Source organism: Apteryx rowi, unplaced genomic scaffold (genome assembly GCF_003343035.1).
Source record: "Apteryx rowi isolate R43461 unplaced genomic scaffold, aptRow1 scaffold_751, whole genome shotgun sequence".
NCBI classification, from domain to species: domain Eukaryota; kingdom Metazoa; phylum Chordata; class Aves; order Apterygiformes; family Apterygidae; genus Apteryx; species Apteryx rowi.
In genome coordinates, this window is record NW_020451040.1 from 295,912 (window position 1) to 355,737 (window position 59,826).

A 59,826-nucleotide genomic window follows, 5' to 3' on the forward strand; every position below is an offset into this window, starting at 1 on the left:
TCTGAAACAAAACATTCATTACAAATGTTCATACTAAATTACTGCCAAAGACTATAAACTAAAAATTCTGCACTACAGAAAGAAAATAATTCATTAGCTTCAATTTTCCAATTGGTCTCCATGGTTATGATCTCTCTGAGATCACACATGGCCACCTTGCCAGGCAAGTAACGTCTTCCTCAGAATACCCACAGCGCACAGCAGTGACAACAGCCCCCAGCCAGAAGGAATGCACACCATACTGCTCTGGGTGAAGGCCAAGCAACCTAAGGGCCCACCGGAGAACAGTCATGAACTCCCTCTTTGTTACAGACAGATTGTTTGAGTGCATAAAGAGTGGCCCTTCCAGTTGTGAACAAACTACCRCATAGCTCTGGAGAGCCAGAACAGGGCACACCCATGGCTCTCCAGACAGCCSAAGGCTGATGATGTCTCTCCTGACTCACAGATGAGTTGTGCAGACAAAGCATTRCTATCCTTTCTGTCAGCTGGAGGTCACTCAAAAACAGCAGTTCTGGTCACAAAACATTTTGGTGCTTTGCCACCATCTCTTCTATTCGAAGCGCCCCGAAGAAAGCTACAGTAAATAAGGCAAGAAACAGTAAGCATTCATAATGGGATATGCATACAGACTCCAGAGCTCCTAAAAGGGATCGCAACACCTCAGTTGTTATAGGAGAGTATTTATCCCTCAGGATGCCTGCTCAACGTTTCAAGCCTAACACCATGCAACGAGTTAATGGATCTTCCAGAGGATCAGGGTGACCAGTCAGCCTGGATACATAAGACAGAGCAGCCACATACGTCAGTGTCTTTGAAGATGAGTAAAGAGATTCCACAGCCAAAACCCCTCTAATGTGATCATCTGGAATTGGCCAGGCTGCAGGCATTCCCATGCTTTTCCTAAAGTCAAGGAACTTCTTCAGTCCTTCCAGGTAGGCTTACCAAAGTCTACCATTCCCTGAGCACTCTAACAACAACAAAGTTTTCAGAGGCCAAGGTCCCAAGGAGTGCTTCTGAGCCTGCCTAAGCTCCCCTCCTACAAGGAAGGATCTTCATTAGCACAAGCTGGCAATAGGTACAAGCATGCCACTGAAACAACAATAAATAGAGACAGACCTTCAATTTGATACACCCCTAAACAATGCTCAGCTGTGAGTTTACCTGCCTGAAGGCATTCAATCCACATTCAGTTACACCTATCAGAGTGGCTTAAGAGCAGAGATATTTTGCAAATTCACAAGACCACACATAGAAAAACAGCAAAAGGAAAATTTAAAACCAAGTTCTCATGCTATAGCTCACAGAATATATAACTGAAAAGGGGGGGGCCACAGCATGCTCCTACCAGGAGGCAGAACCTTTCCCAAGCCAGGAAGTGGAACTCACTCAAGACCTCCCAAAGCCCCGGCCTCTTCCCAGTTTCTCCCTCAAGAGGAAACCCGAGCAAAACCAAGGAAACAGGCCCAGCAGGAGCCACAGCAGCCAGCAAAGAGCAAGAGCTGCCTACCGACCACAGTCACCTCCCCGCCGGTCACAGACCCCACGGCCGCAGGCACCGCGGCCCGCGCTCAGGGCTCGCGGCCCAGCACGGCCCGCACTTACCGGCCGCCGCCTCGTCGCGCTCTCCGCGCCGCAGGGAGCCGCCGGGGCGCGCCGCCTCCGCCTCGGTCCCGCTGGCGCCGTCCGCCGCTCTCCACGCGGCTGCTCGGCGGCGGGGCGAGGGGACGGCTGCCTGCCCAGCGAGGCCCCGCTCCAGCCACTCCATGCCCGGCTCCAGGGCCAGCAGCGCCAGCATCTCCCAGAAGGGCGCGGCGGTAGCGGGCCAGGTCGGAGCGCGGGCGCTGCAGGACATCGCGGGCAACAACACAGCCAGATCCGCTCTGCGCGGCTTCAAAACCAGGCGCAGGCCGCGGGACAGGCCCTTTTATAGCCGCCGCGCGTGGCCGCTCGCACCTCTCTCTCCTCCGATTGGCTGATCGGGTTCGGAGCGCTGCCATTGGCTGCGCGCCTGCTCCGCTACGCGGGCGAGCCCCCGCCCGGGCCGCGGCGGGAGGGGAGCGGCCGCGGGCGTGAAGCGGCCGTTAGCGAGGGGCGGCGCCGCCGCGCAGAGCAGCATCGGGCCGTGCCCGCTGTGTTAGGGGCAGGTGGAGCTTCTCGGCAGGCGTTTTGTAGTTACCCATGCTAGGGTGCCGGCAGCCCATGCGTAGCGCTCGCTGATTGGATAAGGGAACAGCCAAGGCGAACGCGGAGCGTGATGATTGGCTACTAGTAAGGGACTCGGCCGCTATAAAAGGCCAGCGCGGGGAAGGCTTGSCTGTTTTGTCCCTTCGCGCTTCTGATGTTGAAGGCCCTGCTAGCATGTTGTCGGCAATGCCGCGCTGTCGGAGCGGCGCCGCTCGGGCAGAACGGCCTGCCGCTCCTTCGCCCTTCTGGGCGCTGCTGCGGCGGGAGCGCGGCATGAAGTGGCTGGACCTGGCCGGGCAGGCCGGAGCGTGGGGTCCTAGGGGAGTGGAGGCCCGAGGTGGTGAAGGAGATGGTGAGTACGGCCCTGGGGGAGCAGGCAGAGGGCCGGCGTGCGCGTATGCGGGCCCTTCCGCRTGGCCCGGCCCTGTGCCGCATGCTGTCTGGAACCTGTGTACAGTGCTGAAGCTATTGCTGCTGTTACTGTTCTGTTGTTCCCTACTCCTTGTGCATTTTGGTGGGAGTTGGCGGTTGTGGAAACTTAGCTCTAGTGCGCTGAGATTGTCTCCAGGTTGAGATGGGGCTTTAAAGGAGAAATCACATTTTGTTTTGATGTTTTTGAAGAGTTTAATTTTCATATGGTGCTGTGGTTTTCAAAAAACTGTGCAGATGAGACTTATAATGCAAAAGCGTTTTTTCAGAGAGGTTAAAGCAAGGACTGAAGTGTTGGGAGGAAGCTTTTCTCTGCTTATTGTCTGTGAGACTGTCTTGATAGCTGCTGCTAATGCTGAATTTTTTCAGTAGGTGAGCTGAGCTGGGTTGCTGAGAAGCATCCTTTGGGCCCTTGGCCCCTGAAGACACTGTCACTGCTGGAGGACTCAGGGGATAGCCACCTTTGGCAGGTCCACCATGAGGGCCTGAAGAATTTCCCAGTTTATAGAGAAGACATGGCTCTGCCTGCAGTCTGGCCAATTCCAGTGTGTCAAGTGAGAGAGTTCTTGGTGGCTATGGAGTCCCAGGATCTGCGTTCTACAAAAATAACAATGTATGTGGAAGCATTGTCCTTCATCTCCAAAATAGTAGATCATTCTGATCCTCTTCAAGATCCTGTTATCTGTCACATGATAAGAAGGTTTAAATGTAGGATTGGGTCTTCAAAGGTTAAATACTCTCCTGTAACCGTTGAAGTACTAAGATCTCTCCTGGGGGCTCTGGAATCTGTGTGTAGCTCTCCCTATGAATGTGTACTGTTCCATGCCCTGTTTACTGTAGCTTTTTTGGGGCACTTTGCATAGAAGAGATGGTAGCAAATCACCAAAATGTAGCACAGCCAAAGCTCCTGTATTTGAGTGATCTCCAGCTGACTGAAGGGAGTGCAAACCTTTGTTTGCATGCATTTCATGTGGGCCAGGAGAGATTTTTTCATCAGACTGGGATTGTCTAGAGAGATGTGGGTATGTCCTGTTGAAGCTCTCCGGATCTACATGGCAGTGCGACCACAAGGAGAGGGGCCTCTCTTTGTGCATTCAGATAGTGTGCCTGTGACAAAGAGGGAGTTCCTAGCAGTCTTGCTGTACTCTTGGGCTTGTTGGACTTCCTCCAAAACAGTATGGTGTGCATTCCTTTTGGTTGGGGACTGTTGTAACAGCAATAACTCATGGGTATTCTGATGAAGCCATTACCCAAATAGCAAGGTGGTGATGAAAATCCTGAAGAGGGGATAGTTCCAGCTACCTTAGGCTTCCATAGTTAAGGGATATCTTCTGCAACGCAGAAATGATTCTACAGAATAAAGTTTGTGYTCTGTAAAGTTGCAGAGAAAGGAAACAATTAGTAGAAGGTTACTCCCTTCTGACAGGTGTTTCAACTGTTTTGAGAATGGGGTGCCTTGGTTTTAAATTCTTGTGACTTGTGGGTCAGTTTATATTATACTCAGTATGTTCTGTCAGTATTTGCCATCTCTGAATTTTAGCAATAAACTGCATTTTCTTTTGAGCTTTTCTTTGTGCTATACCCCAGTCAAAGGCTTTTATTAATCGCAGTGGTGACAGGGTAACTTGGTATGAGCATATGCATCCTTTTTACTGTCTCATGGAATGAGAAGTGAAGCTAGCTAGTAATTGGTGATTGGAAGCTATGGATATGGAGGGGATTTAGCTGTTACCCAAATGTAACACTAAAAAGTTGGTAGTTATTCAGCTCCATAGCAGCTGTATCAACCTAAGCAGTTGCTGCAATCTCAGTCCTATCCTTTCTCTATCAATGAAAGCCTGCTCCCTTAATGCTTCCTAGGTACCTTCATTGAGCCCTTTCAAAGGATGTATCAAACCCAGATACTGACCAAAAATAGCCTTTAATTGAAATGAAGTTGAAACATCAAAGACCTGCTGAGTTCAAAGGAGCCTTTCTTATAGTAAGGAACACTAAGAAAAAGCATAATAACTGACAGTTAGTGATGAAAGCACTTAGTACTTGTTAAAGGATCAGAACCTTAATACAGATTGAGTCACTAACAGCTGAGAAGCAGGATCATAAGCAAGCTGTGTCTCACCTTTCATAATAACTGGGGTGTCTAATGGTATCCCTGGTAGTATATCGTGCATTCAGGAACTACCTAGGTGTGAACTAGGTATAAGGTAAGCAGCCAGCATAAGCCCACATTTTTCAACACTCATCTAGTTTTCAAGAGAAACTTTAATGGCAGAAAGCATTACAAAGCCATAAGATGTAATAGCAGACCAAGGAATCTCTTGCTTCCTTGGTGTGCATTTGATAGCTCTTCTACAGTTTTACTCTAAGATGCTGTGGAATTATGTGCGTTGTGGATGCTGAACCTGAGTACCAACTGTCTTGCCTATGTTTGTGGGAATTAAGTGGTATGTGAGGCTGTCTAGAACTCTGGCTGCAAGGTAATGAGATTAGTTAGAATACCCAACTGAAGTGTGCCAGGGAAAGCAGAGATCTTAGGCAGGGTTATGAAGGAGTGGGGAAGGAAAGAATTGATTCACAAGGAGAGGCAGGAAAAGGGCTTGCTTCATGGATGAGGAAGAAGACTGGTTTATTGTGCAAATGCAAGAGGGGAGTCTTCTGGGTCATTATTAAATCTTCTATTCAAGAGAGAAAAGGGATGTGTTTTGGAAGGAGAAAGAGTTGTGCTTCATGCATGATTGTGGGGATGGAACTGACTGCACAGGCCCAAGTATTTGTACTTTGTATGTATGACACTTTTAGGCCTTATGCCATGTGATCACACATGGAGTCCTTGTCTGCTTTTCCATCCTGAAACAGCGTTTGTCATGTGTCAAGGACAGATTGGATGAAACTGATTGGAGGACCCATTCTGCCATCCCTTGTGCTACCATAAAAGCTCTTGTGTGTGTCACAAAAGTGTAGCAGGTGACAGTAATCAGGATGATACTGGGAACACCAACCTTGAGGCTGTCCTCAGGTGTGCAGTTGAAAGTTCATTCCATCCCTACCCAGCAGCTATTAAAATTTAAATATGCATTGATAATCTTTCCAAGGAAGAAGGGCATAATGCTTTCAGCTACAGTGATGGTAAATGCTCTCACTCTACTGCTCCTTAAATTCCTGACAGGGAAAAGGATTCTGGCCTGTCTCAGAAGCCAGAGTATTCATGATAGTGACAGAATCTCAAAGATGGAAACATGATTCATCTCTACAGTCTGCCTAAGAGCTGGAATGAGAAAGGATGTAGAGCTCATTGTAGCCAGCTCAGAGACAGGAAAGCCTCTCTGGGTATCCCCAGTGATGCTCTCAGTGATGCTAACCAAATGGAAGGATGGAGGAGGAGCTCTCAAAAATCTGCTAAATACCACTGTACAGAGCAGATGTCCCACAATACTTCCTCATCAGCTATGTAAGCAACTTCCAAATGGCAAAGCTTACTTTTTTCCTAATGGGGAAAAGAGCTCCAGCACAGATGCCAAAAAAAGGTTTAATCAAATTACAGCCTAAGAACACCTTTGTGATTAGGTCTTCCTGGGGCACTGTCTTCTTACAGAGCAACCACCAATAGTTTTTGTTACTGTGCATCCTTGAGGCAAAGTTACTACAGCAACAACTCCTGTATAACAAAGCCAGACAAGTGAATCCAAATTGCCTTTAATTGATGTGTTACAATTTTCAAGGAGATTTCAATGACCAGTTAATGAGCATTGTACACATCACAGTGGTAAAGTTTTGTATCATTATAGCATAAAAAAATCTATAATCCTGTGAACACAGCAGCACTGAAATGCAGTGATTTCCTAATGAAGGGGAATCAGTTAACTACCTAAATAGACACCTTAGCCAGATATTACCCTAGCAGTGTCACCAAATAGATCCACTCCACTAGTCCACAGAGAAGTGGAGCAGAGTTGTATTTAAATGTCATCCTCAAGAAGTCCGTGTAAACTAATGTAAAGACTGGAGGTAGCAACCAAACTCTTTATGGAAATGAAACCTTAGACACTGGATCTGCCAAGTTGAGACCTGCAGTGCTCAGACTTCAAAAATATTAAAGCTTTTTGTGTTAGTTTACACATGCATTCTTCATTGAGTGTTCGTAAAAATAATACTATTGGAATACCTAGTATAACCCATTTGTTTAGATTTACCCACACCTTTACCTTCTGGCATGTTCCCCCTATTCCTTCAGAGACAAGGATTTACTTTAAGACGAGGTCAGTTAGGAACCAAGTCTTGCATCTCAGCTTGGCTTTCACAATAGCATACTTGCTAGCATAGCTGCAAGGTCCCTTTATACCCAACCCCTTCTCATCCCCAGTTGCTAGGCAGCATGAGGTCTGGTGCCCTCTCACACTGCAGGCATGTTGTACCAAGTTTGCTTGCTGCTAACTTTGGGGATAAAATTCCTTAGAAGGTTAAACAGCAAAGACCACAGAAGAATTTACTAAAAGTACACTGTGATTGGTCATGCGGTAGAATAAATCTGCACATGTAGTATTAGTGACAGGTATAGCCTGTGCACAATATATGAGGAAAGCTTAAAAATAAGGTGAGCTTCCACGAGCATGGAAGGAACAGAGGTGGTGTTTATCATCTGTAAAGAAAATCCTGTTGCTACTCCAGTAACCCACTTGAGTAGCTTGTTCCTGTTCCAGTATTTCCTCCAACTCTGAATATAGGGATGTAGCTCTCTTGTTGCCACTGTGGTCAGATGAGTGTCAGGGCTTTTCCCTTTCCCTTTATAAATATCCTTCATTCAAAGGACATTTAAGGTTTTCCCCTTAGCTGGGGCCCTGGTCTTTTCATATCTGGACATCTGATTACCAAAGGTTGGTTCTTCCATAGGGATTTCTGGCCCTTGCTGCAGAAATTGGGTACATGAAGTGGGTTCTGCACATGCCCAGATCCCTCAGAAAACTTTGCACTTCAGCAGGGTTTGTATCAGTCATCTCTTTGATTTACCAAGCAGCAAGGGAGAAGAGAGGAGAAACAAGAAAAGAAATAACAGAAGTTTGTGTTTTTAAAAAGGAGAGAAGAAAAGGTCAAGGAAGTCTACCAGAAAAAGAAAAAAGCCAGTGGCTGCTGCAGTGAGTAGATACCACCCAGCTCTTTATAAAATACTCAAAGCATTTGGAAAATGACATGTTCTCTAAACATCATTAGAAGCTATGGCACATGGATCCTGGAGTATTTCAGGTGTGGAGCAACCCACTCATGTTTCAGAGCCTTGGATCCCTTCCTATTAGCATTGAAGCATAGTTTCCAGTTTAATTTCATCCAAGAAAAATCCAGTTTGTCCATGCCACAGTGCAAAGCTCTTGGTCATCTACTCTTGGCATGTTTTGGTAGCTTCATAAAAGCACACCCACTGCAAAGCAAAATGCTAAGAGACATCTCTGAGACACAGCCACCATGTTCTGAGAGCCACTCTGCACTGGGTGGTGCTCATAACAAGCAACAGTGCAAGCCATTCAGGATACTATAGCTTGAAACCCTCTGCCACCTTCCTGCCTCAAGCACACTCAGCCCCCTGTGCCATCACTTTCTGTGGGACTTGCTAACTGCATTCACCCATACAGACCCCTGAAGGGAACTAGGGACAAGACCAAGACGGAGGGTGGCAGCCCCATCCATAAGGGGTGGTGGGACCCCATGCCCTGATGCAAGAGCCTCACCCAACTCTGCAGAAGCAAGGGTCCATAAAGGGGCCCAGTATTCAGGTTGCTCCCTTATTTGTGTTATCCCTGGGCACAGTCTAATTAGGAAATTAGATACCTTATCTGTTGATACCTGACTATCTTCAGTCCTGGGTAGTATACACAGTGGATGGATACAGAGCACTGCTTACTTAAGGCTGACTCCTTTACTTCATGATTAAAGCGTGTGCACTAAAGCACTTCTGGATTTGCACAAGGCAGTCCAGTCTATGAATTAATGCTGAGCAAAAGCATGCCCTGAGGTGACTTTCCCATTCAGCTTTTCTCTTAACCCTTCCCATGCAGGTGTTATAACTTTCATAGCCCATTTGGAGTTACTACTGCTGTTTTCACCAGAGGTGCGGGTAGGAGATGACACCCAGAGGGTTAAGAGCAGGCAGACTCAGCTGGGCTTCCATGGCTTAAGGGGCAGCTTTCATGGGCCACAGATATTGTCTCCACTAGCATCCTCAGCACTAGAACTTTGATCTCCTTATTAGACAGATAGTACATATGGAAAATGAACTGGATTTAGAGAGTTTGCCAAAAGTTGCCTGTGCTTTTACTGGGCTCATTTTAGCCAAGTTTGAAAGAGGCAGAATGAACTCTTCCCAAATCTTGACATATAAATGTGCCCAGCTTGGCAAGTCTCCATTTTGTTGGAGGAGAGGAGGTGACAAAAAGGGCACTGGCAGTGAATTGTGTACTGTGGGTAGCTGCCGAAAGGAAGAGGCAAAAATATTGAACTGCTTTCCCAGTGAGGCATTACGGCCTTCCCCTGGTCTGTGGATTGCAGTGCTAGACATAGTGAAGGACTGCAGGTTCTAGTGCTCAAGCTTTGACTTGGTGAGGGCTTTTATCATGCAGACCATACAGAAAAAGTCCAGAGAGAACAAAAGCAGCCAGCTGTTCCTCTTCATGAAGCTCTGAGCTCTCCCCACACTTCATTCAGCAAGTTATAGAAATGCAAGGTCACCATTTTGGCAAAGGACATGGTACCCCCTTCTGGGGGCACCAAGAGTTCAGCCTGCCCTGGGCCCTGGGGGAGAACTGCAGCACTTACACTACTGGAGAAACCTGGCAGATGTGAGACCCAGAAAGCACCCTCCTTGGCCTGGTGGCCCGTGCTTAGGGAAGACCTGCTAACCAAGTTGCATCACAGGCTCTGCACTCCCAGTTGAACCAAAGTACTGTGCCTCCATATTGGGACCAGCAGTTCTACAGCTAATGCCTTGTTGTATAAAATGGTTTGTGTGGTGACAAATCGCATTTAATCATTCCATTACAATTTATTTTTTCCAAATTCTTTTCAATCAGGAGAAGAAAAAATGAACCTCTCAGTGAACTGGCAGTGCGCAGCTGTGGAAAATACATTTTACAGAAGCTTGCTTTCAGGCACTGCTATGTTAGCCGTGCACCTGGTGAAGTAATACAATGAACTGCATTTAGTTTAAATCAATGTACCAAATATCTTCTCACGACCTATTATTATATGGATGGAAGGTTAATTTGGGGCTTTTCTACGTACAGTCTGAGTGAACACAGCCTTTTTGGCAGGTGTTTCCGGTGCAGAAAGAAAACAGGTCTCTGTGGTTAAGCTGTTTAGTTTTCTTCAGCTCACCCACCAATCAATGCAGAGTGCAAATAGCTCAGCCACATTATCTGAGCCTGTGTGAAAAACTCCAGAATCAGGAGGATATGTTAACACCCAGCCCTAACGTGACTGCTTAATGTTACGCAGAAAAAGTAACTTAAAAAAAATACTTAAAAAGAAAACAAAATTACTTTTTGCTTTTCTTCAGCAGTAGCTACAAAACCTGGGCTAAGGCAGCAGTCCTGTTATTCTTCCTACCAGCTTCCCAGAAAGAAGCCTTCCAGCGCTGCCTGGCACATTGTGCATATCAGAATCAATGAATTAGTTCCTGTCAACTGACTTATGTGAATGGAAGTGTTGTTACCTTCATTTTTTTGACTGGGGAAACTGAGGCACACTGAAAATACAGGAAATTTGTGGAAAAACATATGGGAGGCACGAGTTGCTCTGCTCTGGATCTCACTTAAACCTTCTCTGTGAGTCTCTGAGTGCTCAAAAGGAGCAATGTCCCATGTACATCAAAGAAAGGATCCTCAAGGTCCCAGAGGCTTTTGGTTCTTTCTCCCATCCTCTCTTCCTCTAGTTTAATGCAGTAGTTACAAAACCATTTTCAATGTTGCAGGAGAAGCAACATTTATCAGCAGCGCGAGGGTTTCATGCGTTTGCACCTTGCACAGCTGGCACGCCCGGACCGTGTACGGGCTGGAGTGCTGCGTTGATGCAGACACATGCTTCTGTCCTCCACCATCAGCTCCTTCATCCAGAGGTCTCCTGCTGCCCCATGTCAGGCTCCAGCTCTGCACCTGAGGGTGCCCCCAGCCAGCGCCCAGACCCTGCCCCTGCATCTCTTAACCTCGATGAATCCTGTCCTTGACAGCATCAGTGCACTGCCTCCAAAAAAGCAGGGACAAAGCCTGCAAATCCAGAGCAACAAACTGATGCTGTTGTTAAAAATAACCTGAAAGAAGTACAGAGGGATTATTAAATCACCTTGATTTAAAACAGTTCTGCCCTCCTTGGGCCTCAAAGCCTGTCACAGACTGAAATGAATGAAAGAGACCTTATCTGCCTTGAGGTTTCAGGCTCTGGTACAGCACCTTTGCTGCAGCCCTTCTATCAGGTATTGCCTACCCCTGTATGGTGCAGTCTGTGACCATGTACATTTTACCAGGAAGCTGGCATTGTTGGCTGAACTTCCAGAAAAAGCTTGATTCAATGCTGCAGCATTTTCCAGCCGTGTTGGTCCCTTTTCCAGTTCACTGCAAAGCCATGCAAGTGCTTGTGTTGGCACAACACAGATGGGGATGGGGACAGGGATGAGACTCTGAGGAAAAGGCAGCGACTTCTTAAGAAGTGGAATCAATGTCTGATATAAAATAAAGACTTCTAAAGGTGGTTTAAATTAAATGATAATTCAGTCATTAAATACATGAGGAAAGCGCAGTGAAGCCCAAGGTGAGTATARGAAGCAAAGAAAGACTCCCTGGGCCAACATTTTAGATTCAGGGGCATATCTAACTCTAGGCCTCCTCTATACTCTTGAACACTAAGGCAATTTCACCATCTCATCCTGCAGAAGCAAGCAATAATCTTTTTTCTTATTCTTCTTTTTGTGGCTACAAGAACCCAGAAGAAGGGATTTGGATGCCTACCCATTTTAATTGGGACATTGGCACCTGAGTTGAAAATGCCATCCCATACCAAAGTGATCCTTTCTCCATTCTGTTCTCCAGGACAGATCCAATTCTGGTGTGCTGCAGGCACTGCCTTTGAGTCCATCTGAGACAACCAGAACTGCAGGCAAGCCTGCAGGCACACAGTTTGTGACTGCAAAGTTTCTCGGCCCCTTGATTTTCCTAGTAAATGTGCTCGGAAGAAGTGTTTGTTTTGACAGGGTATCTTCCTCACACCTCCCTTCACCCACACTCCTGAAACAGGGTGTTCCTCCATTTAAGAGCATGGGTACATGAAGAGATTAATTGATGGTGTGAATTTGCAGTGTGTCATTCATTCCATGGTAACTACCCTGGTGTGTACACTCCTACCTAGCAAAATGCAAGGTAAAACAGTGTAAGTGACTTCACACATCATCACAGAGCAAGAGCATTCACCCAGGCACTAGAGGTACTTTAACCAAGTAGCTTATTCCAAAGTAATTTAATCATGTATCCACACTCTGAATTCCTCAAGGGGCGTGACGAAGGAGGTCTCATGGAAGCTGCTAACACAGACCGAAAAAATCAGCACCCTGCAAACAAATCTTTTTCAAATACACAGTTAAAGGAGAAGCCAGCACCTCTGTCTCCTTGGTCAAGCTGCACAGGAACTGAAGACTCCTGGAGAGGAATGGAGATGAAGGAGAAGTGTGTAGGCAGGCTTCTGGTTGTGGAGGATGTCACTAGGGTGCCTCTTGGAAGAGAGGTGATCCCTGGTATTTGGGTCCTCTGTCAGAAACTGCCCTGAATGCAGGGCTCAGAGYCCACATCTCTTCACAGGCGAGTGCTTTAATCTCTAGGTTACACAGCCACGCTCTGTGTCTTGTTTTCTATCTGTCCCTTCACAGCTCCAGCGAGGGGAGAGAGGTGCTTCCTCCATGCTGCTCAGCAGCTGGGTTACCCCTATGGGACATGGGAGACATGAGTTTGAGCAGTACAAGGAAAGAAAATGAAGCTGGCCCATTTCCTGAGAGCACACTAACCAGCAGGCTGCCAGTTCCTAGCTGCTGCGATGAGGGGCAATGTGGTAGGCAGTGACACCAAAGCTAATATGCTCAGGCAGACCACTTAGTCTGTGTGCAGTGCCTGAGGTGCGGGCRTGCTGGTGCAGGGGACACATGGCTGCCCAGGGAGGAGCACCAGGGATAGCGCTGGGGAAGGGACCTGGAAAGGAGGAACAAGGAGGGGGACTGCAGCTCGGCTTTCACATGGGGGGGTAACCTCGCTGCAGAGCTAATGTATAACACAGAAGCAGCAGCCTTCCCTGGGTGCTTTCATGTGATTCCTGCTTAGCTGCTTGAAAGAGAGCCCAGAGGCACCTTCCTTCAGAAGAGCGCTGAGACCTGCAGGTGCTAAACGGGCAGAGTTTCCTCTGAAGCCCTTGCAAAACCCTTGAGGCAGGATTTGCATCTGCCAGATGTATGCAGCTGCCTGTGGAGCGCAGTGGCTTCAGCAGACTGCTCTGCTGGTCCCTCTTCTGGGGCCTCTGATGCTCCCCAGACACCATGCTGGCATGCAGGCTCTGCTCTGGAACCAGACACCTAAAATTGGGGGGTGCTGGATGCTATTTCTGAGCACCTGCACATCTGCTCCTGCTTCAAAAGATAGAGGCAGTCACTGAAAGCTGAGACTCGGGGAATTATAATGCACTTTTTCAAAATGGTGGAGAAGAAAATGCCTTATGCTATAAATGCACTTGCATATAACTTGGGCAACCTGCTTGCCCAAGCTGCTTGAGCAGGGGGGTTGGACCAGATGATCTCCAGAGGCCCCTGCCAACCCCAGCTGTTCTGTGATTCTATGATAACAGACACACAAATACTTGGGCCATCTGCCTACTCCTGCTGAGCTTTATGCTGGCATTATTATACCACGTACAGTGTTGAAAGAGCTGTGGTAGCCGATGACTTTCAGCAGAGTTATTTCTGCTGTGCACTGTCAGAACCAGCAAGAGATTCCCCGGCTCATTAATGGTTACATTTCTGATGAAGTGACTCAGCCAGCAGAAGCTGATGGTCAAGATCAGAGTGTCAAAGAGGGCTAAAGAAATCAAGCAGAGAAACCCCACAGAAAAATAAAGACATCTGGACACTTCATTTCCTCATACTGCTTCAAAAGTACCTGTCAAAATTGTCATCAAAAGATTTCATACTTAATATCCACTGAGACCAGTGGGGCAGTCGCRCTGCATTTCTGGCCTAATCCAATCACTTAAAGTTGAGTCTTTCTCTTTATTTCACAGAGTTAACTCCCTAGCAAAGATAAAGCTTTCACATGACCTTTAATCAAATAATCCTTCTCTCATCTGGGATGTCATATTCATTGTTCTGTGGGATAGAGCAGAAGAGATTGTGACTACTTTTAAATGGGAGCTTGGTCAGGCCTGAGAGCTGTTTTCTGCTGGCAGATAAAAGGACCTCATAGCCAAATTCTCATTAGTGCAGGACTGAGTCTTTTCCAGAATAATCTAGTGATTTTGTTTATTTGGTATTTGGTATAAGGGTATTTCTCCCCATCATAGGTAGGAACTAGCTTTTAAGATTCAGGATGGGAGTTAGATTATTGGGCCAAGAGCTCTCATCTTACCTTCAAGCTTGAAGTTACACGCTTGTAATTGATACACTTGCGCTTCCTCCCTCTCCCCAAGCTGACACCATGCCTCCTGGCAGATTCGCACATGTAATGCGATCCGGACAAAATGCCTCACTCACCAACAAGAGCTGGCAGACAAGTTCTCTTGGGCCCTACTTCAAAACTTCCATGTCAATTTAATTTATGTGAAACACCCAATTTTTGTCACCTTGAGCCCAATGGCATCTCAACGATTTCCCACTGGCATTTATCTGTGGACTCTGAAGGGACATGACAAATGCTGGGAATATAGAGGACAAACTTTTCAGTGGAACATTTGTTGTCCTGAAATCCCTGTTCAAGGAACACTTCAGGTGAAGTTTTACTTAAGGGCTAGTGAATGTTAAGGGGAAAAATACTGTTTCCCTGTATCTGCATGAGGATATGCTGTATCCTCTCTTGATAGGCCTGGAAACCACAGAACAGAGTACAGTGATAAGCCTTAGAGGACGAGACCCAGTCCTTTCTGTATGCTCTTCCTTTACTCAGCCATAAAGTGGATAAAAAGGGTGGATGGGAGAGTTTGATTCCTTCCTGACGGTTCTAAGGACTGAATTATTACTTAAACTGTGGGCATGGCACCAACTGCAGCAGCTTGAGCTCCCTTTCCCCAGAACCTGAAGTAAAATTACTGAGTGTTTAGCCAGGTGGAAGGAATAGTGTTTCATTGTAATAATTTAGCCGGCATACACTTCTCTAATGAGACCACATCAAAAAGTGAAACTGCAGTCTCATGCAGTTCTTTGCAGCGTAGATGAGTCAGAGCCTTCTCTCTTTCCACGCTGCAGCTCACTAAGCCTGTGCCCAGTTTAATAATTTCCATTCTCTGCTGGAGAGAGTGCCACATTTATGCTGTGTGATCACATAAATATTCTCCACAATGTAGTAAAAGATTTTAAGTTCTTAACCTTAAAGTGTAATTGATGAACAATATTTTATTTAAATTGTTAGACTTAACTCATGTCTGCTTTGGTAGAAAAACTCATATCTTGAAATCTAAGTACAGACAAGTTTCACTGTCAGTCACAATGAACTCTACATTCCCTCTTTGGATTTAATCTAACCAGCAGATGCGGACCATTCTGTAAGTGAGGATGGTTAAAGAGGGAGGGCTCTAGCCTTCACATTAGCATCAGGCCCTGTATTCACACTGCACAGCCCTCACACCCCATCAGCATCCATTCCTGTCTCAATAAATTGTAAGTCTGGCAACTAGTCTCCGTTGCCTTTATATCCTACCCTATAGGAAACCTCTGAAATGGTTGCAATGAGATTAAATGCTGCAGATCTACAGGGCAGAATAAGCCTTAGTTGATGCAGAAGTTTAACTTCAAACAACTATCCCTGTAAGCTTACCTTTGTCTTTAATTCCTTTGAGCTTTATTTGACTCTACATCAAATATTGACAATCTTATATTTATACTGCTTTGTTGCACAGAGTCATTCACAGCAGTTACTAGTTTTGCCTCTAGTGTGATAGGTGACGAAAAACACCTTTAAAGTGCAATTAACTTCAGAAAGAAGCAATAGCTGTGACAAGTGCCTCCATCCCTCTCAATGGAATAGTAATATAAAAGGTTTAATGCAAGTAGAAGTCTGTTTTGTTATATCTCCACTCACAGTTTCAACAACAGCATCCACATCATGTGCCTGTCTAGCTGAATACACTGAAAAGATTTTCCCTAAGGATTAGACTTATCACAGGAATAAGGCGATCATTCTAGTAGCTTGAATTCATAAGAAAAGTAATATTATGTGATTGGTGTCTGCTTGTCTCTSTCCTCTCCAGTAACTTGTTAATTTATTGGCAGATGCCAGCTAAATTTGGTGGATGAGCAAAAACCTTAGAGATATTCAGTTCTTAAAATTTTCATGAAAATATACAAATAGGTTAAGGGAAAATGCTGCAATTTGAGCTGAATTCATCCAACTTTGAGGCACAAAGCCATAGGAAAGGAGGCTTCACCAGTTCTGCTGCTATGTACAAACACTGCAGGGGTGACAAGTGAGGCAAGACTCACCAGACCAACATCATAAAGGACACAGGAGGATCCCCAAAGCTGTGCTAACTGTTGTCCAAGGATAAACAGAGAAGGGTGGAATTAATCTCTCCTATCTTCAGATGTCACGGTATAGACACCTATGGCTGAGTTAGTTGTCTARACTCCTTTTACAGCAACCGGGAGAAACATTGCTTTTCTGGGGCACAGTTCACCTCACCAATGTCTGGAATAGACTAAATGAATCATATGTCAGAAGTACCTTTTTATCTCTGCTACGTTTCTGTCCACTTGCTTTCTGAGAGAGGAGGAGGTAGGCCTGCCTGCTCATGGAGAAGCAGACCCATACCCACACCTTGCAGAGAAGCTATATTGCATTTCACATCTGCAAATGGCTGGTGCCGATGGAGTTTGTGAGCATTTGCTTGCAAGGCAAGGAGAGAAGAATACAGTGTGTGATCACGTTACCTTCTTTCATCTCCATTCAATTCCGTGAATGCTCTTCTCCTGACAATTCTTCTGAAGTGCCATGCAAGTGGGCACATGGATCTCAAACACTTTGAAATACCAGCTGTTGGACCAGAAGCCATGCTCTAAGCTATGCTCAGAATAGTTACATTGTTCCAAAAGCAAACCCTGCTGAAACCCACTGATATGTACAATTCATATCCCAAGAGAGCCACATGTCGTCATGAGCCACCCGGTTTCTCTAGCATCTGGCCACCTGTGTGCAGTACTTTGCAGCAGAGCTCCAATCCCACAGCACATGCTGCGAAGACTTTCTGCATCACTTCATCTAGATGGGAGATGATTTTTACTCTGATCACTCAACTGGCAAATAAGATTGTTTGTGCAAACTGCTGCATACTTGGCAGGCTACTCCCTGGCAGTCTGCAGCAAACCTGGGCAGGATCAGTGCCAGAGCTTCAGTCTCAACAGAGTGAAAAGCTCCCAAGTCACACGGAAAACTTGTTTAGGGTGAGGCTGTATCTTGGAAACCTTTTGCTTTAGCAGCTTCGAATTCAGGCCATCAAACCTTAGGTTTCCCTATCAATTTTATGATGGTTGTAGTAACCGTGCAGATTCCAGAGCATGGAGGAGAAATCAGCCCTAGGTTTCAGTGTCACAAATACTACTGCACCCTGGTTGCTACCACTTGGTGTCACTGGGTGTCACAGTTCTGCTGCTGCGCTGAATCCTTACCCCAGCTGGAGCATTCACAGATGCTCCATCCTCACAACCTGGCCCCATATCCCCAGCCCCCAGCACCTGCAAAACAGCCCACTTGGCTCTTACCTGAGGTCAAACTTCTTCCTGTGTGCTCAAAGCCAAGCTCCTGGCCCTGGGAACTCACCCCGCTCAGCCAATGGGCAGCCTCTCCATCCTGGGTGGGGAAGTGACCCTCAGCTCACGTTTGCCCTGTGCTGGGCATGCTGCAGTCCCCTCGGCCAGGGCACATGCTCCAACCCTAGGTGCCAGGGCTGGGAGAGGAGTAGGCAGCTGGGGAGGTGAGCATGTGGCAAGGTGGAGGTGTCACACCTGGGACAGTGCAGGTGTAAAGGAAATTTGCTTGTTTTATGAGATCATATTAGACTTCGCCTTTAACTCTCCTTCAGGGGGCTGGGCTGCAAAAGGTCTTGACCACCTTTCCATGCTTTCCTGTCTGGGCAGAGGATGACCTAACAGGAGAGTCCATCAATTAATTCCTAGTTTGGGATGTCATGTTTGCTGCTCTGCTTCCAGGAGAAGGATCAAAATAAATTGACTTTCAAATGCCTAGATACCTTCTTGTGCTACAAACCACACAGGGTGTAACAACTTTTAAAAACAGGAGTGAGAAGTTCAGGAAAAGCTCTATTCAGTCAGCTTGTCTCTTCTGCAATTTCTTCAGTTCTCAGTAACCTTTTTCACTTTTTTACAGCCTCAGCTATTTCCTTTCACTACGCTTTAACTTCTACCGTTCTGTTTAACAGCAGCCCACCTCTCTCTCCTCCTTCCCCCTCCTGTCTTCTTTCAAGACCTTCTTTAGAGCAAACCACATCCTTATATTCATCTTATTGTTAGAGCCTCTATCAATGCTGCTGTTACAGCTCTTTACTACTTTTTGATCAAGTGGTCTAGCACAGCTCTGAACCTAAACAGCTTTTCAGATGTTCATGTCTGCAGGTGTTCAGACTATTTCAGTAAGCCATATTTTATACATCTTTGAACCAAGTTCCCCTTAACTGCACTGTATACACCTGTAAAAATATTACACTAAATAAATGGACTCAACATTTCAGAGAAAGAAAAAAGTGGTTCTGTTTTGTGCCATTTACTGTGGGTTTTATTCTGTGTTCATTAGTGCTGAATTTGTACATTGTTGGATCATTCAGTGGTTAACTCACACTTGAGCTAACTGAGGCACAAGTACATGACTGGATGCTCTTTGCACCACTGGCCACATTTGCACTCAGCTGCACAGAACATGGAACAGTGATCACAAAGTCCAGCTGTTGCCAGCTATTACAGCTTGCATCATCCCCATCCCTCTGCTTGCCAATATTTTTCATTCCACGACACAAACCCCCTTTGCACTGTGGAAATGTTTTTTGGACATTTGCCTTAGGGGAGCTGCCTTGCTCTTTCCAAGCAGCATCTCTGTCACAGTCATTCAAGCGGTTTCGCAGCCTGATCAGCACTTGCTACATCAAGGGAGAGCTGGGGCTGGTTAACCTGGAGCCACAGTCAGGAGGAGGCACAACATGCAGACCTGCTTCTCAATGCCAGTGGCTTGCTCCATGTACAGGCTCAGCCTGAGAAAGGAAAATGGTTGTGCAAGGGTTATCCTGCATATGTGGGAAGACCAACAGAAGAGGACTTAGGAATGAGCAAAATGGAAATCTGCTGTGCTGAGCTGTCCAGATGGGGAGCAACTAGAGAGACCCATCGCTCTCTTGACATCTGGCAGCAGGCAGCTCCTAATTCCCTTCACTGTATTGCCAGTGATTTTGAGCCTGGAAATGTGGTCACCACATCAAGAGGTGACATCTGCCATTCCTKCAGGTCTTGCCCCACACAACCTCTGGATGCAGAGGAATTCACAGGGGGTTTTGTCAATGGGACACATACTCCTACAGGCTGACTCCCTTGGCCAAGCTCGGTTCTTCATGGGGAAGCAGAAATATGACTGCATTGTCAAATACCATGGATGCTTTACACCTCTGTTTGGTCTGATGAGGCATGTGACATCTGTATTTTCCACTTCTCCAGCCTCACTGTTGTCACTGAACAAGTGTGGTCCTGGCACCTGATCCCCAGTACACTGAGAAAAAAGGAGTCCCTGTGCCACTCTCTCTACATGGCAATTCTACCTAGCTAGCTGCTGTTTTGAAGATCTGTTACTAGATCCCTTCAATTACTGCTATATGGCCAAAGAATGTATTTTTGTACATAAGAATTACAGACAGAAAACTTTCGTTTTCAGACTTTAGTCTGACCCTGCCTAAGTTTGATTTTGTTTCCTGTTTGCCTGCTGTGTCCTGCACAGTATTTGTGAGATCAGAGAGGAGCAGACTTCAGTCCATCRTGGTCACTGGCTGCACCAGCTGTGGCTCATTTGCTCATGCCCCCACTGGGAGTACCAAATCATGAAAAGATGGTTGTTTTATGCAAAGTCCATGACAGCTGCTTGCTGTCATGTAATGCTGTGCACACACTGGAGGCGCACAATGAATTTGTCCTTTTTTTTGCATCTTGTTCCTGGTTGTTGTCTTATCTTGGCAAGCCTCTTTCACAAATTCTGTTGTTCCAACAGCCTTCAGTGTCTTGAAGCCCGGTCTTGCAGCCTGTTGAACCCCAGGCTCTTCTCAGAGCAGGACATGCTTTGTGGGTTTCCGTGCTGCAGACCCACTGCATGGCATTTATTCAGCATGATGTGTAGAATGGCCTAGAAGTAATGACCACACTGAAGCAGGAGCAAGCAAAGGGTGCGATAAACCAGCCAAACCAGCGATAAACTTGTATGGCCAAGAAAGGACCATGTATGAAGGTCCGTGAGCCAGCTCGGGGAAATCTAATTAAACTGCTGCACAGAAAGGGGAACTGGAGTGAAGTAACTGGCAGGAAGTCTGTCAGGACAAAGGTAATCCCCAAACTTCTGGAACCATTTTCACCATGAGTTTATACCAGAGTGAGTTTACATCAGTGCTTCACATCAGGGATTGCAACATTTATAATCCAGCATGAGGGACCCTAAATCCAGACTGACCGTCTAATGAAATCACAGGGTAACTGAACTGCACTGCTGAATACAGGAGTCYTGTTGCAAAACACACAGCCTCTGGAGAGACCCATGCAAAGAAGCACATGGAAAATGTGATCCTGACCTAGCCGGGTATGTAATGCTGTGCAGCCTGGGCCCTAGGCACTGAAGCCAGCGCAGCAGAGCACGCAGCCTGATCTCACTGAATTTTTCTCTTAGTGTCCCCTCCACACAGTTGCCTAGTTTCCACTTCTGGGACTGGTGGCATTAGTTCAGGCATCTCTGTACTACGCTACCCAGATACCAGATATCCCTCAAAAGCCCATCTCCTACATCTTCCATCCTTGCCAAACACAGGGATAGTATGAGTTAGATTCAGCCATGTCTTTACACAGAAGCCCACAGTTCTGCAGACAGCACCAAGCCTGTGGCCTCTGAGATGCTCCACGGTGCCGTGTGGGCCTGTAAGTAGCACCCCAGATATTGACACTGCCCTTGTCTTTTGTTTCAATTATGTTATAGCCTATGGCTTAATTTTCTCAATCATCTGCTGCCTTTTGAGACCTTTTTAACAAAATGGCTGATTCATTGTCTCCTTCCCTTTGGGCTTCAGAGAAAGTGTCATTCATTTTTCTGTAGTATGTATCTGCTAGGGCAACACCGGCATGTGACTGCACTTAAGAATCACCGTTGTCTGTGACCATGGTTTTCCATCAGACAAGCACAGCATCAACTTCACAAAACAGGAGCAGTTTTGGAAACCCCAGTTCCAGTCAAAGGCTTTTTCTTTCCAATTTATTTATATATCTGCAAGTCCCTGAGAGCCTGACACAGCTTTTCTTCCACAGCCTAGGGATTTAAGTGTTATATAATTWTCTCTAGCATCATCATTGCTTACATAATGAATGTAATTTCCATTCACATTCATGCTGACTGTCTGTTCATCTCCTGCTGCAACTTTGTCCATTGCTCTTATGAAGAACATCTCTGAGCTCTGAGGCTTTTTTTTTTTTATCTTCTTCCCATGCTGGGTATGTTCTCCTGGTGCTTGCAGACTGCTGTGAGATGATGTGGTCCATTGCTTTTTCTGCACTTCATTCCATATATTTGGCACACTCTTAGTTTCTGTTGTTAGTCTCAGCATACGCAACTCTGCAAGCCAATTTTGTGGAATTAAAGGCAGACTTTTTCACGCTATCCTGCCTCAGGTTTCTGTTTTCCCAAAGTTTCATTCTTCCATCGTACCAACAGCGTCAGAGCCCTACCCTGCAGCCATCTAAGTTCCTCTGCTTGGTAAATGCTCTGTTAATTCTGGGTAGTTCAGTGGTGTCCCTAAGTGATTTGTCCCAAATCCCAAAGAGAAATTAGTCTCTTTTCAGGGACCCAGTTAACCCCTTCTGCATTAAATATTTCTTGAATTCATCTCTGTTCTCATATTCTATTTGTACTCTCTACTCAAAGCCATATCACTCATGTATTTAATAGAGAATACAGTGATACCTTTCCAGTTTCTGCCATACAGTTTCATGGGTAGTTAATTCCACCAGAGTCAGCTGACCCCCCACTGCAAAGATGAAGTCCATCAGAACTAGCTATTCTCAGGGGAAAAGCAACTTTCCTGCTAATCTCCTTTTGCTAGGGAAGGCTCATGGGATTTCTTTCATGTGTAAATTAGAAGTTTAATTCCGATATCTTCAGCAGTGGAAGTCAAAAGCATGTGTCAGCTATGAAAGAAGGAGGGGAATTTTGTGGGTAAAGATACCTTATTTTCTTTAGATGCCTCAGGATAGCCAGGGGAAAATAACAAAACCATATCCCTACACACTACAGAACAAAAAACTTGAGAATGTTCCAGAGCAAGAGCAGTGCATCGTTTTTCTTAGCAGCCAGACTCCTATGAAAAGTTGTGGAAGACCTGGAGTAGAGTCAGAAACTCCTSTTCTTGAGTTAATCATCTCCTTGAGTTATGTCTCGTAATGCACAGGGAAGCTGAGACTCCATATCCATGTCTCTAGTGGTTCCTAACAGAAGAAAACCTTTCCCATCATAGTGGAACAATTTGGAGAAATACTGGTTATTTCTCCTCTGCTTTTATCATGGAAGGGTGAAATTCTAAGAGAGAAAAAGTCATATTAAGTCACCTTGTAGCTACTCTCCCCACTCTTACTAAACCTAAGTTCTCATTCAGGTTATGTTCAGTCCCTTCTGTTCACTCAGAAAGAAAACTGAAACATTTTCGAAGTGATGAAATTTCAGTGAGAGCTGCTGACTGGGAGCTAAGTCCTTGCCGTATGAATGTCCCTGCTATACAGATCAAGGTTGATCTAGCACAGAGTCCTGTCTTCAGCAGTAGCCACCACAGGGAATGTAAGAGTGTGCTCCCGAAACAGCATTTAGAGGGCAATATAGAGTGAACTTCCCTCTGTTATACCCTCCCGGCAGTCAGCAGAACTTCCTCAGGCAGAATTTGCCTTCTAAACATGTCAGTGATGGATCAGATGTTAGCTCAGCCCATTACCTGTGTTTACACCATTAATAAGAGCATTATGTTGATAGACGTGTTTACAATCTGTTAAAATAGTAAAGGAATTCCTGCAGCATATATATTCTCCCTTCTCTTTCTGTTCCTTGTGCTTACCTACAGCCTATGCCTGCAATTAATTGAAACACTAAAGAGCTCTAATCCTGTCAAGTTGTACTACAAATCCGTTCAAACCAAACTCCGCAGATCTAACTCATCATCAGAAACGTTTCTCAGAAGGGGAACTAGGAACCATCAGACTAAAAAATACATACAACTATCAAGATCTTGAGTGATAGATCTGAAAGTACTTTAAGAAAAGGTCAGTAACATCTCCCCATTTCACATACAGGGCAAGTGGAGAAGGAACTTGCCTGGTGTCACCCAATCAGCCAGCAGCAGAGCTGGGAAACAACCGAGGTGTCTGTGCCCTAGCGTTTCATGTCTACTGTTCATCCTATTGTCTTGTCTACGTGAACCACGTAGAACAGGCACAAGGAAGATGAATCAATTTGGGTCAAAATGATCCTGAATATAACCCCTTATGGAGGGAAATTGCACCAGCAATCAAACTGAATTTGCATTTCTGAAAGTTATTTGTTTAGGCTTACATAAGGCCTGATCCAAAGCCTGGCTGAATTTAAAAGCTTTCTATTGGTCTGAACTGGCTTTGGCCAGGCTTTATGGAGTCAGTGATAAAAGACAGATTAAACAGCAAAAAGTCCTTGCCTAATCCAATGCCCTCTTCATTAGACAGTGCTGTAGCTCTGGTTTAGTAGGACAATAACTCTGTGATAGATCAGATACCAGTACAAATTCCACATACTACACAATAATCAAAAAATAAAATAAATATGTTAATGCCCAAGAGCCATCAGAAATCCCAAACCAGCTTCCTACGAAATCTTCTGACCTTTAACCCTTACTCAAATGCACGCCGTATGAACACTGCATCGTTCACAGCAGGATGGCTCTGGTATTGGCTTTTAAGCAGCAGATCTGGTCTCATGGTGGTAAATGAAATAATAAATAAATGAAAGTGTTAATAGATAAATGACAGTGTTACATTTTATATAGAGGAAGAACATAGAGTTTTCTGCGAATGAGAAAATTCTGTAATTGCTTATGTGTTAGCAGAGGTTTGGGGGCATAAGAAATACACCTCCCTCCAGTGGTTTCTACAGAATTAATTCATCTTACAGGTTGCCGAGTCTCAGTTTTCTTTCACTGCCAGCCCTTCTCTACCCTCTCGCCTCACACAAGGAGGCGAAGCTGGGCTCAGGCGAGGATGCCGGCTCAGCCAGGGCGCTGCCTGCTGCTCTCGCAGTGGGGGTGTGGGGCCAGCCCCCCGCACAGGCAGCTGCGCCCCGAGCAGGCGCGGGGCGCGGGGCCGAGGCCACGGCTGGGGCGACCGGCCCGCAGGGCTCAGCGGCAGCTCCCCTCGCAGCCGGGYCGGACGCCCTCCTCCGGCTGCCGCAGCCCTGCCGTCAGCGGACACGCTCAGCTGGCGTTTGCACCGTTTCCCAGCGCACCGTTTCCCGGTGCGGGAGCTGCTGCRTGAGGGCTGCCGCTGGCCTGCCGGCCTCGTTGCAGCCCCGTGGCAGGCTCCGGGCCGCGGCTCGCCACCCATCCCTCGCCCCTCGTGCTGCCGGGATGGATGCCCACCAGGAGGGAGCCGTGGGAGAGGCCCTGCGGCGCTGCGGCGGCGCCCACCGCCGGCTTCTTGGAAATGCTGCACATGCGAGAAAGCGAGCACCTCGCGCCGTGCAGCGGCATCAGTCGTCGTTTCCTTCCTCTTTTCCAGAGATAGAAACAACCATCAACATAGACACGCTTGTGCCCTTCTACGCCTCTGCATGAATCATACTGACTTCTGCCCAAGGTGAGAAAAATAATGACAGAAATCCCCCCGCGTGCCTTATGTAGGTCATTTCTGAGAGACATAGGACAGACGTGTATTCATTCACTTTTTCATAACAAGGAAGGCCATGACAGTTATTATTTCATTTTCTAATAACTAATTTAAGGCTCTTTTAGCTGACATGCATAAAGCTGATAAATGCAAGGCCGAAGGCTGGTTCCCTTGCACTCAGTAAGGAGAAGGGGAGATTTTGCCCCAGCAGTTCGGGCTCCCCAGAAATGCTCTCCAGCCCGCGCTACCAGCACAACAGCAGGTGCAGGAACCAGGCTCGGGTCATGAGTTGATGAGACGCTGATTTTAAAAATGGCACAAAAAATGCACCTGTTACTGCAAGGGTGCCTGAAGGTGACAGAAGTGCAGCTGATGCAGGATCAGCTCCGCTTGTAGAGGGGCTTAACCAGGGCACTGGCCGCGATGCCCGCTGAGGAGGAGCCCCAGGGCGCCTCACCTGCACCGTGCTCCGGCCGGCTCGGGCCAGGGCGCTTTCCCACCAGGCTGCATTGGAGCCTGGCGCCGGCACGGTCCTGCCGGTCCTCACAGCTCCCCGAGCGGCAGCACCCATGCTAGCAAGGAGCAGCTGTGTGCTTGTGCCGCAAGGAAGAGAGCGGTCCGGGGTGGAGGGAAAGGCCATCGTCACTGTAGATAAGCAGTTAAGGCAATGTAAGCATCTAAATAAGCCAAAATGTTATTTTCTCAGCGAATTTTGTTTTTAACAGCTGGCTGCCCAGAGTGCAACGTGAAGGATATGCAGGAGGTCAGCTACAACAGGTACACAGTGATAACTAATCACAGTTGTTTGCTTACGGCTATGAAAGAAATCTCTGAGGCATAAGATGTTTTTCCTCACATCCAGAGATAACAGTTCATTACAGTAGCTTCAGACTATTTTCTAACAAGACTATTTTCTGTTTTCAGACTTTTTTCCAACCTAACTAACTGTGCCTATACCTGGCACAGGGGTTTTCAGGGGTTAAACTGATTTTTAATTAACTCAAGGTGGTTAACTTGCTCACAACGGCAAGAATGGACAAGCCTTTGTGATATTCTGAAATGAAGTTTTTCTTTGTTGTATATTAACCTGAGCTCTGTGCAGGAGAGGTATTAGGAGAAGATGTTAAGAGGTATAAATTGCCCCATTCATTTGAAACTATTTTAATGGCTGTATTCACTTGAATGGAATGGTAATACAGGAAAGGCTGAGACCTGAGAATGACTTTTTTTTTTTTACTTCATGTCTGATCCCTGCGGTGATTATGGAACCATGCATAGAAAGACTGCTTTAAATACATTTTCTGTATCGACACAAGCATTAGGTAGCATGTGTTCAAACACTCTCAGCAGTTGCAGTGTACACACAGGGTATGTTACTGGGCACCTGTGATCAAATTTTCAAAGCATCTAAAGGTACAGTTTTTTCAAAATGCTCTAAAAGGGACCTAGATAATGTTATTTGAGAGTCCAGGTGACACAGGTAATTTTGAAAATGCTATCCTTTTCCAATATGGCCCCAGTTTTGGCCCTAACTTAAGCACATTTTTAGGCATCCTTCCTGAGTGAGGGTCCATGCTTGGGCACGTCCGAGGGGACTTTACGGCCAAACAGTGCATCCTGGGACCATTTTCTGTCTCTGGCTATGCTCCAGTTCCACCCTGAAAGAAGGGGAGATGATCAAATGCACACTGTTCCCCTTCTGCCCTTTTTTCCCTCAGATGCTGTGAAAGGGAAACACAGGTATAYGGACCAGGATGGCCTCACTGTGTGCTCCAGGAGGGCCCCTGTCAGACAGACAGGGAACCAGGGCTGAAAATGCCATGCAGGGACACTTGCCCTGCTCTCTAGAAAGAGCAATTGCATCGGCTCCTTCCCTGTCACTGCCACCGCCAGTTATCACCTCCTGCAGAGTTCTGCCACCATACTGGGAGAAATCCCTAGCCGTGAAAGAGAGAGAGACTCTTTCATCTTGAAGTTAAGAAGGTAACCACAAAAACAGAAGCAACTGTGACACAAAACTTTGCTAAACAGAGCAACACAAGCATAAGGAGTTAAAAATCATGCAAATATTTGCAAACTGTTAATTACAAATATCAGACAGACAAAATAGTGTTAATTATATTTATCACACTTGAATAATTTCCCACATGAAAATTCTGGGGAAAAAAAGATCAAAAATGTATTTTTATTGTTTATTCTTAGAAAAGATTTGTATTGTATGCTACAGATCAAGTAAGTATGAAAAAGCTGTGAAATCCACATTTCAAATAACAAAATGTGTTCTCATCACATTTTGCAAATTACAAAAGAAAACATTTTTTTGCTGCTGAAAGGGTAGTTCATGATCTTAATTAAAATTGCATATCCATCCAATTTTTTATTCAACTTGCAGAATTAATTAAAAAAATGAGTAACACAGAATGATTTTTTCTGTCCAAAGGGAAAGTCAAATGATGACAAAAACAATAGTGCTTTTTCTATCCTTATTTGAAATGTCAAATATTTTCTCTCTTTCTTTTTTTCCTTTTAAGCTGTTTTAACAGTGAGCCAAAATAGATTTAGCAACAAAATAACAAATTGAAATGGTTTGTTTTGGAAAGGTTGAAATGGAGCATTTGGGCAAGGTTTCTTCTCTTAGCTGAAAAAATTCAACCGAACAGACTTGAGGCTGCACGGTGTTTTATTCTCCCCAGACCTGCCATTTTTCAGAGGAAAAGAAGTTGAAACTAATTTTGCCCAGCTGTCATTTGAATCTCTTTTGAATATTAGAGGCAGATTCTTATCACAGAGCTGTACCCAAGGACCCCGTTGCCCAAGTAACGTTATCAWAACAACCCTGGTATGGTTTTGCGGGAGGCCTAGGGGGTCCGTCCCTGCCTCGCCTTGCCACCGGCACCGAGGGCCGCGCGTTTCCCCTCGGTGCRCAGCGCCGTTGCCGTTGCACAATCCCCACCCCAAGCAGCTGTTCAGCTGAGGCCATGCTGCGGACACAAAATGACATTTTAAAGTTTGTATATTCCAGACTGATAAGAGGAATCATCTTTCCACAGAAAACATAAACAGAAGGTGGCCCAATGTCTCATATCACTCAAAAAAAAATTAATATTTCTCAAAACAACATGAACAACAATGCAATTCATGCCAACAGCATTTCTGGAAAGAGGATTAAACCTGGCATCTCAGGGCTTTGGCCAGGTCAAGACCCGAGGCGAGAGCGGGGTACTGTGGACCTGCGGACGTGTGTCCTCCCAACCCACCTGGTGCTGGGCATCATCAAAACCACAGCGCTGAATTTGATGCTTTGTGGGACCGAGTCACTCTGTAAAACCCAGTGTTATGTCAGCTCATGCTGACAACTCTGTGGTCCCCACTCAGACCCAAAGGGATTTTCCACTGATTTCTGTTATGTCCAGACACGTCTCTCCACATTTGCGATGCCACACTTCTTGAGCACATTAGTGTGTAGCTCAGGGAAAGCTACTTAATTACTGTTACTAAAATAAYGTATTTCACAGTTTGTTCGCAACAAAATGGGCCTTTTAGCTTTGAGAGCTTGTAAATAGCAAGGCTGTGAAAATTGAACCAGTTTTATTCATATCACACCAAACCAAAATTCCCTTCATCCATTTCATATCTCCATCTGATTTGATATTAAAAATCAGCCTGCTTTTACCCAGTGACCTCACACCTTGCACTGACTTTAGGACCCACAGTCAAGAGCATATTAAGACACCCCAAAATTCCCCATCCATTGTCAACTCACATGTCTCTGAGAATCCTCTCTGCCTTCCTTCACTGCGAACAAACCTTCATTTCTTCATTTTGTAACACACCATAACAAGCCTTGTGAAACAAATATGCATGAAGTAGGAATTTCACTTATGCTGTAATTCTGGAACACATATTCATCTGACTTCTTTGATACAACTCTCTGCAGCCACTCTGCAGCCTTCTGGGCACCGAATGCCAGCATCCCATGGCAGATATCATGGCATAGCATCCTGGCCTAGCAGTTACTAATTCTTCAAATCATTAAAAATATCTGTATATGAACTGTTGTAAACAAAGCTTAACCCACAGAACAAAAGACCATTTAGTGGAACATGGTGGCAAAAATGTATCTCAAAAAAGTTGACTAAGCCAGGTTAAATCAGTTAGTGGGGTGGGGACCATAACAGAAATTTCTAAAAGTATAACAACAGATTTGAAGATTTACAATGTGATTATTTTGCATGTGTTCTTTAATGTTCAAACAGTAACAATAGCTACTTTTAAATTAGGGTTACAAAAAACACAACTGTCAGTGAAGAGGCATTGCAAGAGCTGAGATGTAGAAATATGTGTGTTCCAAAAGCCAAAATGTTTTTAAGTGAGGACTGCAAATACCTAGGCACTTATGTAACTATACATAAGTATCACGCAGTTCAGGTTCTTTTTCAAACATTATCAATTTTAGTGTTTCAGGGGGCAAAGGGTTTGCAATCTATGCCTGAAATTTTAGAACGAGAAAGAGTGGCAGGAAAGAGAATACCACAGAAGGGCTGAGTGATGAGGGGAGCCCTTGTCTTGTGTTCTAGGGTGCAGGAGCTTGTAAGGATTTAAAGCTGGTATAAAAGTCTCACATGAGACCAATATGTATTTTATGACAAGAAGTCTCCCCTCAAATGAGGTTGATGAGCACTAAATATTCCCCAGCCTGGTAAGTGGTGGGCATTTTGTGCACAGTTGCTCTTCAAGGCAGCCATAATGCAAATACTACCTCACAAGTCAGATCATCTCTGGGATTTATAGGAGGAGACCGATTTAATTTGTAATTGCCCTTTACAGAGAAGCTCAGAGGTAGAACAGAGCACTGAGAAGAGCACCTGATCACTTTTTCAGGAAGAAACTGTAGGTAAATCTGAGCTATAGCTTATTTGCTAAATAAGGTAACTCCTGAACTCCCACCTTGGATTTGAATCAGGTAAGCCTTTGCATCCATTCCTGTTGAAATACATGAGTTAGGGCTCAGTCAAAACTGAGGTCATTCTCTTGGGATCCACGTGGAGAGAGACTCATCCAACAGTTTTATGTGCCACCTCTCCTGACACTATGCTATAAACCCCTTGAAGGCCAGTTCTGAGCTAGCTAAAGGACAGGGAGAGAACAAAAATCTTGCCACACTAAGAATTCCCCCCCAGGGGATTTCTGCTGTGGGCAGCAGAAACCTTGGGATGAGACAGATTTGCAAGACCTGAGGGATGCTGCGGAGCAGAGGGTTTTGCACAGATAACATGAAGAGAAGGGGGACACTGCAAATCACAAGGAATTTATGACATGGTGTGCTGAACCCACATCCATCTTCCAGCAGAGCTCTCTTACACATGTGGAGTTCCCACCTCCTTAAACTGGCTTTCTCTGCAGGAGAGTAACTCCCAAGTACCTCAGGATTTGACTCTCATATTTGCCAGGCTCCCCAGGATGCAAAGCCTGTTTCACTCTTTGTTTCATACAATCCAGGTAATTACGCTCAGTACGCAAACTCCCAAAAAAGTTATTCAGCCATTCTAAATAGGTGCATACAACATTGCCATGCACTTAAATTTTTATTATATTTAGTGACTGGTTTCAATAAAACCACTGTTTGGAAAAAAAAAAAGCATACTAAAAATATGTGAGAATTTTAGTTCTCCTGAAAAAATACCTTTCATCCCTGGAAACTGAAATCTTTTGCCACCAGAAATACCGCAGGGGCAACAGAGGCGATGGCACAGATTTCTGTCACCCCACCCATATATCTAAACCAGCCCTGACTGCAAGCCAACCCTTCCAGGGTTGTAACTAGGTCAAGTTTAGAAAGAAATCAGGTTAGTTTCCTCCCAGTTCATCCTATCTTTGATGACATTGTTGAGACAGTATCCAGCCTGCTAGGAATGAGACAAAGATAACAAAACAAATCTCAGAAAGCTACAGGAGAGCTATCAGATATCACTAATTTTTGATCACTCCTGTGCTGGACACACTGGATTTGATTACTATTGTGTAGTAACTTGGACATGTGTAAGAACTGCTAGTCTGCAGGCCACTATTTTATGGATTGGAGAATCTGCTTTTGTGGTTAGCTACAGGAAGAACTTCCAACATATGAAAATAAACTCTGTCAGGATTTTACAACAACATATACAAAAGTCTTTTAAATAGCATACACAGTGGTCAGACTTTATGTACAAAGTTCTTAGAGTACAAAAATTCCACATGGACAGATTTGTCAGGAGAGGGTTAGATCCGGGCAGAAGTTTCCATCATTAAATAAATGCAGACAAACCAACAACCAAGGAACATCAATGACAACAACAAAATCAGCACAGCTATTGTCTGTAAATCTCCAGACTAGGCCCATGCCAGTCCAGACTAGCAAAGTCCATACACAGATTTGTGAAGAAGGGCACCTGCACTTTTCATTTTTAAAGATAGTACCTGTGGAAAGGGAAAAATGAAAAAAGAAAGGCAGATCAGATAGAGCGTCTCTCTGTCTCATTAGGGGCACCTGTACTGTGTGATCCTGCCGGGAGTCCTCCTTTGATTTGCCTTCCACTGTCTCTGCTAATATATCTTTGTGCAAAGAAAGAATGAACAAATGTGAGCAAAACTACTGCTGACTGGACTCAAAAGATCTTGCACTCATTAATGGAGAAGAGCTTCCGCCTGTTCTGTCTTTTGGCTTGATTGACCGCCGTGCGGACCGCATACTCAAACACCTGCTGCACTCCTCTGTTGCTGAGGGCAGAGCACTCCAAATAGCCTTTGGCCCGGACATCCTGGGCCAGCCGCTTCCCGTCCATCGGGCTAATGCAGGAGGAACTATAGGGCCCTGTATCTCGCTGATCAGTCTGAGTAGCCACTACCAAAACAGGGATGCGGGGCAAGTGGTTGCGGATCTCACCAATCCATTTATTCCTCAGGTTTAGAAAGGAGTTGTGGTTTGCCACCGAGTAGCACATTAACACCACATCTGCCTGTTGATATGAGAGGGGACGAATGCCTTTGAAGGCATCGCTGCCAGATGTGTCCCAAAGACCTAGACTAATCTGTACACCATCCATGAAGACATCCACTCCGGTATTTTCATACACAGTGGGTCTGTAGGCATCTGGAAAAGTCTCGGATGTGAAACGTACCAAGAGTGAAGTTTTCCCCACTGCGGAGTCTCCCACCAGTACACACTTGATTGAATCCAGCATTTTATTAACGTTCAGGTCCAAGTGCACCGTCTCGACGCAGTAGGAGCTGGATGCAGAGATGCAGCGTTCTCAGAGGGCCCTCTAGATCACTTCCATTTGGTGAGAAGCCATCCAAACTTCTTTACTCCTCAAGACTTGGTTGTGTCACTTGAATCTAAGATCCCCTTTTCTCCCACACAGGTCTGTGGTGCTGTCAGTTTTAATTCTTCTGTGAGTCAAATGATGTTTCTGGAAGAGTAAAAATAAAATGTACCATTTATAAACCACGGAAAACAGAACACTCTTGATCAAGATGCAGTTTCCTGGATATGTCTTTGGACAGCCATGGGGAGTACTCCACATCAAGGATGCTGAACTTTGTCATTCCCTCCCACCCAGCTGTGTGTGCAACAGCCATTCATGTAAATAAGCTTCTTGCTGCTCCACCAGGGCTAACAGTTGTATCATCTATGCTATTCTCCACTGAGACCAACTACTTTTTCCCTCCACTTGTCTCAAGAACTAATAAATTAATTTGATTAACTTTGTTCCTAATCTGCTTTTAGAGAGACATTTGCTGCCTCTGACTTTTTAACCAAGACTCTACCAAAAACCTGAATCACCCTTGACCAATCAGYTTAGACTCCCTTGGAAATATACCCATGATCTCTAGGGGTAGCCAAGAGAAAAAAAGCCCTTCATTAACTGATTTAAGCTGTTCTATAATGAACAATAAGACAGAACCACTTGCAACAATGAGGAAGAAAAGACTTCAGATGTGACTCTTGAGCGACATGAACCATAATGGTTTTCAAAAGTAACATAGGATTCACAGCAAAAATACAAAAATGTTCAAAATTTTTCTTACAAATCACTTTCAAGAAGCAAGTAAGCACAAGCCAAGGGAAGCCGTATCACCAATGCTGCCCCAGCCAAACAATTTCATTTGAAGGAGATATAGTTACATTAAGTTTGTTGTAAAACTGAACTGAGAGTACCTCCTGGTAGTATGTAATTGCTTTTGAGCTCCTGCCAGCATTCAGTCAAATTTTCCTATTTTGAAAGCATTTATCTTTTCCCCACTAGCTGTGTGGAAGCTTCACTGCTCACACAGGGAGAAACTGGCTACACACAAAACACTATGAAAATCATTACCTGAAAAAATGAAGGAAAATTAGTTCTGTTCAACAGCATTAGTTAAAAAATATAACAGCGTAATTACAAAATTTCCTCTGTGCATTACATAAATAATATATTTCTGCCCCTTCGATATGAAGAGGGAAGTCAGATTTTAAGGTTATTAGCACAGAAATGAATGATGGCCACGAAAAGCACATATGCACGTTGCAGTAACAAACTCCGGTTTCACTAGCCTAAGACTCTCCCCTCTCACCCCCCATATTTCTGGTAGAGTGTACTAGAAATAGTAGATAGCAATAGTAATAGTAATCTAGCAGAGTATGCTAGAAATACACTCAATGCTTCAGCTTATTTCATAAAGGGAATTAAAAAGGAAAAAAGAGAAAAGCACTGGATGAGCTTAGAGAAGATTTTACAGGCATCGACAACTGCTACCCGCAACTCCTCTGCTTCCATTTTGTAATTAGGCAGCACCCTACCTCCTCTCATCCTGCCAGCTGCTGGCACACCTGCCATTTCTTCCATCCAACAGACCGGCCAAAAGAAGATGTGTCCAAGCCTTGGCCTGTGCATTGTACTTTATACACGCTGCATGGAGCCTGTCTGGCAGTTGTCATGCTTACTCTGGTTACGGGCATTTAGAAAAACCATTGCAACAGTTTGCACTTCCTGGTTTGCAAGCGCAACGTACGCTTTCACGATGCAAGTGCGATTCTAAGAATTTGGATGGAGGCTGAGACCCGAGCAGCAGCATTCCTGTCTGCCGGGAAATTAACAGTTCCATGAACTTAAAGTTTCATGACAGCAATTGAAAATTTGCTTTTAAAACTGAAAGAGGTCTAACACTACTGTTTCTTCTCCTCTTCCCCCAAAATTTAATTCCCTCCCAAGGAAATTAAACAAGATATTTACAAAATGTAACTATGCAAAACTCAAAAAGTCTATGCGGGATGCACAGTCCAATTACTTAAGTGCATCATCATCTTTCCTTCAGGGCAATCTACTTCAAAATTGTGTCAGCAGCACAGTTTGAGAACACCGCAATTCACCACAGCCTGGCAGCATATGATTCAGACAAAACTGCACGCTGCCAGGAGAAAGTTAGCATGTACAAGGTCTCCTTTTCAGAACAAACATTTCCTTCACACAAGTAGTCTTTAATGCCTTTAGTTTCATTATTTTGTGTATATTTGACAGTGGGGAAAAATAAGGATGTCCAAATTGTGACTTTTGCTATTTCATTAATGCCAAAATAGACAAAGACAGATAAAAGAATTGTTCTGCTACTCAGTTTGTTGATAAATGGATCTGATTATGTTGCCTATTTTGAAAAAATATATATAAATAATTAAAGATTAAAAAAGGTGTTAAGGGCTAGTGGGCATAGCTAGTCAATACACACAGTAACAAACACTGAAGCAACCCACCACAACAGCGCAGGGATGTTTTCAAAGCAAATTGTATTGATCTCCATTCCACTGATGAATAAAAATGAAGAGTACATAACGGGGTCCATATTCTGATCCTGAGGACAGATGGCAGCCAGAGGTCCTGATCTTGCTTTTGTTTGCAGCCATCTGGAGTTCACACTCCTTTACATACTATTGGTACTACATACATGCATATTCAAGTTGTATTTTTAATTATGTACATAGCCTGTCATTGACACCATCTTAGGACAAGAAAATTTTAATGTATTAAAATAATTATGCTTGTTCACCTCAATTAGTGGAAAAAAAACCTTTAAACATCAATAAAAAACAATGTCCTTTAAAAATTGCCAGCATAGGGTAGTTCTAAACATCAGTATACAACCAGTTGTGTAAATATTTGCAAAAGCTTTCATTCCTTTCTCTCTTATTATATACTACAGACTAGGCCTGACAGTGCAACATGCTGCACCCATTAAAAGACTGCACAAAAAGTTCTAATAACAAACGGTTGAGTTGATGCTGTTGATGAAATGTTTTCCAGCAGTTTGGTTTTCCATATCTTACAAATTTTATGAAGTTAATTTTACAGCTGGAATTCCAGATAAATACCTCTATCTTCTTTTACACTATTTTGCTTTATGTTTTCATCACTCGCACTAATTGAAGGTTTTATTTGAATGTTGTTGTGAGGGGTTTTTTTAGTATTATTAAGCATAGGAATATATGTCTAATTCTGATGAGATCGTTCTGAATAGTGACTTTTAATGAATTTTTGTATTTAACTGCAAATAAAATTATTGCACAGTTTTACATAGAGCAATGTTTCTTCAACTGTATGATACTGTCTACATAACTAATGCAATCTTCATTTTCTTTGCTTTCATATTTTTGTTCGCACCTTCTTTGCAATATAGGGCACTAGCAGCAACTTGTATTTAGTGCTTGCACGTGGCTGCACAGCACTCAGACTTCACTCACAGCATGGGCGCCCCGGAGCACAAGAAGCTTCACCCTCCAGGTCCCCACAGCAGAGGCACATCACATCGCAGCCTCTGAAACTCGGTACACTCAGGGTTTCTGGCAGCACTAACCTTTCCCAGCGGAGGGCAGAGCCATGGCCTGCGTGTCCTCACCCCAGCGCCAGGGTCGCCTGCGATGCCACGCTGGGGCAGAATGGCTGCTGCTCTCTGGGGACTGCAGGCTGCAGCTCATCCTGCAGGCACAGCGCCTGATACTGCTCCCACTGGGGCAGCAGTCCCGCACTTTAGCATGCCCTCATACGTTATGGGAAGGTAAGCGGTGTTATGATCCCGTAACATGGCMGTATGGGAAGAGGGCACAGGAACACCACGTTCTTTGCAGGTTCAGGATCCACATGAATACACACTGCGTGAAAAATGAATCTAAGATTTGTTGAAGCATTCTACCAACAGATGAAAGCAGGACTATTTATATCAGAAGAGGTAAGTTTATCTTCTGAAATAAATGGGGTTTTCATTTATCCCAGGAATACCTCTGGCATCTACTAAAGGTCACTGTGAGCATGCCCATGGACATAGGCTCACTGCGGCTAAATGTCTGCAGGGGATGGAGAGTGTCTAATGACCTGGGGACAATAAAGAGTCAGGAAATCCTACTTCCAAAGCCTATCTCAGATATTGATACTGGAACCTCGGGTAGGCTGGGGTCTGAAAGGGATTAGCTCATATGTAAACAAAATTAAGTAGGCAAGACGACAGGCTTTTTAGACATTACACTGATCAGCCAGTCAGAAAATGTTTTTGAGAGTTAAAGCAATTAACATACTAATCATTATTGCCATTATCCGGTCTCTACCACAATTACAGCTTACTGCAGTTCCTGTTGACACCAGGACATGAGCTGGGTAATTTTTAAGCTTGAGCATTGCATAAACTGGCTCTTGAAGGGAACCGATATTGCAAGGAAATAAGAATATTTATACTAATAGAAAGTTGAAAACACTGGAGAGACTTCCATTCGCTGTGCAATGCTTGAATGCATGTATTGGCTTTGCCTGCCCACATTTCTCCTCTTTACATCACACCAAGTTCCACCTCACACAGAGATCTGGCCTGCAAAACAGTTTCTGTGTTTTTTTTCTATCATGTTGATTATAATCACTGTTTCTTCAGACTGCACTGCAGATACATAAAACGCCCGTTGCATCTCTTACTTAGAGGCTATCAAGAGGAAGGAGAAGTGGAAACTATCCTCACTGACCAGAACAACCCACAGCTTACACCTTCTCCTCAGCGGATGCCGTGAGCGCTGCAGAGCACAGAGCAGGGTCTGAGAGCAATCTCAGGGGCAGTGAGGGTCAGCAGGTGGGCAATAAATCTGGAGAAGGCAGGGATGCTATTGCCCAGTTAGGAGCAGCAACCAGAAAATAGAGCAGGGAGAAGGTTGGCCCCTGTGATAGAAACCTTGTGGGCACCATGGATCTGGTCTGGACGAATGGTTAGATGACCAGAGAGCCAAGGTCATGCATGGCCCTTTGCTTTCAGCTCCATACAAGAGTTGTACCAGCTCCATGCAGATGCGACCCTCCAGACTGCTGCACATGCCTTTGCCAGCACAGCGTGGGACTACCGAAAACTAATACATCAGCTGCAGTCCATTCGGAGACTGCCGCTGCTCCACAAGCAAATGGCCCCTCGCTGTGAAGGCTTCCTTTCAGGCGTTCATTAAGCTGGTGCTCTGACATGTGCGTTACCTGCCTCCTGGTTTTTAAACTCATTTTTAAAGGATTTTGATCCATAGCTCTAAGTGGTCCTTGGTCTTGCCAACCTAGGGAACAGCCTCTCTGCCCCTCAGATAGTGTCACCATTTCAGTCCATAGTGGCTTTTGGCGGTGGTACCGCCTGTCTTCTGTCATGAGGAAGAACTGCCTCCCAGAGGACTTTACCTTACAGCCCCATATCTTTCCAAGTCTTTTCCCCACACTACAGCACCAAAAAATCTGCCTTCAACTTACTCCCTTTCCAAGCAGGTTACTACAGGATCTATCTTTATTCTCTGGCCCAACAGCAAGACGGCAGACTGTATTACACTGGCAAGATGCTTCAGATGCCTGGTATGTTTGTGGTACTGATGGATTAATTGCCAGACTATCACTCAGTGTGGTTTTATATTTTAAAGAATTGTGAGGAAGCACAGAAGCTTGGATGAGAGCTTTTATACAGCTGTTTTATCCTTAAAAAAAAAAAAATCACACCTGCAATGGTTTCCTAAAGTTAGAAGAACAAGCAACATTCAGTGAACCCATATTTTGAAAGACAGGATGTCTTACTTTCTCAAAAACAAATTTCTTCAAACATTTAAAAAGGGTCCTGACATAACAACTCTGCAGACATAACAACTTAGAAATTTTTATCTTTCATTTTCTTATTCACAAACTGAAATCCTTGTTTTAAAATTTCAGTGCTTCAATATTAAAAAAATGCAAAATGAAAATTTTTAAAACTTCCAAGTCCATGAAGGTTTTTTTTTTTTTTAACTTCCAAATCCATGAAGTTTAAAAAAATGGACAAACACTTTCTTGGCAACCCTTACAAAAAATCACTGCTTGCTCAAGACAATACCTGGAAATTTAAACCTCTCTTTTTTTCTTTGGCAGTTTTAACAACTGAAACTGAAAAAAGGATTTAGGAACAAGTAGTCAGTCATCTTGACAATTTTATCATTAGCAAGCTAAATCAAGTTATCAGGTTTAAAGGAAAAATCCACATTTTGCTATAAAACAATGATAAACACAGACCAATGTTATTTAGAAGATGAAATAAGACATGAAGTCCTAGTAAAGGAATGAAAGCTTTCCTTATAAGCAAATGTACACTTACATACATGCACATATGTATATAGCTGTATAATGAGATATTTTAGCCTAAAGTAACAACTGCCAGTTCATTAGTTCAGTAATAATACCTATAATGAATGCATATAGGCAGTGGATAATGACATGTCTGAAGATCCATTCAATTAACCACTAGACTCACTGAGAAAAACTATTTAGCCCTAATTTTAATTATCCAATTAAACAAAGGAAATGTTTATTTTACTGTCAAGGATCATCTAGCTGTGACTAATCACACCTTGATCCAGCCACTTACAAATTAAGCACAAACACAAATAATTAGAACTACTCTAAAAATCGTCAAAAAGTCTCTAAGACCCTGGTGTATTGATCTGAGATCTTGAATTCAGGAGAAGCCGATGAGAGCTGGCAGTGCTAAGCAGCCTGCTTAGAACTCAAGCCAAGAGTCTGAAGTCTTTTTTTTCACATATTTATGGCCTGACTTGATAACTTACAGACTGCGCAGTACTCAGGGGACTACAGGGCATTTTCAAAAATGACCCATTTACAGTATAAAGATTGCATCCTCTCCAAATTAAAATTTGAGTAAATTTAGTGTAGGAAATTCACCCCTTCACAGAGAACAGCCCGTGGCCCATTCGCCGTCCGATCCAATAGCCTCCGAAGCCAGTGGAAATGGAGCAGCATGTCGTGCCCGACGCATTGCACATGCCTCGTACTGCTCCTTCGCGCTTACCGAGCGCGTGCCTTCTGCCAGGTACGGGCACGTCAGCCTGCCTTTCCCACCCCTCCCTCTGATAATCTTTACTCTCTGCTCTTAAACATGTCTTGAATTTCACCACAGATAAGGCCTCATATGAAGCAGCTGACATGCAAATGTCACATGCGTGTTTGCGCACAGAAGTTTGCCAGCCATCTCAGTTCCCTTGGAGTCCCTGTTTTTGTGTACATATTTCTGTGTATATATATTATGCATATGTATACATATATACATTTATATTCATTGCTGATACAGAACTACTTTTGGGTGCAGACAGGGATACAGATATGCATGAGGATGAACATGGATAAACYTCTACGCACTGACTATAGCGCTACTACCTGTACCTATGAAAAATCTGTCTGTAGATCAGAACGGACCTCTGGTCTTAATGCAAGTCTTCATGTCTAATTTCATTATAAGCAAACTGAAGGGCTAATCTTATAAAATGCAAAGTATTTAAGTAATTTACTTGACTTCAATGAGAATACCATGTGTAGAATTATTGACATGTGGAAATGTTTGCAGCTTGAGCCGCAGTCACTTCACATTTTTCATGCCACATCCTCTTTTGATACGGTTAGCCCTTCTTGAAGTTCGAGACAAATCAAAAAAGGCATATTTTGTAGATTTTCTTTTTTTTACTGGCTTAACTCTTCAAAATCTCCTCAAATTTTTGGTTCACCGAATTTGAAGTACTCTCCTATCCACAACCTCAAACAATTGTGTGCTCTTTCCGCAAAGTCTAGCCCTTTCCCCAGGTTTTTAATAGTTGACTGGCTATCTACAGATACGGGTATAGTCATCAGGAAGTACCCATTTCTCTTTTATACATTACTAATATATGTCAGTTTTAAATAAACACTTGTAATTTTTTTTCAGAATGACACATTATTTGCTAGACTGGATACATATGATTATATATGCATATATAGACACAGTAATATCCAAAGATGAAACAGTATATATTCAAAAACTTAACCATTTCAGTAATGAATCCACACATTCATGTACACAAAAATACATGACATATGTATGTGAATGCATGTTTGTGTGTGTGTGTCTACATACAAATACATATATACATGCACAGGTACTCATTTGTGGAAGATTTTGCTACAGATTGCTACACAAAATAGACAAATATTCAGTGCAAAATATCTTACCCTCATTTCAAAACCTGCACATATATTCTGCATCAAGCAATGGATGCATTGTTGAAATGTTCGTATATTTTTCCTTTATTTCTACGTATAAATGTGCATGTGTATTTGTAAACACATGCAGAAATGGCTGCTCACATGAGCCTGGATTTGCAGTAACGTAGGTACACAACTGATAGATCATGGTGTCTTATATTTCTACTGCATCTGTTAAATTTTTTAGACACGATCACAATATGTTATGATAATTTCTTGTTAAGGAGATGCACAGATTTATATTAAATCCAACAGATGTGTAAAATGATAAAATGTCAAAACTAACAAGCTGGCAACCCCACGTACACACTTGTACCAAGGCGAAAGGGTTTTCTCTCTTTCTGGGCCTGTGTCAAGCCCACTGCAGTAGAAAGGACTATTTCTACTGACTTCAGGGTGTTTTGACTCTAACCTAGGATCAGACCCGTCTCCTCTTGCATGTTTGCACAGTACCAGATCTTCCTGATCAGGTCCCTGAAACACTGCCACATTACAAGTAATCAATATAAACAGTATCGCTAACTGCTAATATATGAACAATACAGCTGACATAACCCCCCACAATGTTAAAAAGTCTGAAAAAAAGTCCTACCATTTCTCCACTGCCCTCCACAGATGCCTCGCAAGGGCTCCTAGGTTACTTTAAGCTGTCTCTTCAAGTTTCACTTGGCTCACTTAAACACACAGAGGGGTTGCTTACCATGCTTTCATCACAAAATTTAAAAAATAGGAGACTCTCAAGCCCAGATCTTCTCCCCATGACTACAGGGGGGTAGAAGTAGGTTCTCCACATTCATTGAATTATGTAGCATTTGCATAAGTTTGATTTCAGTGGGAGGCAAAAGGTGGAGGAGGAAAATATTAGTGTTAGAACAGAATTATCCAGTGTTTGATGGAAGATTATTTTTGCATGTTTTATGATAAGAAGAAAATATGCATTGAATGTATACATGTTTTGAGTAGCAAATAATGATGCATCATTTGACACTGAACAATTCAAAGTAATTACTTCTGGATAAAGCACATCAAATTTTTTTCATTTAGGGAGGAACACATTCATTGCATGTGACACTAGTTTTGTTGCAATGTGTGTTAAACTTCTAAAGTTAATGAGCAAAGCCAGGATTAAGTGAGCAACAATAATTTGGTTGGTTATTTAATTTATAACACTAAGAAACTGGCTGACAATTTTAACTTTTCGCCTTAGAATTGCCAACATCAAAAAGTTTGTTCTTGCCTCTGTATATATTAGGCTGTTTAAAATCGTAGTCTAGATTTCAGCCAGAGTGAAACTGCCATTCTAAATTCTTTCTTAATTTTGGGGTGTGCATGCATGTATGTTAAAATGTTAAAAATTTTGAGTGCATGCTTGGAAACAATTTTAAACACTTTGCAGGTAGAAGTTGCAAAATAAAAACACACAATTATCATCATTCTCCCCCCATGTGTTTTCCTTCCACGTGTACTTTAGCCCTTTAATTTGTTTTATAAATTAAAAAGGAGTTGCCTTCTACAGTCTAGCCCACAACCCAGGATTCATGCACTCTACCTGGCTTTAGGGTAAAAATCAGTTAATACGTATTTACAAGATAGGTTGGAAAAGATTTTTTTCTCACTATGTAAACTTCCTAGAATTCCTAGCAGATTAAAATAAACACAACAAATGTGCGTGCCTACTTGCCCACATGGAATTGCATACATCCTATGCATAGTTATGGCTAAAGCACAATTTCAAAGGAGCATGCTGACAACATTTTTTTTTGAAAGTACCACAAGTTATACCTGGTTGTTCAGATTTTACATTGATTTACACTGATGATCAACCATATGCCAGAGCAGAATATGTTCGTCCAAGCCTGCTTTCCTTCACCTTTCTCCAATTCCTGTATAACCTTAATCTCTTCTCACTTTTTTATAAAACATGTAATATTGCAGGCAGCACTGGGTCATATAGAACAGGTTAAGAGGAGAAAAGGCTCTACTCTTTAGTACCAAAAGTAATACACAAGTCCCTCTTACTCCTTCTTCAGTTCAACCTTTTGAGAAGACATTGCACGTTCTTAAAGCTGACATGTATTTGGCTTTCATCTAGTGAAAAGATTGGGCAAATCCCCATGCCATGGTAAATCTCAATGCAGACTTTCTGTTTTTCAGTGGGAGGCATGGAAAGGAATGTTTTAAATTTTTCCTTGATTTTCTTGGGGTTTATATATTTTGCAAGAAAATGATCAAACATATGAAAAAAAAGAGATATTTTAGGAGAGCTTGAATATTGTGAGAACATTTCCCATGCTTGATTTTGAATCCTGGGAGGCTTAGTTCAAATTCACAGAGATATTTTACACAGCGGCTTTTCATCCAGAATTAAAACTCCACTGAAAGATACATGAATTTTAAAACTGGCTTTTATATTGATGAAAACAAAAGAAATTACATGAGGGATTTTTAAGAAGGAGATTTTATAATATATTTTTGTAATGAGGAAAACACAAGCTCAGAGATGTGATGAAGTTAATAGATAATTCAGCTGTCATTAATTTAATAAAATGGCTACACTTTGAACTCCGAGACTTAACCAATCTTAAGCACAGTCATTTTAGTTTAAAAAAAGGCAGGCTGCAAATAAACTGTGTGTCCACTAACATGTCTTTCAACCGAAAGGAAAGAAAGGCTTTCTTGCTAGAGTGAAAGCTTTCACAGTATTTCCGTGACGGTGTGCACAGAAGACAACTGAAACGGCTTAACCACCTAGGGGTCTTGGCCTCCCACTTCTGCTTTAGGAGTGCCAATCTTATCTGTAGTTTTACATAAACCAGGACAACCTTTGAAATCATATCGCTGTCAGTCAAGAGAAAAAGACATATCACCAGATATTAAAACAACTTCAAGCTGGATGAACATCACCTGTTTGGACTAGTACTCCAGCCTGCAACACAGTGTGAGTGACAAGCCTGGCTCTGCGCTGTAGCTAACCACAGCCCTGCGTCCCAGCTGCTGCTGGAAGAGGTGTTCATTCCTTCCTGCACATGTTGGGTCTTTCCGATGCGACGCGTCCCACGGTCGCCCCTTGGGGAACCCCCCCAACCAACAGCAGAATCCACACGTGGTTTTCAGCAGGTTCGTATGGCCAGTTATTCTGCCAGGCAGAGACAAGCGTGCCGAGCTCAGTCCTGCCAGCATCACTCAGGCATTTACAGCTCTCCTTGGCTTCTGTTACCGAAGACCAAATAAGAGTTCTCGTGCCGAAAATCTGACACAGACACAGCTACGAGCTGCTGTGAAGGGCGGGAAAGATCAAAGGATCTGTGACAAGTGCAGGGACGGCCAAGAGCGGGTCTAGGAGCAAGCAGATATTTTCATACCCTCTTTCACTTTGGGATAACCATGTGCGTACAGTAAGTGCTCAAACTCCGTTCCCAGCTATCGCCCAGCTGTTAGAGTGGCAGGAATAGCCTCCCAGCAGGATGCGACCGGTTGTGCCTGTTACTCCTCGCTGCTTTGGCAGCTGCTCATTTTAGACCTGTTAGAGCAAAGTTTTGTACTAACAGCTTCCAGTCCTCATGCTCACTGCTGCATTACAGAGGTTTCTCTGGTTCCAAATTTCTCTCTTTGGTGGGTTAGGAAGATTTCACTGACATCAAAAATGAAGCACAGCTAAATTCTGCTAAACATACATGAAACTGTATTTGGTTTTGCAGAAAATAGTTGTTGGTAGGTTACAACCCACAAATTTTGCTTTAACGTTGCTTTGTTACATTTTTCTGATCTTGTCCAATATTTTAAAGCAGCAATGCTTTAATAGCAGGCTTGAGATAGCCACAGATAACTTCCTCTCTTGATTACTATGCTGGGGTTATCCCAAGACTTTTTTCAGCTGTAAGCTGTGTTCACAGCATGGAAACATTTGAGAATTGCTGATTTAATAAAACCACACACCACTGACCAAAAAATGAGAACCTAATTTGGAAATGATGCCAGGCTCTGAAATGCCAAGTTAAGACTTTGAAACAGGCAAGTTTCAGTTATTCATTTTAATTGTTTTCAAACAATAATCGAACCACCATCAAAAAAATTTGCAATTTTTCATTGTATAATCAATGCCAAATTGACTTAACCACTTGAACAGTGYGTTCAGTAATATTTGACTATTTCTTAAAGTTATAGAATCATAGCACCAATATTTTATAAAGAAAACTGAGATGTTTGTTTTAGGCAGAAAAGGCATTTTTCAGCAAAAAATCCTCTTGATTTAAAGCTCTTAGCCAGCTCCTGGTACCCATCTAGATTTGCACAGCAATAGCAAGAAGAGAAACAGAGAGACTTTGACCTCTATGTCTTCATGTCCTTCTGACAGGTTATCAAAAAGCACGCCACAGAGCAAGGTGCTTCCGTTCACGCAGCCCCGTTGCGGTACAAGACAGGCGGCAGGCTCAGTCTGCAAGACAGCCACCACAAATTCTGCTCGTTTCCAGCATGGTTTGGAAATACTGCAGAGTGTCCACTTAAAGGCTTTATATGGCTTGTCCTTAGCTGTGCAAGAGATTGCCTCTCTGATATCACTGGTGCTGGCAGCTGTAATCAGCTGATGCTACTTTAATATCAGTCTCTCGGCCTGGCAGAGACACGCAGCAGGCAGAGTGCTTCCATTTCACCGCCAAATTCACACTCCCAATGGACCAGCTGAGCCAGAATCTGTTAAAATTATACATTTAAACATTTTCCTCAGAAAGCTGGCTGCCAAGGGTGGAAAAGTATTTCTGGGAGTATATCTCCAACTTCATGGTTTTACTGGGCTGCATGTAGGTATAGAGACTATCCTCTGATACAGGTGATTAATGTGCACTGAGGCCATGTTACAGTTCTCCAGCATGGTAAAGCTACCTTAAAACGGGATTAAATGACAGTAATTTACAGCCATTTTGCCCTGCCAATGGATTATGAACTTGTCTTGCATCAGGCACATTTATTGTATTTTAATTCTTTGCTCTGAAACTTAGTAAGTACAGATTGCTTATAAAAGCACAGATTCTCTATAAATATAAGACTACTAATTTTCCCCATTTGTAGCACCTAATCTGGTGAATGTAAAACTTGGTATTACACTCTGCTAAGGCTTTATCTTGTCTTAGTAGGAAGCAAGTGGACATAGGGCTTTTCTGCCGTACAGAGGCTCCCCACGTCCCAGACAGGGTGTTCACATCAAATCCATAGCCCCCTTCCCTGGCAAAATGGAATTCACTTGTACSACACATCTTCAGACCTGTCTGTGATAGAGGAAATTAAACCACATTCTGAAATCAAGTATATATGTATGATCTTTTCTACTGGAACATTTGCAGCGGGTTTCAGAAAGGTAAAATATAAAGCAGCACAATGCAATGCCCAATTCCACCTTATTCCAACAGCAACAGCAGACAGGCATGTACTGAGATCAAAAAAACACCRACCCATCTGTTTGCTAAGAACTGTCTAATCCCATTTATCCTACCTTTGTCCTCTGCAAATGTTTTCTTCAGGACAAATCCTTTGTTAAAGCTGGCATCCTCCAGATGCCACAACCCCAATCCCACCCCATCCACAGATGGAAACACAGCTGAAAGAAACCGATAGAAAATCTTAGAGCCACATTCAAATTTTTTTGCGGGGACCTGTGTCGGAAGGATGGTTCCGCCTCTGTACGCTCTTTCCTCATTCACCTTTTAGATTAACTACCTCTCTTTGGTAATGTGACAAGACCATCCCACAGCCACTAAAACAATGTAAGAGGCAGTTTTTGTAAGCAGCACCTAAAAATGTGAGTATAGATGTGCACACACAAGTGCATGCACACTCATACCACTCTCTGATGCGATCCCATACCATGAGCATGACATGGCTGGCTCAGAATGCAGAGGAGAAGAGGTGCAGGGCTGAGAGGAAAGCAAAGAGTTACGTCTGCGGCCATTTAGACGGCACACGAAGCCCTTCCTGCTTGGACTGAAGGTGGAGAAGCTGGGCCACGCTTCCACTGCAACCAGAACCGCTGACAAAGATACTGGCAAAATAAAGACAATTTGAATCTCACTTTGGTCCTAATAGCCTAAACTTCATCATTCCCACAATAAAATCTTCATCTAAATTTTCTTGGAACCATTTAAAACGAAACAGAACAGTTTTCTCGCAACCATGGTGTACTTCATGGATGAGGAAGCAAACTGTCCTTTGAGGCGTTGCAGGTTTACACCTGTGTGTCTCTGCTGGGTTCATAGTTCATACAATAGCCAAAGGGATCAGAACCAGACACACCATTTTTAGAGTAATCCACTTTTTCTTTCTTTTTTCTTACCTCAGTTAAAATGTAATTTACTGGCATGGCACAGCCCATGATGCCACTTCTTCTACTTTTATACAAGGCCTTTTTATGCTGAAGTGGAAAAAAACTTTGCAACAAACAAAAATCCAGAAGAACATACATGACCTGGGGGATTAGACCAATGTTTAACACAGTATCACAATATTGAAGATTTAACAGATGCTATTAAAACTAAAACTGATTATGATGTACATCATTTTCAGAAATTTATTAATAAATGTAAAACTGAAAACACTGGATTTGATTCAGAATATAAATTCACATCAAGACATTTAGGAAAAAAAAAAGAACTCACCAGATGCAGGAAGCTGAAAGCTGCTGTTGAAAATAAACGTTACGGAAGTCAAATACTCTGAGTGAGATAGGGGAGGAAAAAAAGAAGAGTGGAGTTCTGGGTTCTTGGTTTTCAGATGGATTTTTTTTAAACCAGATTAGAACAATTATATTACAGAAAAAGAAAAAAAAACCAAGAAGTAAGCAGGTAGCACTGCACGTACAGGCCAAATAAGTCCTAGAGTCTGGGTTTAGTTCATCCGGAGGCAGCAGCAGCAGCAGACCCAGATATAGTATGACGAGAAATAGCTGAGTGGTTTGGGTTAAGTCAGCTTCCTGGTGAGAGCTCCTCAGCTCTGCCTGTGCAGGTTTTGTTGTGGGCTGGTGTGTGAGTGTATAGGTCTTATTCTCTCTGGTGACTATGGGCGCGCATGTAAAACCTGCTCCTTGAAGATGGGGGAGGGGGACAAAACCTCCAGGCTTCAGAAAGGTTTTTTTTTTTCAATTGCTGTTCCTACAGCCACCACCTCTCTGATATAGCTGCTACTAGCACGGCACCAGCCAACAAATCCTATACTAGAAAAAGAGGAACAGATTGACAACTGCCCAGCAGTGCCATGTAGGATTGACACTCCAGCAGCATGAATTAGACTTAGGGTATTTTTATGCAAGCTGAAATGTGGCCCTGCCTTAAAGAAAAGAGAGTACGTGTGTTTAGCTGCCCTCGTGCAAAACACAGGGGAGGCGCTTTTAGACGGATTTGAATCTGGTTTATAGGGATTTAATTCAGTGAGGATTCCCCAGTACCACTGGTGAGGGTTAACCTGTGTCATTTTACTGGTATACATGTCCTGTGTGCACCCTCTTCTCCCAGCAGAAGGAGGCCAAGCAGGAGCTGCAGTGATGGACCACAGGCATGGGGATCCCTGACTTTCCCAGCATGGACAACCCGGAGCAGGCCAGGCTCTCATCACATCTAGGTTTCCTGCCACAACACTGGAAGCAAAGCTCTGATGACAGCGTAGGGATTTCAAGTGCTTGGCTCTACGGCAGAGTCCCGGTTGTGTCTACACTCTGGGATCTATGAGAATTTACCAGCTCCTTGCATGCTCCTGCCTAACTCAGGCACACCCAACCCCCCTCATCCCCATGTGGAGGAGGATTCCTCTGTCCTCTCCATCAGAAGGAAACCTGGCTGCACAGATGAGGAGGGAGCCACCAGATGGTACAAGAGGTTGCCAACTTTGGATGATCAGACGATCAGAATTGCGGGGAGGACACTCTTGTCCCGCACTCCTGAGGGAGCCTGGCACAGCAGGAATGCCTCCGAGCTGAAGGCAAGGGACCCCAAACCTGACCAGTGCAGCAGGCTGGCTGCTCCTCAGCCAGAGACACAGTGCTGGCTTCTCTGGCCACCTCAAAACCTGCCTTGAAGTCAGAGACATGGAACCCGAGGAAGTTTTATTGCTTCCAAGAATGATTGAGAACAGCAGAATAAATTGCAAGATAAAGCAGAAAGAAAACAAAAAGATAATTTATGAGTAGATGAAAACCAGTTTGTGCCAAAACATAAATAACTGCAGAAAGAATATTACCTATGCAAACACTCTGTAAACCTGCTGAGACAAAGCTCCTAGAACAGTGCTGCACAGATCGACTGGGGAATCAATTTGCTTGTTTTCCCTATGAAATGAAATGAAATCAGACAATTAGCAATAGGGATGAAGGCAAGGAAAAGTGTCTCACAAAAGACCTTTTTGGAATACTCTCTTCCTAAAGGCTTCGATCTTCTTTTTGGTTTGAGACAAGATTTTGGATAAGGGGCTTCAGTGCATTATCAGTTTATATGAGAGCTTATGTCACTTAATTTTCACAGAAAACACCCATTCTTCTGTTTTTAACCAGCTTTGTGTTTCTCAATACCAGGGCATGCAATCAGGCAATAAGTTTCCATTGCGATCATGATAAGAAAGTCAGACACCCAAACACTTTGAAATGTTTCCACCAGAACACTGCAACTTGTCAGAAGTAGAGAAATAAATACCATTTGCAAATTATATTGATATAAATGTCTTAGGTGATCATCACCCATTTTAGGTCTGCTACAGATAGTAGCCGCTTAAAAATGCAACTATTTTCTTCTGTTTTGTACTGCAGGCTAATCCAGATGTGAGACCAACTGGGTAAGCAGTTTGCATTTTGGATAAAGAGCACATCAATCTGTAAAATACTTCATAAACAACTTTTAAATCAACTGAGCTCTGTGAAAAAGCAAGACTTTAGAATTAGAAACAAGTTCTAACATATCTTGATTTCACCCCATTCCCCTCCACTGCCCTTCCTGGAGCAACTTCACCCAATAAGTTGCTGATAAAAGAGTTTAAAAGTCAGATTTTTTTTTCCTTTCTTCATTCTTTTTTTTTTCCTTTTGAGTAAAACCTGGAGCCATTTGCTAGGGATGCACATGCTACATATAGCACTTCCTCCATGACTTTACTTCCTAGTGGTCTGGAACGCCACAAAGAGATTCCCCAACTTCCTGCCCTTTGCACAGAGCATAGGGAATTCCCAAATTAGGTGCAATATTGAAGCCTAACTGCCATGTTTGCTTTGATTCTTGCTTTTTAATTTTGTCTTTTTTATTGCAGTTTTTCTGCCCCTTTTCACCTGTTCATGCTGTGTGACAGAGGGGAAAATCTGGCTGTGAAAGAATATTGTTAACGCATTCAAAAATACCTTGCTTCTCTTTTTTTTTAAACTCAGTATGAGTCATATTATCTGGAGCTTTCAGAAACAAACACTTTGTTGTGGAAAATATTTATGGGGGTGGAGTGGAGGTTTGTAAATTATTTTTGCATTGAAAAATCAGTTGACAGCAAAAAATAAAGTCTTAAACGTCAGGTAACTAAGGGCTTATGAAAAATCATGTAAAATATTATTATCCAGGGTTTTGCCATGTCAAACATAGGCTGGTTTACAGTGAAAGGTCACATTTGTCTTTCAATCCACTGATTTCCATCTTGTTTGGAGAAGCCAGCAGACTATAGGTGTTGGGAAGGGCTAGGAGATCAAGGAAGGAAGATTTCCCCATCACCCCTGCCTGATTTCCTTTTTGTTCTCAGGTTCTCTCAGCTCTGATTTTGGACAGCCCCAAATAATACTGTATGTGCAACACTCAGGCAGCCAACCATGACGCTCTTAACACCCTTCATATTTAGCCCTACAAGCCTTTCTCACATCCCAGGTGACCATTACATTATACAAAATAAAGGTGTTTGCTTCTTGTGTCTAGACACCTTACTAACGTTATAAATGTACATGAGGTATGCTGATTTAGTAAAGAAAGAACTTAAACTGTATTGTTAACAGTATCAAAGGAAGGCAGGAGAAATGTGTGTGATCAAGCTGCCAGCTCTGGGTTGGGAAGACCGGGATGCACAATGTGCTTTCCCCCAGCCCCTGTGCAGCCCCGGGGAGGGTGCCCAGACCCACCGAACCCTGGGGTGAGAGCACTCCCCTTCCAGGTGCTGTCAGGATAAATACATCAAAGAAAGGGGGACTTCCTCCCAGCGTGGACAGACCATCACAAAAGCCTCTAAAATAGGCAAGACACAGCAGTTTCAGTGAAATTACTAATTGTAAGAGAACTAGATTGGAAAGGGGGGAAAAAAAGACAGTTTCAGAAGCAGCTTGTACATTGATTTTTTGGTGAAACAGCTCACACTTCTAATTACTTTGCCTCAGTGAATTTATGCTTTGGTTCCTAAGCAAGCTAATGCAGTGCTTGGACATCCCTAGGTCTGGTATTGACACAGTGTGAAGCATGTGGAGATAAAACAGACCCCGGGCCCCAGAGCAAGGCTGCTTGGCCTATACATTGCCCAGGGGGAACTAGATGTCTTCAGAGGGTGACTCCAGACGCCCCAGCACACGCACGCTGGAGCCGCCTAGCAGAAAATCATCCTGCATGCAGGAGCGAGTCTGACATCCCACGGCCTCCCCGGAGCCCCCCAAACTCCCCGCCGAGGCCAGCGATCAAGCAAGCAGGCTGCCAAGCACGTTACAAAGCTCAGGAGGACACCTCCAGAGCCAAGCTCACACCAGGGACGCTGCCGCTTTCCGGAGCCGCTCGGAGGGCTAGCGCGTACCTAGAGGTTAGCTGTCTTGCAAACCTCCTGCCGGCGCTGTCTGCCGCCGTGCCAGGACGCCTGCGCTGGGGACGTCCGTCTGCGCTCGCCTCCAGCTGCAGCGCGCGCATCGGGTAGCCAGGCCTGCAGCGTAAAGGAACGGTCTCGCCTTGAACCTGGCTTCTTCTGAGTTCCTTCGGAGGCACCCTGCGGCGGCGCAGCGCCCGGCTGCAGGCTCGTGACGGGTGGTGGCCCGCCGGGTGGCAAAGGCCTGCTCGCGACCTTCCYCTCGGCACCACGGGAGCGACCTGACGACCTGACGGCCAGGGCGAGGTGAGGGCACTGCTGCCTCCTCGGCCCTGCGGGGGGGGGGGGAGGGCGGCCGAAACGCCGCCCGCCCCCCGCGGGGGTCCACCGTCACCCTCCCTGAAGGCTCCCGGCCGCGCTGGGAAAGCGGAGCCAGCAAACGGGGTGGGAGCGCTCCGTGATGTGCAAGTGCTGGTCGAATTTGGGGTTGGCTCTGAAATTTGGGTGTAGGCGTCTAAATTGCTATTCAGCCTCTTTCAATAACTGATCTAGCCCTGTTGCGTAAACTAAACCCGTGTACCTGCGTAGCTACGACAGGCAGAGATTTCCCTGCTTTTTGAGGGCTCAGTCTTCTGCGTGTTTACAGAATTACTCTTTATTACTTTTATATCTTTCCCTCCTGTGCACTGGTTACCGATTAGCTATTTCTTTGGGATATGTCTCTTGAAATCTGGTTGTCAGTAATGTACACCGGGTGATAAAACTAACATTTACACATTTTGCTTTGGTATCCTGTAAACAGAAGCAGCGTGATAACTTCCCACTATAATTCCTTCCATGACGACAAGGAGGAACTGGCGGTCGGAACAATCTATGGGAAGTGCTTTCCTGTGTAATAATGTGAATATCTACTTCCTATTTCTTAAAAGGGAAGTGTGTTTAGCTACTGTACTGAGGGTTACTTAATTCCCCCGTCTCTATTCCTGAAACATTCTAGCATGAGAGCAATAACATTACTGAAAACAAATTTAATCTTCCTCCTCAACATTAGGTATGTCTCCTAATTCCCAAAATAACCATCAGCTGTGTTAAGGGAATAATATTTGTTCCGCCTCTGACACATGACTGTAGAAGGTTTTTCCCACTGCTCTTTTGGTTGGGCTCTTTGGAGATATTCAGACCCCCCAAGGAAAGCAGAGCAGATACGTGGCACCAGAGCCCAAGGGAAGAGGGGGAGCAGTAGCCACACAGCTCATGCTGCCCGCAAGGAGAGAAAATGGTAGCAAAGGGGCTGCAGGGCTTATGCCAGCAGAGGAGGGCTCTGGCAGCAGACCAGCACAGGCCGGCAGGATGGACAGACCCCATCGTCCAGCCCGCTGGTCTCGCAGGCAGCCCTCTCCTATAAACACTTCCACAAACAAAGCAGCATGAGTACAAACATGGATCTGTTTCTGCAAATTGTCTGACTTTTGTAATTTTCTCTCTCCTCAAAGACAGTTCAGGCTGGTCCTCTGCAGTCTGGATTTAACATGAAAATCGTCACAGTGGGCTTGTTGAAACCATGGAGAAGGTTCTGGTGGTTTTCTCTGTGAAAACATATCTAACCTGAGGCTATTTTATGCCTTTGGGGCCAGGTCAACTTCCTGTATTTATTGCCCTGGAATTGTCCCAAGGGTCAGAGCAGCAAAGGTATTTCCCAGTGTTGCTGCCTGAGAGGAAAGCAAGGAGGAAGAAAATGAGACTGAGAACCACAGAACAGATGGGGTTGGAAGGGACCTCCAGAGATCTTCTGATCCAATCCCCTGCTCAAGCAGGGTCACCTAGAGCAGGTTACCCAGGACCATGTCCACTTAGGTTTTGAATATCTCCAAGGATGGAGACTCCACAGCCTCTCTGGGCAATGTCTTCCAGTGTTCAACCACCCTTCAGGAAGAAGTGTTTTCTTATGTTCAGATGGAAATACCTGTGTTTCAGTTTGTGCCCATTGCCTCTTGTCCTGTCCCTGGATATCACTGAGAAGAGTCTGGCTCCATTTTCTTTGCTCCCCCTCCCATCAGGTGCTCAAATGCATTGCTAAGATGCCCCTGAGCCTTATCTTCTCCAGGTTGAATAGTCCCACCTCTCTCAGCCTCTCCTCATATGAGAGACACTCCAGTCCCTTAACCACCTACCTCTGTGTAATAGCAGTGTTGAGGGAAAAGCTGGTCCCCCCTCCTTTCTTTTAATCTCTTTGGGAAAGAGCAGGAAAGCAAGAACAGAGATCTATCCATAAATACGTGGCAGGAGAAACAGCACTTGTCTTTCCTGGAAGAGGAGGTGGTGGAAGAGCCCACAGCTGCCTCCTGGCCAATGCCCCAGCTGGCTGTGGCGCCCGGCTCGCAGCAGGCCCCTCTTGGCAGCGGGATCCCTGATCCCAGCAGAGCAGCTGCCCGGGCAGTTTGGAGCCTCAGGGCAGCTCCCATCCCGCAGGCCCCTCTCAGCCCTGCTCCAGGCCAGAGAGGAGCTGGAAGGAAGCAGCATTTTTCTCCCTGGACCTTGGAGAAGGTCAATAGCGTGCTGACCATGTGAGCGCTCTCGGGGCTCCCCCCTTTTCCTGTCTCCCCCAGCAGCCAGCACAGCGGTGGCATTACTGCGCCTCAGGAAGCTGCAGCATGTTCAAGCTGGGCAGCTTGACTCCGACGCGCAGAGGGAGGACCATGAGAAACGTAACGATGGCCCCACGCGTGGGTGAACGTGGCTGGAGGGCCCCTGCCTTGTGCGTGGGGGCCGTGGGCACAGGGCCAGCCCCTCAGTTATCCTGCGGAGAGCCTCCCGGGATGTCCTCCCTGCTGGGACACAGCTGACCAGCACGTGGTGCTCCCCTTGGGGCAGCCCCAGCCTGGCACCTCCTGACCCCAGAGAGCATCCAGCTGGTGCACCCCCAGGACCCATGCAACCCCCACCGCACATCACTGCACAAACTGCCCAAAGGCCTCCCCCCCTCACGCAGGGCCACTCACCCTCCAAATTCCCTTGCACAGGAAAAACACACAGCTCTCCCATTTATACAGCTGCACTCCTGCACCCAGCGCGCCACCACCCTCTCGTCACACCAAGCCGGGACCAGGTGCATGGCCCCATCACCCACTCATTCCTCTCTCACTTCTCCCAAGAGATTGTTTCCACCACAGGCCTCGTTCCACTTTCTCACCTTCACCCCACAGCGCTCTCCTGTCGGTGTGTGCCCCAGCCAGGCGGTCCAGCCCACAGTCTCTGCAGAGGCACAGCTCTTTTGAATGGCCGTTGCAAAGTTGTGGTCCTACACATTCACCACCAGTGCAAACTACGTTCTCCTAGGGACAGGCAGTCCCTGGAGTGTTGCAAGAAGTGAGAGGGCTTTCAGCAACAACCCCCTCCACCCCAGAGGCCAAAATAATTTGCTTGCATTAAGTATTTTAGCATTGAGTTTCTGTTCTCTGGACTCATCTGGAAAGCTCTCAGCTCTCTCCCTCTCTCCTTTCCTACCCTCTCATGGGCCACTGTGTTCTTGGGCAAAGAGGACCTCTGTTCATTTTGGAGCAGGCTGGTCACTACTCTTGGGATTAGGCGTTTCCTCCTTCCTCCTCATGAGCTTGAGAGAAGAGCTGGAGGGCAGAAGGACCAGTGGCAGATCTGTAACTAGGGAAAGAAGTGGTGAAGGGGAAGTGGGTAGCTGCTCACTGGACTTTGGCCAGCATCAGCTAATCTGTCATCCATGCTAAATCTGTCCCTACAGCTTAAATTCAAGATGAGATGAGAAGGTGACATGGCACAGAAGATGGGAGCATGAGTATGCACTTTACAGGTTAGGGATTAGCACCCCACCATTCCTTTAAGAGGGATCTCTGGAGTGTCAAATGTATCTCTTGTCCGCATCTCCCAAGTTCCTTCATGCAAGATTATGCTGATGCATTCAGATTTGTGCAGAGACTAAGGGTTTGTAGCCAATGATAGTCTTTCATAGGGCTGTAACATGACATCACAGGAAGTACACGGTGCAGAACAGATGCCAAAAGGGCTCTGCGAGGCATGCCCTGAAAGCCAGTAGGGAAGAGGGAGGGGGTGCACCCCATGGTAGCATGGTGGGAGCGCCACTATCAGTGTGAATGCAGTGCAGTCCCCACAAGCATCCTAAAAAGCATGCAGATGTGGTCACAGCACCTTGTACATATTCATGCTATGTCCCAGGAAACACTGGAGAGAATGTGTGCTTTTAATTTCTTCTTGGAGAACTACAGAAAGTGTTAACTGAGAAACTACAAAATATCTCAAACCCGAAACCAGTAATTTTTGCAATCTGTGCATTTGACTTGTCAGAAAAAGGAATGCTAGAACAAAATAGGCCTGTTGCCCCAGCAAAGTCTGAAGCCACTGGCATTCTCCTTGGGTAAAGCAAGAGTATAAAGGCAGTAGTTATTTTTATTTTAAACATGTTTTTTTCCATTTCCTCCTGTTTTGAAGAAAGTCTTGTATACAAGGAAAAGGGGATAGTCATGCTGTCCAGGCTGAGGCTCCCTACTTCACCAGCCAGTTTCTCTGAACTACCTGTCCAATCCATGAAGACAGAGGCATTTCCATAGAGGGAGATGCAGACCAGGAGCCTAAAGTAGGTGCTCTGAACTACTCCCAGACTGCTCTGTGGGGTGAAAAAACTCCCAACCAGCCAGGATATGTTATCCTTCCAGGAAAATTCTCTTCTCTCTGCAATATGGTTATTTACTACAACTACTTTATATGGTTATTTTGATAAATACTGAAAAGCTTAAGCTTCCAATCTCCTGTGGCTTGCCTATGTTGCACTGCACAGCCAGTAAAAGAGGATCATCTGGAAAAGCCAAAATAGACCCACGGATGAGGAAGACTACTTTTATCCTGATTTAGAGGTGGGATCTGAGGCAATGTCTTGTGAGTTAACCTAAGCAGAGTAAGCACTGTAACACAGACCTCCCACAGCCTGACCTGACAAGAGCACTACTCCTTCCATTTATAGACTGAACAAATGGACGAAGGTTGGAGCACATGCGGAGGATTTCAGCTGCTCATGCTTCTGTCCAGTGTGCACTACCACTCTGGATGTGTTTCATGGAGAGTAACTAGGAGGGTCCTGTTTCTCAAGATAACACAAAAATAGTAATGCCCATCCATTTGCTTACGACATTGCTTATAAAAACGCTTGCTCGTAGAAACACCAATCATCATAGAAACAGTGCCCCACTCAAATGTCCTACAGCCCAAAGAATGTAGCAGATACCAGATCCTGATCTGACAGAGGAAATGTGTCAGCATTTAATATTTTACTATTATTTTAGCACACCCCAAGTCATGTTAAATACCTTCTAAGCCATATGAAGACCACTTCTGCTCAGAAGGAGTGTACAAATCTAATTTTAGACCCAGCACCATGATGGAGAATAGAAAATAGCTTAGGACAGTAGGGCAGAAAGCAAGGTGGTGGCATTTACCCTCTGCCCCCCTTCAGTTCTTTCTGTTTTCTCAGCTTGAGTTAAAGTTCTCATCACATGACAGCACAAGGGTCTCAGCCCATGGGGACCTCTGGTGGCACTGGGGGCACACAGCTGCCTTTATCGAACCCTAAAGCTGCAGAGATTGCCTAGACTTTTGTCTCCAAGTGGATGCCAAAAGCTCCATTTGTTCGCCAACAAGCTGCCAAAACTGCAAGCCCCCCTCACTTTTGCAATGTTTGCAACATAATTTTATTGCCAAGACAAACATCTGTAGTACTCTAAAAATATGGAAACTACATTAAAAAAAAACTAAAAGAAACCCCCAAACCCGAATGCAGTACAAAACAAGTTACTTGCAGGATGCTGAGCCCTATTGACTAATTCAGCAAAACTTCTGAACAGAGTATGCCAGTGGCACAGTCTGCATTGAGATGTTGGTTTGGATATATCACACCATGATGCTGAAGCTGGGGGAAATGGGCTGCCCCAGCAGTAGTGCCCCACTTGTGCATGGTACCTTACCCCAGGATCTTGTGATGTCTCAGGATCTCCTGGACACATCCACACTTCCCCACCCCATGTGATGCTTTTCTCAGCTCTTGCATATCCCTTCTAGCATCTGCCTTCCTCCCAACTCACCTGCACTGCGTGCACCCTGTGCCACCAACCACCCTCCTCCAAGGGAGGCCTCCTCCACCCTCATGCCATAAGAGGCCTCTGTTTTTCACCTAACACAGAGCCACAGGCTCTTGGTCACTGCTCGACCTCCAGATCCAGTTGTCAGCCTTCCGCACAGCTCTCCCAGGCACTGTACCTGCCTCTGGCAATAGCCCCCTCAGATGCAGCCCATCCACATGTCTTCACAGATCAGGTTCTTCCCCACAAGATTCTTGCACAGTATCTCCATGCCCTGTAGTTTCCCTCACCATCTCCTTGATGCATTTTCCATAGAGGTATGGGGGAGAGAGGCTACAGACCTGATTCAGTGTCCTAAGGGCTCACCAGTACCCAGGAACACAGGACAGGCCAGCTTAGACGGTAGGAGAGACTCTTGGATTTAGCAGAAGAGTGGCAAGAGGAAAGGGGCACCATGAATTTGACAATTAAGGCCTTCCTGAGGGCAATGGGGCAAGAAAGCTATCAAATGCCACACTCCTAAAAAGTCAAAGCTCGTAACTCTCATTCAGGACAACTACAGGCCCTGTGTAAGAAAAAGGGTCTCTGAGCCAATCCTGAAGAGACAGCACCTCTCAGCTCAATGCCATGTAGAAGCCACCCAAGCTGTAGGAGAGAGGGAACTTTACCTCCTGATCTATCCTGGATAATTAATGGTGGCAATTAATGAGGAGACAGCTAGCCAGCCAGGTCCCCTGATGCAGGAAGTCAGGCAACATCAAGAGGATCCTCTCTCACCATGGATTTTCAAGAAAACTCATTATCTGTGCACCTGCCACCAGCACTGTCCACAGGGACAAAGGACATTACCAAACAGCACAAACCCTTTCCATGTCAGTCTCTGAACTGATAGTTGTTTGTCCAGGCATCCAGATAACTAACTGCAAAGAACAGCACACTGCAGCTAAAGGAGGAACCCCAGCCATACCCTCTTCAAATCCAAGTGCAAAGTGCACTTCTTTGTCTTGCCCATCTTAACATTAGCACAGAGCAGCAAGTACTTTTCGAAAACAAACCCTACCCCACCCACCTGTAGAAAAAAAAAAAAGCCACTAAAACAATGCTCTGAATACAGTATTGTCTCTCTGAGGAAGAAATGAAGAGCATGTGATGTGTCATAACACCCTTCAGGGCACCTCATACTGAGAAACAACAGCTCTGAGGAGGGCAAAGTAAAAATTCCTGCCACCGCTGCTCTACGCTGTTGGCAATGGCACCACCTATTGGCCAGATACCTGACACATTCCAAGAGGTGCCACCTTAACTGACTTTTTAACGATTCAGGCTGAAATTTTCTATGCCAGTTGTTTACCTCAAGCAAAGTTTTTATTTGCTACGTTTCAATTTTTCAGCCATAAAGTGCATATCATTTCCACAAGTAAGGACACGTTAAAATACTACACTTTCCCTGCTTAAAAAGGGAGTGGGAGACTTTTTACTTTGAAAAGCCATAGCACAGCCACACTTCAGAGCAAGAACCTGCCATTTGGCAGGAAAAAGAGATGGCTTCCCTGCCAAAGTTAAGTTGTTCAGAGTTATGGACAGTTAGAGAACTGTGGTTTACTCAGTCTTTGTGGAGACTTTTTCTGTTTCAGCAGATGTATTTCTCAAAGATTCCTTCTATGCTGGACAAGCTACACACTAGGACTAAGAAAGTCTTCTACAGCTACAGCTTTAGTCACCCAAATCCAAGCATTTAAGCAAGGGGCAAAGTCTGCCTTGCAAATGTTTCCTTTCTCATTAATCTCCAGAGCACCATCAAGTAGAAAACTCCCAGGTGCTAGTGTAGAGGAGTTAGAAGCCAGTCCACCCCACAGAGGGAACACAAAGATTAAACAGGTATATTAATGAAGGGCATGAACTGGAGCACAGGACTGGACTATTTTAGCAAGGATAAGAGTCAAACCAGGTCTCCAAGGTGAGCCCTCTATAAATACTACTCTATCGTCTCCAAGGAGAAAGTAGGTCTAGGAGCAGCATTTCCACTTTATAACAGTGCAATTTGAGAGAATAATCCCCAAGCTGGACCATGAACCACACTGCCAGAACAGGGAGTCCTGTAAATACTGTGCATACAGCCAACTATACATTCACTGATTCTGTAGTTTATTATTTGTGGCTCAGCATTGGCCATGCCAGACCTAAGCTAGCATATGCCAAGCTTTAACATGTTTCCAAATCCTATTCCCCTACTCGATTGAACAGCTTATTTAGCTAGGTTGTTGCTGTGCAAATGCACAAAGCTGGCTTGTTACCGCACCATATCCAACCTGTAACTCAAAGTCACAGAAATGTCTCTGCAGGAGCTAACTCAGGTCCAAGTTAGTTGTCCTTAGCCTAAGCTAGTAAAATA

General features: G+C 44.6%; 1 protein-coding gene across 2 annotated transcripts; it reads right to left on the bottom strand.

Moving 5' to 3' along the window:
- Nucleotides 1–27,141: 27,141 nt before the first annotated feature.
- Nucleotides 27,142–47,520, bottom strand: RHOH (ras homolog family member H). Of its 2 annotated transcripts, none has more exons than XM_026088112.1 (2): nucleotides 47,184–47,520; nucleotides 27,142–32,418 (listed from the first exon to the last, which is right to left on the bottom strand). In XM_026088112.1, exon 2 carries the CDS (start codon nucleotides 32,188–32,190, stop codon nucleotides 31,615–31,617), a length of 576 nt encoding a protein of 191 aa, XP_025943897.1. In that variant the 5' UTR covers nucleotides 32,191–32,418; nucleotides 47,184–47,520; the 3' UTR covers nucleotides 27,142–31,614. The 2 variants fall into 2 exon arrangements, with proteins under 2 accessions (XP_025943897.1, XP_025943898.1); XM_026088113.1 differs by lacking the exon at nucleotides 47,184–47,520 and adding an exon at nucleotides 46,025–46,159.
- Between the last annotated feature and the right edge of the window lie 12,306 nt (nucleotides 47,521–59,826).

Excerpts from the sequence above, each read along its gene's own strand:
- RHOH (XM_026088112.1), bottom strand. The coding sequence starts at position 32,190 with ATGCTGGATTCAATCAAGTGTGTACTGGTGGGAGACTCCGCAGTGGGG.